This window comes from Amblyomma americanum, chromosome 8 (assembly GCF_052857255.1).
Source record: "Amblyomma americanum isolate KBUSLIRL-KWMA chromosome 8, ASM5285725v1, whole genome shotgun sequence".
NCBI classification, from domain to species: domain Eukaryota; kingdom Metazoa; phylum Arthropoda; class Arachnida; order Ixodida; family Ixodidae; genus Amblyomma; species Amblyomma americanum.
The window spans coordinates 88,476,917-88,549,005 of NC_135504.1; the positions used below are offsets into that span (position 1 = coordinate 88,476,917).

Below are 72,089 nucleotides of genomic sequence, written 5' to 3' on the forward strand. Positions count from 1 at the left end.
CGGTCAAAGTCATCGAGCTCAGAGCATATCCGTCGGTATCTATGAGGCTGAGAGTAAGGTATGCTCGTCTTGCAGTGGTGCGGGTGGCTGCTCTTAAAATGTAAATACTGCGGGCGGTCGGTGGGCTTTCTGTAGAGCGTTGTCTTAATTACGTTTCCATTTTTCTGTATTGTCACGTCCAAGAAGTTTATAGATGCTTTGGAGATGCTGTAGGTGAACGATATCGATGGGCGAAATTTGTTGTAGTTTCCTATAAATGTTAATAGGCTAGCTTCATAGTGAGGCCAGATGAGGAAGATATTGTCCAGAAAACGCTTGTACAGGAGTGGCTTCGAAAGCTGAGTGTCCAGAAATTGTTTCGAGTGCCGCCATGAATATATCGGCATAGGCAGGTGCCATCTTGGTCCCCATCGCCGTACCGTTCACCTGAAGAAAGTGCCTTCCCTCAAATTCAAAGTGGTTGTAATTGAGTACTAAACCCAGAATAGTTGCGAGAGTTTCCCCATCCAGGTGAACTGGAGGATCCGTCCGCAGGTATACATGCACCGCCGCGCATATGCCGTCTGAGTGGGGGATATTTGTAAATAAAGACGTCACGTCCATTGTGAACAATAAGCTCTCATCGGGAATTTCAATGTTAGACACCACTCTGAGGAAGTGATTAGTGTCTTGAACGTAGGCGGGGATACTTGGTATAATGTCCTTGAGTAAAAGGTCGAGAACGCCAGAACTTTTTTCGGTGAGTGTGACATTACTTGAGACAATGGGACGACCGGGACGATTTAGTTTGTGAATTTTCGGGAGGAGGTAGAACCGCCCGGGGACTGGTTTGACCGGCTTCATTGCTTTAAACATGTCCTGGGATACATTTTGTTTTAGGAGGAGAGATTTTATCTCACTGTTAATTTCGACTTCGAAGTCTTCTTTCGGGTCGCTGGTGAGTTCGGTGTAAAATTGTTTATTTTCCAATTGTCGGAAACCTTCTTTTAAGTATTCGGTCTTGTCCATAACGACGATAGCGCCACCTTTGTCCGCAGGTTTGATGATGATTTCGAACCGCCGACTTACGAGCCGCCGAGGCACGAGCGACCCTCGATCAGACTATGTATGAGCCTGCCACTCCCGCGCGCCCTGAACCGTCGACGCCGTGTAGCGAACAGATTTATCACGTGGTTCAACGGCCAGACGCAGAACATTGTGGACCAGGTGCGTCGACTGTGCCACCGACGACAGTTTGGCAGTGGAGTGACGTACCTCAACCATGCATTGCATGAGCTGCCACCGTGGAGGGTTCTCGCGGCTGATGGATATCATTTGAGCTTTGAGGGTGTGGCCGTCGTGTGCGATCACCTCCGACGCGTACTCTACGCCACAGCCCCAGCGACAAGATGGAGCTCCAGTCAGCGTCCGGTGGCTAAGACCCCAAGAGGCGGCTGGACAGGCAACAGGACAGAAACAACGTCTATTACTCGCCCCGTGGTGCAAGAGGTCGAGTCACCCCCCGTACACCTACCCCCCCCCCCCCCCCCCCCCCACCGCCGCCGCTACATGACGAGACGGGCCTGCGCCGAGATGGCACGCCACGCCCCGACACAGCACAGCGATTGACTCGCCACAGGTATGACCCGCTCCCCAAAAACTCACTCATCCTCATTTCTGAAACTGCGAAAATGTATCGAAAAACAGATCAGGAATGAAGCTCACGGAACAACACTAACACGATATTCAGAAGAGGGAAACGACATACCGAATGGCTTGCGGTTGCAACTAACCCAGCGATGACCACCCTTAATGCTGCCGAGGAGGCTGAGTGGAAAGGTATTCTACACGACAGTTCACTACGCCTTGTGGACCTAATTATACGGCACAGTCAACGAAGAACTATTGAATTGAAGCACATTGAATAATGCACCCGTCTCGAACCGCATCTAACAGCGACAGAAATAACGGAGCTAAATGAATTTGAAGAACGGAAGACCAGAGAAACAGGCATGGAGAAGCTTAGGAAACTCCGGCGGGACGGTGTGGCACCAGCGCCCTGTTCGATAAGCCCGTCTCCTACTAGAAATACGTTAGCCCCTGAGCAATACTGTCCCCCTACTAGTGGTCAGCCTTCCATTAGACCTGACAACGTGGTGAACGTGTCGAGCCAGCCTCTCACATCCTCGGAACGTGCGTTACTCGCTAAAGGCCTAACCTTCTGCCCCACAACGGGAAAATTCAATGAATTTCAATTATATTGTAACGAAGCGTACGTCGGGACGGAACGGTCGCTCCGCCGCCTCGAAGAAGTTGACCTGCAGGTGCCGATGGGTAGCATGAATTAACTTGGCTTATTTAAAATGGGTGCAACACATCATTTAAACTTAACAAACTGATACAAAGCTCTAAGAGTAAATAATAACGCCGTCAGTCATACGAAGGGGCGCGCAACATCTTCCGAGCAGAGGTCCCAAACAGGAAGACCGCAGCCGTTCCTCTCTGTTCTTCGCGCCAAAACCCCCTCTTAAATACGTTTGCCCAGGATCCTGGGAACACTTTCAGTAAACAATCGGAAATGCGGTTGTCGAAGCCAATGAGAACGATTTCTTTAAACCGAAAGCAGCCAATAGCACGCCGGTGCCCGCGAGGTTGTTTACTCGAGAGCACCGCGCAAATTCCACGAAGACGCGCGCATTTCCGCTTGGCACACAGACACAAACACACAAAACGACATCCGAAACAAAGGGAACGAAAACCTCCCAGTCGGTGCACCACGCGACCCGCGGTCCGCGCTATCAGCCCTCGCGGCTCGTCTCCGGCACATCTGGTCCGCCGGGCAGTGTGCCGCCCGAAGCAATCACTTCGCGCGACTCTCCTGGAAACCACGGGGGGTCCGTGCGCCCGCTCTGGTGTCTCGGACACGGCCTTGGAAAACATTGTCCCCCTGCAGGCAGCAGCTAACCGTGCGTCTCAGTGCGTTTTACTCCAACTAAGCATTCTAACAAAGCCGGGGAGGGGCCGCACAACGCCTGCTGACAAAGAGCCAGAGAGAAAACCGCTCTGCCAAATGTCGGGGTGTGAGCCTCTCTAACGGCTCCCCGCACATCAGCGAGCACAAAGACAGCAACAGTAGCACCGCGGGTAGAATAACACATTCAGCTTGTTGGAAAAACTGGCGCACGAAACCTGCGAAGCTCGCTACGCGACACCTCCCTCCTACGAAAAAAGGGTGTCCCACTCGATTACAGTCCCGTCTGTAGAAATTAAACACAACGAAATGATGCCAATAACTCAGTACAGAGTTCGAAAATGGAATTGGGTCAGCTTGACATGAAGGTACAACAATACTAAACCCAATAAAATGCGCGCGGAATACTAAAACAAGGCACGGAGATGGGAGTAACTTAATATCAGGTCGAACAAATTACAGGCAGGACAAACAAATTACAAGATAGAGAAAATACGTACAAACATGAAAATATTGGCAACGCAGTCAAATGTTACATGGCACAATCAAAACGTTCACATGTACACGTTCACACAAAGCACACAAAAAATGGGTTCAGGAGAACAGTCATAGGTGATTAATCCACACTTTCGTCCGCACTGTAGTATATCTGTCTCACTATCGTAATCGGTCCTCACTGCTTTCGTCTCACTTTGAGGTCCCGCATGGCTACTCTGATGTGCCGACTCGGAGTAAGAGTATGCCTCAGTCGCACTTTCACCGGATGTTTCTTGATCGTTGTTCGTCACTGTCGACGCCACTGCCCGTTTCGGCTTCGCGGAGACACGAACACTGCCTCCTAACTCATGTACACCACAATCACTGTTTGCTGACTCGTCGTCGGCGTCCTCATCGAAACCAACACGAGTGTGGCAGAGCTTCAGACGTTCAACGATAACGATGTCTCGCTTGCGGCCGTTGCGATTGACGACCTCCCAGTTGTTCTCGGATACCTTCCGAAGCAGATGGAACGGCCCGTGGTACCGGTGGAGCAGTTTGGTGGTCTTTCCTTTCGCTCGAGAAGGTGTACATAGGTACACGAGGTCTCCAAGGTAGAATAGAGCTTCGCGTCGCCTGGAATCGTACGCTTTTTTGTTCTTTTGCTGCTGCTGCTTCTCGCACTGAGCTACTAACTCGCGCGCCCGGCGGAGCCGGTGTAAAACTTTGTGAGCATCCATTCCGTCCCCGTCATTCTGTGTGGAGCCCAGGGCTACCTCAACAGGAAGTGTTGGCTCTTGTCCGTGCAGAAGGTAAAATGGAGAAAAGCCTGTCGTTTCGTGCTGCGATGAATTATAGGCGAAAAAGACATAAGGCAGGAATTCGTCCCAGTCGCGGTGGTGAGAGGAGACATACATGCTGAGCATGTCGGCGAGCGTGCGGTTGAAACGTTCGCACAAGCCGTTGGTTTGTGGGTGGTACGCTGTTGTTTTGGCGTGGTCCGTACCCATGGCTTTAAATATCTCCTCAATTACGGAAGCGACAAAGTGCTGTCCGCGGTCCGTAATGATGCGGTCTGGAGCTCCGTGGCGTAGGACGATCTCTCGCACAAAGCCCTGCGCGGCTTCAGCAGCTGTGGCTGCCGGGCATGCTACTGCTTCAACCCACTTCGTGTGGTAATCGGTCATCACGAGGATGTAGCGGTTCCCGGAGTGACTCTTTGTAAATGGCCCCAAGAAATCCATTCCCACTTGCTGAAATGGCCTTCCCACCGGCGGGATAGGCTGGAGAAATCCGATTGATCTGCCAGGTAGGGCTTTCCGCGTTTGGAAGTCGGGGCGAGAGAGCACATAGTTTGTCCCCTGTGCGAACATCTTAGGCCAGAAGTAGCGCCTCCGTACCTTCTCCCATGTGCGCTTGACTTCGAGGTGGCCTGCCGTGAGATCGTCGTGGCAGCTCCTTAGTACCTCAGTCCGCAAGCTTTTTGGTACGACCAGTGCGTCGTAGTCTTCCTGGTATCCATTTGCCCGCCTGTGCAATGCACCATCGATTATCCGAAAACACCAGGCCGTTCTTTTCAGTGTTCTGGCCTCGGGTGAATTCGGGTTCTCGAGATGTTGTATCATCTCTTTCATCCAAGGCTCTTCCCTCTGCTTCCCACCTATATCCACGCGACCCAGCACAAGCAGCGGTGTAAAGTTGACTTCATTAACCGGTGCCGGCTCGTGTGGCAGGCGAGAAAGGGTGTCGGCATTTGCGTTCTTCAAACCGGGGCGGTGTTTTAGGGTCATGTCGAACTCCTTTAATAGCAGGGACCATCGCATGAGGCGTCCGTTCGGATTTTTGACGTGCATCAGCCATGCGAGGCTGGCCTGGTCGGTGATCACGGTGAAGTTGCTTCCAAAGATGTACGGCCGGAACTGCTTACAGGCGTACACAACAGCCAGACATTCCTTTTCTGTTGTGCTGTAATTAGCCTCGGCGTTGTTGAGATGACGACTGGCGTATGCGATGACATGTTCCATACCGTCGTCTCTCTGCACCAGCACGGCACCAATACCGTAGTCGGAGGCATCCGTATGGATTTCAATGGGCTTGCCTGGCTGGAATTGACGCAGAACTGGCGTTGTAGTAAGTTTTTATTTGAGCGTCTGCATTGCCGCCTCGCATGCCGTGTCCCACTCAAAAGAAACATTTTTTCTTGTCAGATTAGTCAAAGGTCGGGAGATTAGGGAGAAGTCTTTGATGAAACGCCTATAATTACAGCAGATTCCCAGGAAACTCTGTACACCTTTCTTGTTTATCGGAGCTGGGAGCTTCTCAATCGCGGCTATTTTCTCTGGATCTGGCCTGATGTTGTCGCCAGTCAGCACGTGCCCGAGATATCTAATTTCTTCGTGAGCAAAGCTACATTTTTCAGGTTTCAGACGCAGGTTGGCTTCATCTAGAGCGCTTAGCACCCTCTCCAAGACCTCTAGGTGCTTTTCCATGGTCTTCGAAAAAATGACAATGTCATCCAAGTAAGCCAGACACACCCTCCAGAGAAGGCCGCTCAAAACTTTGTTTATCATCCTCTGGAAGGTCGCGGGGGCGTTGCAGAGGCCGAAAGGAACGACATTAAGCTCGTATAGACCAGAGCCGCATGCAAATGCTGTCATTGGCTTGTCCTCTTCGCGGATTCCTACCTGCCAACAGCCTGAGGTGAGGTCGAGTGTTGTGAAATATCGAGACCCTTGCAGCAGATCCAGGATGTCATCGATCCGCGGCAGTGGGTGCACATCTTTCTTGGTCACCGCGTTAACTCTTCGGTAATCGACGCAGAAACGCCTACCTCCCTGCGGCTTCCTTACGAGAACGACGAGCGATGACCAGGGGCTGTGTGACTCTCTGATCACTCCACCCTGAAGCATTTCCTCTACTTGCGTTTGAATTACATTTCTCTCGAAGGGTGAGTGGTGGTGCGGGTGCTGACGAATGGGTGTCGAAATTCCCGTGTCGATAGTATGCTCCGCTACGTGAGTACGTTGAATAGGGTTGTGCTCGCCGGTAAACATATGACTGAATTTACGAATAAGGGACAAGATGTCACGCCTCTCAGATGGCGTCAGGTGTGGCCCAGTCTCGATGTCGAAGTCCCCGTCGTGGAGGGGTCGTGCAGCACGGCGAGTTCGAGTTGCGCCTCATGTGGGGATGTGGACCAGCCAATTTTCGTCTCGCGATGCACCACTATCGGCGACAAGGTAGGATTAGCAACACGGACAATTCCAATCCCACCGACCACGTTCATTACGGTCAGCGCCACCTGCAGTCCACTCCTAAGGGTTGAGTTCGGCTCGACGAGTTTAATTCCATTTCTCGGAACGCGTACCCTCAGAATGGCTTCCGTACGAGGCTCGATGCGAACTTGGTCCTCACTTCGTGCCGTGACGATGTTTGTCTGCGATTGCACGCCAGCGTCGAGTTGCAGCCGGTATATGTCGGTCCCGATCTTTAGTTCTTTTTGGCGAAAGTCAATGAGCAAGTTCGCCTGCCGGCAAAATGGGAGCCCACCCAACAATTCGTACGGGCAGTCCTTGAGAACGATGAATTTTATGCTCAATTTGGCTGATCCGATTTGAAGTAGTACTTCTGTTTCTCCCGCCGGTGACAAGTCTCCGCTGATTCCTTTGACGAAGGCGGTGCTCTCAGTTGGTTTGACTTCTGAACAAATTTTAGCAGCGAATTTAGAAGACATTATGTTTACGGAGGCGCCTGTGTCAATGATAAGGATGGCCTTCGAGTTATTTGCCTCGACTTGCACTGTGAGGAGCTGGTTTTCGCTCATCACGCACACAGGTCGGCAGGGCTGACCACCTAGGCCCTGCCATTCCCGTTTCCCAAGTTGGGAGCTTGCTCGTCACGTACATTTCTTTGCTCGCGGTCCTCGTCTCTCCATCGCTGGCGACATTGCCGAGAAATGTGGCCGTTTCGGTTGCAGTAGTGGCATCGCGGTCGTCCGTCGTCGACACGCATCGTTCTCGGCGGCCATGGCACAACGTTGCGAAATATTTCTTCTTCAATTGCCTTGAAACGCCAGGATAATGACTCAAGGGATGCGGCGATCGCCTTTAAATCTTGCTCATCTTCGAGTCTTTGTTGCTGACGGTAGGATGCAGCAGTGCAGGTGGGAAGTAGGTGGGGCTGCCCAGGCGCAGGAACAGGCTCGGTGGTAGGGCTGCTGGGTGTTGCAAGGATGCTCGAATTCCAGGCACCTGTTGGCAGGTAGGTGGTGCTCGCTGGGGTAGGCAGCAGCCGAGAAGCAAGACCCATCAGCGTGGCCTGACTGAGACGCTGCAGTATTTGTAAGAAGTCTGCGCAGGTGGTCGGGTTGGAAATTATCATTTTCTCCATACTCGCTGGTTGGAGGCCCCGCAGCAAATGACGCAATCGGTCTTCTTCCGGCATCTTTGGGTCGACCCTAGCGCACAACTGCATCACATCGCAGAAGTACTGCTCTGGGGATTCTGTAGGAAGCTGCATTCGATTCTGTAGCCGGAGATAGGCGATCTCCGCAGCGTGGCGGCTGCTGAAGCAGGCCTTGAGCTTCGCCGCCCAATCACTCCACGAACTTGGCGCACCGGTAAGTAGTTGCGTTGTGTACCACTTCTTCGCGTCCCCGTCAAGAGCAAAGTAAAGGAACTTTACCTTAGTGTCGCTGTCCCAGCAGTTCAAAGATGCGACGTGTTCGTAGCAGTTCAGCCATTCCGCAACGGACTCCTCCGGGGTTCCCTTGAATACCGGCGGGGCGATGGACGGTCTCGATTGAGGGCTCGTCATTATAGCGAAGTCTGCTAACGTCTGGCTTGGCTCACTTCTAAGGTTGGGGCGCATTTCCAGTAGAGCGGGGTCGTCGCTGCCCCGCAACCTCCACCACTTGTAACGAAGCGTACGTGGGGACGGAACGGTCGCTCCGCCGCCTCGAAGAAGTTGACCAGCAGGTGCCGATGGGTAGCATGAATTAACTTGGTTTATTTAAAATGGGTGCAAAACATCAATTAAACTCAACAAACTGATACAAAGCTCTAAGAGTAAATAATAACGCCGTCAGTCATACCAAGAAGCGCGCAACATCTTCCGAGCAGAGGTCCCAAACAGGAGGACCGCAGCCGTTCCTCTCTGTTCTTCGCGCCAAAACCCCCTCTTAAATACGTTTGCCCAGGATCCTGGGAACACTTTCAGTAAACAATCGGAAATGCGGTTGTCGAAGCCAATGAGAACGATTTCTTTAAACCGAAAGCAGCCAATAGCACGCCGGTGCCCACGAGGTTGTTTACTCGAGAGCACCGCGCAAATTCCACGAAGACGCGCGCATTTCAGCTTGGCACACAGACACAAACACACAAAAAGACATCCGAAACAAAGGGAACGAAAACCTCCCAGTCGGTGCACCACGCGACCCGCGGTCCCCGCTATCAGCTCTCGCGGCTCGTCTCCGGCGCATCTGGTCCGCCGGGCAGTCTACCGCCCGAAGCAATCACTTCGCGCGACTCTCCTGGAAACCACGGGGGGTCCGAGCGCCCGCTCTGGTGTCTCGGACACGGCCTTGGAAAACATTGTCCCCCTGCAGGCAGCTAACCGTGCGTCTCAGTGCGTTTTACTCTAACTAAGCATTCTAACAAAGCCGGGGAGGGGCCGCACAACGCCTGCTCACAAAGAGCCAGAGAGAAAACGGCTCTGCCAAATGTCGGGATGTGAGCGTCTCTAATGGCTCCCCGCACAGCAGCGAGCACAAAGACAGCAACAGTAGCACCGCGGGTAGAATAACACATTCAGCTTGTTGGAAAAACTGGCGCACGAAACCTGCGCAGCTCGCTAAGGGACAATATCAGGATCTAGATAACTTCGCAAGGAACTTACGTCGGCGTGAGTATTTTGAAAACCGCGAAACGAACCGGGAAATGAACATACCAGGGACATCCGACAAGTCATGGACTCCAAACGAACACAGGGATAGACATTTCGATATGTACATCACTGCCGTTCAAAAGGATATCCTATCATCGTATTCAAAATCAAAACCAAGAGCGGCCAACAACAACCTCTCATCCGAAGAACACCAGGCCCTTAACTCTTTAAGTCGGCGGTCCGACATAATCATCAAACCTGCGGACAAAGATGGCGCTATTGTCGTTATGGACCAGACCGAATACTTAAAAGAATGTTTCCGACAATTGGAAAATAAACAATTTTACTCCGAACTCACCAGCGACCCCACAGGAGACTTCGAAGTCGAAATTAACAGTGAGATAAACTCTCTCCTACAAAAACAAAATATATCCCAGGACATGTTTAAAGCAATGAAGCTGGTCAAACCAGTCCCCGGGTGGTTCTACCTCCTCCCGAAAATTCACAAAATAAATCGTCCCGGTCGTCCCATTGTCTCAAGTAATGGCACACTAACCGAAACATTTTCTGGCGTTCTCGATTTTTTACTCTAGGACATTATACCAACTATCCCCGCCTACGTTCAAGACACTAACCACTTCCTCAGAGTGGTGTCTAACATTGAAATTCCCGATGAGAGCTTATTGGTCACAATGGACGTGATGTCTTTATATCCAAATATCCCCCACTCAAACGGCATACGCGCGGCTGTGGATGCATACCTGCGGACGGATCCTCCAGTTCACCTGGATGGGGAAACTCTCGCAACTATTCTGGGTATAGTACTCAATTACAACCACTTTGAATTTGAGGGAAGGCACTTTCTTGAGGTGAACGGTACGGCGATGGGGAGCAACATGGCACCTGCATATGCCAATATATTCATGGCGGCAGTCGAAACACAATTTCTGGACACTCAACCTTCGAAGCCACTCCTGTACAAGCGTTTTCTGGACGATGTCTTCCTCATCTGGCCTCACGATGAAGCTAGCCTATTAACATTTATAGGAAACTACAACAAATTTCACCCATCGATATCGCTCACCCACAGCATTTCCAAAACATCTATGAACTTCTTAGACGTGACAATACAGAAAAAAGGAAACGTAATTAAGACAACGCTCTACAGAAAGCCCACCGACCGCCTGCAGTGCCTACATTTTAAGAGCAGCCACCCGCACCACTGCAAGACGAGCATACCTTACTCTCAGGGTCATAGATACCGACGGATATGGTCTGAGCTCGATTACTTTGACCGCCAAGCTGAACAACTAAAGACAAATCTCTTAATGATAAAATATCCCGCTTCCATCGTAGAAGACGCTATTGGGAAAGCTCGTGGTCATGACAGAAATAAAATACTGAGTCCCCAAAACTTCCAGCAAGGTGAAATGCAAACCAACCTCGTTCTCACACATTCATCAAACATGCCACGCGTGAAAAATATCCTCTCAAAACATTTTAACATTATCGAGCAAGGCAGTCACCGGTCCCGCATTTTTAAGCAGCCACCAAGAGCGGTATAACGGCGCAGCAAGAACCTCAAGGACATTTTAGTTAAATCCAGAACATCGCCCAATGCTAACCCAGACCCCGGGTGTCAACCCTGCCGAAAACCACGCTGCAAGGCTGGCTCTCACATGCTGATAACAGGAATTGCAAAAGGTACCCTTCTCTGACTTTACTTTCACAATCAAAGAAGCTCTAAATTGCGACAGTGCAAATGTGGTATACATGGTTCACTGCAGCGTGTGCGGCATGCAGTACATCGCCAGACAGAAACTCCGTTCAGGTTGCGATTCAACAACCACAAGGCCCACATTCACACACTGCCAAACCTACCCTTTTCTAAGCACCTATGTCTGCCACAGCACTCATTTGAAAGCATCCGGGTCATCCTCCTACAGTCGTGTTTTAAAACCGGCCGCCAAAGAGGACAAAGGGAATAGTATTTCATACATAAATTTCGGACATTAATCCACGGCATTAATGAGAACTTGGGCAATTTCGCCTTCCTCAAAAACCATTCCAATTGAGAAAGCAGCTCCCGTCTGTTATTTTCCATTCATTTTCCTTTTATCCTGCTCAGCATGCGCCCCCCCCCCCCCTCTTCTTTACTTCATGCCGGTTTCCCTTTTTCCTCCTTGTCCTCATAGCCCTCTCCTCGGAATTGTCAACGGTGGGACGCGCGGCGCAGGCGCCCTCTGACGATCGGCCGGTGGTGGTTGCTGTCTGCAGCGGCTAGTTTCGGGATAGGGTTTCCACACGGCGTCTGGACGACCGCTTTTCCGCCGCTAAGGCGACACGCCGCCCTGGTAATGGTCACTGGTGCCTCTTGAACAAGTTGAAATGATGCGGTCTTGACAGCTGACAGTAAATTAGATTACAAGAGTTCTTAACATCTGCACCGCTGGGGAGCGGGTCATGCTATGTGCGCATTTGTGTTTTGTTTCAGTGTATCCTGGTGTTTTCCTTTTTGTTCTTTTCTTGTTTTCTGTGTTTTCGTTGTTTTCCCTTGTGCTCTAACTTCTCGCTTCCGCAGAAGGAAACCGTTCTTGCTTAGGTCTTCTCGGCGAAAATCTAACCCTCTCAGCTCTGCTGCATGTCTGCCACCTCTGAATTTTAACTAGCTTTTTTAACTTGTTTCACATCCATTCTCCTTTCCCCTTAGTGAACGCCGACACAGAGAGAGAGAGAGAGAGAGAAACTGCCTCCTCTCTCTCTGCATTTAGGACCCTAAATGCGCGCACCTGTGTATTCATTCGACTTAACCCTGATGAAGGACGGTCCACCGTCTGAAACCGTTGTTGAATAAACCTAGATAATCGAACCAGTTGTGACCGTTTCACTATATATATATATATATATATATATATATATATATATATATATATATATATATATATATATATATATATATATATATATATATATATATATATATATATATATATATTCTTGAGAAAGAATGGTCCTCCGATCGAAACGTCGAGTGAAATAAAAATGTTTCCTTAAACGAAGCGTTTCTTCGATGTATTTTATTTTAAGCAGTCAATAGTCAAGTACCTCATGTTTTCGTGTATATATATATATATATATATATATATATATATATATATATATATATATATATATATATATATATATATATATATATATATATATATATATATATATAAGCCTCTTTCGTTTGTTGAATTCGCCAGCATTTTCCTGTAAATAAATTAAATATATGACTCGACAAGTCTTGCCAGTATTGGGTGGCTTAATCGTGACGTTATTTTCGCGCGTAGTAAGTGGGAACGAGAGCTAAACGCATTTCATACTTAAAAACTGAGCTCAGTGGAGGGGACAGTGCCTAATGTTTTTATCTCTGCTGTTCCGTGGCTCCACGCGTGACGTCACGGCCATCTACGACTGCGACCCCGGGTTCACTGCGGAAGGGGACTCTTCACTATTTGGCCTTAAAAGCTGAGCATGGTTGGAAGGGACGCCTCAGTACACCGGCCTGCGTTTTGGCACGGGGAATGAAACAAGACGAATAGAGGGCGCAACAAGTTCCATTCGTCACATAATTTCGCTTCACGCTGGTGTCATAGTGTGTCCCCATGAAGCGAGGTTCCGTCCACCTCTCTACATATAGCTAGCGCTGTAAAAGAGTGCGTTCTGTACGGCAATGTGAGGAAATGTGATATAATTCTGTTGTTTAAACCGAGTATGGCGCCTTCAGAATGGCTAAGTGACAGTCGTCATGTCGTGGGAGCTGAAGCAACGGAATCGAATTGCCGCGATGGACTCGGGTTTGGGGATCAAGAAAGTGATCGAGAATTTCCAGCGGCAACGGCGAGCGAACGTTTAGCTGGTGTCCTGAAGATCCGATAAACGCGTCGTCACAGTTTCTGCCGACCTTTTTTCTTTCGACCTTCATTCGACGATGTAGGAATTTTATGTTTTCTAGATTCCATGGTTTTTTGATGCTGGCTCATTATCGAGGCCAGCGCATATGTCAGTTAACGCGATGTTGGGACGCTGAAACTTTGCTCATCAAAAGAATGTTCAATTCGACCGGGTTGTTCAATGCTGTGCTTCGCATGTAGACTGCGGCGCCGGACAACAAAGGGACATAATCAGCGGATTTTGGTTCAAGTGCGTTGCAGGCGCAGGTGGCAACTGAGCACGGTGCAGGAAATGAATTGTTTTCAGATCAGTGAACTGCACTTGGATTTGGGGATGCTGATATCCGGAACGGGCGAATAATTTGCCCATGAACTGTCAGAAGGCAATCGACATATCGTCACGCACATTACCGCCTCAGGCGAACGTCGCGAAATGACGACAGCACCACTACAAATGAGGTATGGCAAAATGGAAGTTCTGACAACTCAACCACGTTTCCTGTAATGCATTTCCAGCAGTGCCCGTCGCTTCGCTAAGCAATGCGATAATCCTGAGAATCCTGAAAGCTTTTTATTTTTCATCAAAATATTTTCAAAGCACTGCTTTCAAAGCTTGGAACTGGCTTCACCCTCCTTAGAAACCCGTATACGGTACTTACAATGTAAGGCACTGAACGATGACTGCTTTTTACTAAAAATGTATCCCCAGAAAACAGGCTGCTCTTTGGGGGAGAGGGGTTCTGGCTTTTTGCGACTACGACCATGATTTTAGAATATAAGAGGTATTTCAGGGAAGGCCACCAATTATTTAAAAAAAAGGATTTAAGGTAAAAGCAGCTTTTTGCTGCTTAATACCAGTGCTAATGTACGTCAGAAAATAGGAAAGTCATGTTAACTATTAAAGCAATTAACTCATTTATATTTATTTATTTATTTACAGCACACTGCTAGCCTCATTGTGGCGGCTTTTGCAGGACAGGGATAAATTGTATGCTCACAAGAAAAACGTGTACAGTCGGTGTATCGCAGGAATGAAAAAAATACGAAACATAAAATCTTGGTTGCAAAATTAGTCGCAAAAACGAAAATGCAGAGCCGCCGCGGTGGCCGAGTGGTTATGGCGCTCGGCTGCTGGCCCGAAAGACGCGGTTTCGATACAGGCCGCGGTGGTCGAATTTCGATGGAGGCGAAATTCTAGAAGCCCGTGTATATGTATGATGTCAGTGCACGTTAAAGAATCCCAGGTGGTGAAAATTTCCGGAGCCTTCACTACGGCGTCTCTCATAGTCTGAGTCGCTTCGGGACGTTAAACCCCCATAAACCATAAAAATGCAATGCAATAGAATGCTATAAATCACGCACACAGACAACAAAATAAAAAGAAACAATTCCAAAACAGAGCACTTATTCTCATTCCAGATTGGACAATCCTTCCAATAAAGCATCAAAAGAAATAAAGGTGACCACATCATTCGGCAACGTATTTGTACCTCGGATGGCTTTCGGAAAGAAAGATGACTTGAATATGTCACCTTGAAATCAGTTGTCGCTATTGTGCTTAGTAGGCTTTGTTCTGGAGCTTACTGAGTTAGAAAATGACACGTACTTATATTTATCTATCTTGAATGCATCATTTAAAAGTAGAATAAGAAACTTTAGCTGCAGGAATTTGGAATGCTTGGTTGGCGATATCACAACAATGGGAGTCAAGAAACAGGTAATTGATGTTTCGGCCGAGGAACTGACCTCCGGACCCTTGGCCGAAACGTCAACTAAGCTGTTTATTCGCATGTCTGAACCATGCCGAAGCAGTGCGATGTTATTCATTATTTGTTATTCTATTTGTACGTTGGAAATGGTCCAGTGTGTTAGTTAGCGGCTTTTTAGTACCCATAATATCTGTTTTAACAGATTATCCAGAAGAGCAAGGTTCCAGGCTAGTTGGTAATGCATTGTACTTAGTAACAGCGCGGCGCGAAAACACACGGACACCACGAAGAAACGACACACACGAGCGCTCATGTGTGTCGTTTCTTCGTGGCGTCCATGTTTCTTCGCGCTGTTTCTAAGTACAATACTTAACAGATTATGTCAATGCTTTCAGTAGAAGAAGTGTGCACCATTCCAGGTCATCTTTCTTGCTATTGCTTACACGTCACTTCAATTTTCGTTGCGGGAAGAAAACATGCAAACGTTTTTTCCGCAAATTTTTAAAAGATTGATAGGATACTGAGAACAACCCGATGATGATAGTTTATATCCAGCATAGCACAAATTTTGTAACCAAAATAACTATTACGTGGATTTTTGTTACATATATGCAATATTTTTTGATGTTTTAATTCCCCAAAGACTGCCACATGGGATATCCCATCGGAAGAAAATGAAGATGCGTGCATAGCAACACTAAAATGTGCAAGAAATATCCGCTGGATGGTGGTGTGTTCAGTCTTTGCACTGCGTCGTTTAAAGGATCCCGTCTCGTTACGTCTCTTCAGAAGCAGAGCGAGATTACTTTGTAGAAATCGACGGCACTAAGCAGAAGTATGAGGCTCACTTCCAAGTTTATTAGTGCAGTTTTAGAAACGCCTATCGAGCAGACTGCACAAGACTGCTGGACGGCATTTGATGAGGAGTTGGCACAAACAATATGCATGTGTGCCAGCAAAACTTGTTGTTGGGCTAGTTGGTAGGCCATGATCTCAGAAGAACCAGCGCAAAGTTCAGCGCCTCTGTCCGTGTCGCCCTCCTTGTTTCTTGTCCGTTGTTCTTTTTGCGCTGGTTCTTCTGAGTACATGTGTGCGACAGGCTTGTTGCTAGCAGCGGATACTAGACTGAAGCCTTCGAGATTCGACGGTCGCATTTCGAGCTACCGTGAATTGAAGTCGCTCAGCGGGCGGCATTCGGCGGCCGAGTATGGCCCGCCTTTTGAGATTCCTGCCGTATGTGTTTTGCGTTGTGAAGGAAAGGCAATAAAGAGAAGGAGGCCTATGTGGCCTAGTCAGTAGTATGCCTGGCTGATAACGCATTCATCGATCGTGGGTTCGAATCTCAATTTAAATTCACGGAAGCTTTATTAGCCACATTATCAAGTTACGTAGTTTCAGACACGCGCCGACCTTTAGTTTACATTACAAGTCCTCTTCCCAACGATTTTAATTTCAGACATCCACGCGTGACGTCAAGCGCGACGTAGGTTTACCGTGCCGCTCTTTCCGCCTAGCTGTCGTGTTAATAGCGCAACACAAGTCGTTTAGCGCTTCCGTACCGACTGACACGTAAGCATGATACAATGGCAGAACCCCAGAATCGAAGCTCGCTAGGCGAACAGGCGAAGAGCGCCAAAACAGAGCGGGACAACAAAGGACGCATAGCAACACGAGCGTTGACTTCCGACTGTTTATTTCTTGCTTACGTGCGAATTATGACATACATTAGTACAGCCTGCGTCACCCTTGTGTAGAGCGCTCAAGCGGCGCACTTCCTTTCATAAAACTCGCCATGTCATCGCAGGTTCTAGCGTTTAGTGTCAGCACTCGTACGGAAGTAGAGTCCCGCAGATCTGAAAGCAAGGTAGGCACGAGCACGTTGCCTACTGACCATGGGCTGCTTTTTAATTTCAGCTTTTTTTTTAATCGCGCCTACCGCTCGAGTGCTCTATACAAGGGTAAAGCAGACTGCAGGTTGTGTGTACATAAATCGCAATCCAGAAAGAAAAAAAGCACTGGAAGACAGCACTCATGCGGTTGTGTGCTCCTTTTTGTCCGGTCCTGGTTTCTGCGCGGTTTATGAGGCTCAATCTAAACCATTTTGGAACTGAAACATATTATAAAAATGCGACGCACATTTTGAATTTTTTTTTGACGCTGCAGTCCATCACAGTTTCAATGCTGACGTGGTGAGTAGTCCATTCAAGGGCCTTCTAGACCATGACATTTTATTTTCTGTTCAACAGTTTACCCTTTAATTCTCTGGTTTTTTTTCCGAGGCTTTCCAGCAGTAGACGCCGCTGAGACCAGGCGAGATTCGGAGGCAAAGGCGCATTCGCAGTGCTGCGAATACGCGAAGAACCGGCGGTGGCCCTTTCCGCGCATGCCCCTGGTGCCTCCCATTCTCTTCCATACATATTAAAATGCCTTTTTTGTAATCCCATTTTTTTTTAGTTTTTGGCTTACAGCGCCACCCGCCGCGGTGGCTCAGTGGTTAGGGCGCTCGACTACTGATCCGGAGTTCCCGGGTTCGAACCCGACCGCGGCGGCTGCGTTTTTATGGAGGCAAAATGCTAAGGCGCCCATGTGCTGTGCGATGTCAGTGCACGTTAAAGATCCCCAGGTGGTCGAAATTATTCCGGAGCCCTCCACTACGGCACCTCTCTCTTGCTTTCTTCTTTCACTCCCTCCTTTATCCCTCCCTAGGCGCGGTTCAGGTGTCCAACGATATATGAGACAGATACTGCGCCATTTCCTTTCCCCCAATACCAATTATTATTATTATTATTATTACAGCGCCGCAGTGTAAGGCAAGGAGGTGGAGGCAAAAGGCTTTACAAAACACATGACTAAGGTCTGACCTCCAAAAAACATGAAAATTGAAGCGACAGACACCAGCAGCTTATAACAATACGAAAGCACAGACCAGAAAGACAGATATAAAATTATAAAAAATCAAAACATTTTCGTTCGTGATGGTGGAGTGCGATCACAGCAACATACGAAACAGTAGGCAGTGTTAAAATGCTAGTATGGTAGACACGACTCGTTTAAACATACAGTCACTTTGAGTCTCCAACACCATTGTGAGTAGCTCGGCGTAAGTTTTTAAAACTCGGTGTATTGTAAGTATCACCTTTTGGTGGCCATAATTTGTAATATGTATATTTGGCAGTAATTTCGTTTCTTCTTCCCATTTCAGCACGGGCTGTTCATAAGCTGACTTAATCTGGTTGCAATAAAGCTGCTTCAGACGGTTACAGACTTTTTCCCAAAACATCGTTGGCTGTACAGTGGTCGTGGCTTATTTTTTATATTAATTAGAATTCTGGATCATTTCGCGCTGTTTCGCATCTTCTGAACTGGGAACGTCTAATGATGTCAATAATCGTCTGCCTGGCTGTCACTGCTGCAGAATTATGTTCATTCGGAACTTATCGCAGGAATCTTCAACTTCATAGCTGACGACGCCAACGCAGCTATTTCCTGGGTATAAAATACCAGCCGGACGAATAAAAGAGAGAGACACGATTTTGAAAAGTGGCTGTGACGGATGATTTTCTTGTTATTCGTCACCCGACATAAAAATAAAGATTCGACAAATTGCGAGTGGCACATTATACACGTGCGCATCCGGGGCAGCCCAGTCCGAGCTTTGCAATTGCGGCGGAAATCGGAGGCTTTGATTGGCAAAAAACAGATGCTCGCTGTGCTCGTCCCCACATCGGGCACTTGATAAAGGCTGAACTGAACGACTGGCGCACGTTCACGCATTGCACCCATTGGAGACGTAGCATTCGAAAGCTGCGCCAAATTTTAGTCCCACAATGCTGATTATGTTCGCCATTATCTCACTTGTGGGGCTTCGAGTGGAATTTGTCACGGGTATTACGTACCCAGAAATGCGGAGCGACCTGCAGCAATATCAGGATTCCAGTAGGGTAAGTCAGCTACGAATTCCTGAGCGTATTTTACCGAGACAGCCTAACTGAGCAAACGAACTGAACGATAAGTGACGTACGAAAAAGAAAAGACGTTTAACTAGCCATTGTGAAACATGAAACTGTATGATGCAATATCCTCATACAGACTTTTCATACAAATAGTACACGATTATCATTCAAATATTCATCAAATGTGATAAACTCGTTTAAAATCATACTTTTGTCATACGCATGTTATATATCATAAACATTGTATGAAAAAGCCTGTAGGAGGTTATTGCATCATTCAGCTTTTAATAGCGATATATAGAAAAAAAATGAGCAATATAGCAGCCTGCCCTGCATCAATTTGTCAGAAACGTTTTTTTAATCTTGAATTCTTCATTACCACCGTCCTGAAATGATATAAAAGTAGCTACAGCAAGCATTTCTGGCGCCAAATTTCTGTACTCGAACATTTGAACGCAGATAAGAACGCTGTAGGGAATTTTTAGTTTTTGACATGCAAATTGGTGCGACATTCCCTGACTGGTACAGGCTGCCCACTTTACGGTTGTAATTTTTCTGTCGTTACTGCGGCAGCTTTTCGTTGAGGTCATCTTCTTTAGCCGAATTTTTATTCGTGTCCGAGAGTGAGGCAGGAAAATGTGAACAGGGTGTCATATTTCTCGACCCTTAACTGCTGGTATACGGTCCAAAACCATTATTTTACATTACTTCATTGCATGCTCTTCTGCACTTTTTATGTGATGGCGTGAGAGGTCCAGTTTTCGAGAAAAGCCGATTTCAGAGTCCGTCCCTGTCAGGAAATTCCCATTGACGGAGAAGGTCGAGGCGTAGTCGTGACGTCGTCGTACAGGTAAATACAGCGTCCGCAGGGTTCCACGAAGTTGTGACATCCCCCATTTGGTCGTAACATGACCCAGCCACTATTACTAAGTGCCTCTGAAGAAACGAAAGCCCTTTCGGTGAAAAGAAAAGGAGATGGTCAAGTTGAATACTACCGCTGTCCTTTTGCTCGCCAGCTGTGTGTGCTACCTCTGCAGCGCTCAGGAGCGCTTTGAGTGCGATAGTTTAGAGGCCTTGGGCACCTTCTCATACCACAGTGCTTTCGCAATGTGCCCGTAAGAGAAGGTTAAGTGTCGCCCATTTTTTACGTCCCTTGCTTTCCGTAAATGGGACTTACCAGAGCTTTCAGCGGTTGCACACGCACTTCTGGTAGTATACCAGGAGTAATCTTGCTGAACGCTGCTCTAAAGAAAATTTCAGAACGACCTGACTGTGGTCTCATCTTCGCCTCTCCCGTAGCAACATTTCCTCAGGAATAAACTGCACTGCGAGTTTAGCCGCCGTTCCCACGACCAAAAATCATAAGGTCCTAGAGATGAACCACGTTTGCACCATAGCCAGAAAATCTGGACAAGCGCATTTTTCAGCGGGGAGTAATTTATAAGCGCAACTTCTCACATATCATAAGAGAGAAGCAGTTGTCTAAACGCTTGACTATCGGTTTTCTATGGCAGCCGAAACTGCTTGTTTTCACAGGGGGCAAAGCTAAAAAGCAAGACTTTTCTACGAATCGAAAGATTAGACCATTCCCATTAATATATTCGTAACAATATCCTCCAATATTCCGTTATTCTCTTACAAATAAAAACGATGTCCACTAGATTTGCATATAGCCTTCTGAGACCACACTAGATGGCGAAACCTGTCCTCGCACGCTACAGGCCGCTCTAGATGCAGCTTGCAGCGTCTGTCATTTGGGATGTGGCCGGCTGTTCTAACAGGGTAGGCTGCACCGCCTTGTAACTGAAATGTCGGCTTGGGTGGGGTTATTAATGCGAGAACATTATACAGCTCATTCGAAAAGAAACGCGGCACCGTTTACTGCAAAAGTGGTCACGAAAAATTTTAGAGGGCGTCACCGTGGTAGCAAAGAAAAAACAAAAATGTCTTGTGGTCTAGCAATGCTAAAGCAAAGCTCAAGGGTGGTCGCTTTGCTATCGCATGTTGAAAGTTATTTCTTTCAGCAAAATAAATATAAAGAAACATATACACAATGCAGAACCAGCTATTGTACTGTGTGGTGCTGCTTGTGTATATGTTTGTTTTTTGGCTGGCAAAATCGTCTGCAGCTTTGGTAAGCACGAAATATATTGTGAAAGCAAAGTGTTTTGCAGATGGACACTATGGCCATGTACCTCAGTTGGATTAGAAAACATTTATTTCGACAAAAAGAGCTGGTTAGAGGAGAGGTTTCCTAGGTGGCTTTCAGCCCATAGCTGTTGGCGACCAGGTCGGCCCACTCAGTGACCCGGACTTGCGTCCTTCGGTTTTAGCTGGCCAACACGCCCTTTCAACGCTCGAGAAAAGAAACTTCTAATAAAACCGCCGAAGGCGGTTATTTCTTGTAGTCCCATAGGATGTGTTGTATAATAAAAGTGCGAGTGAGCAGTCCAGTGACTCATGGAGCCAGCACCGTGGGATGTGATGCAGCCCCATAGGATCTGATGTACTTCAAAGCGCGATTGAGGAGTCCACTAACTCAGGGAGGCAGTTATGCGCCTTTCCTTTTTTTAAAATCGACGTAGTCTAAACCTTACGCTGGTATTGAGAAAATGAAATGATAATTTAAAATCGAAATTTAGATTTAGAGGAAAAGAAATGGCGCATAACTGTCTCACAAATCTCGGTGGACAGCCGAACCGCGCCGTAAGGAAGCGATAATAGGGAGAGTGAAAGAAGAAACGGAGAAAGTGGTTCCGTAGCGGAAGGCTCTGGAATAATTTCGGCAGCCTGGGGACCTTTAATGTGCACTGACATCGCACATTTTCAGATTGCAAAAACATTCTTTCGTCAAAATGCAGATGCGGACGGTCCGCGCTAAATGGCTGCCAGCCCATGGGTAACGGCGACCTTAGCGGCCTATTTAGTGGCCACGGGTAGAATGTCCGGGTCCGAGCTGACCAGAACGGCCTTCCATTGCTCAAGAGATGGAATTTTTACTAGATCCTACGGTGGAAGTTCTTTACATTGCCATAATATGCGATCATACGTGGCTGCTCCACCACAGAACCCTCAGTCACGGTAAAAGTCATCCGCGTACAATTTTGGCAATGGATTGGTGATAAGAAAGGACCTCATTTGGAGTCTCCTCCAGGCGGTCGCTTGCGCCTTATCCAAAGTTTTGGTCAGGTGGTGGCACTTGTGCCTGTGGAATTTTTAAAGGCTTGTGCTATCATGGAAAGATGCCAGCCCCTGTATGGAGTAATCCATGGATACGTATGACTCACCGACTCGGTTGACCAAACCTCGAGCGATGTTGTGGGTCGCCTCGTTTCCCGGATTCCCCGAGACAGCCGGCACCCATGTCATCTCAATTTATTTGTAATGTTGCCTGGTCAGTTTCAGTATCTAAGAGAACTTCTTGCGGGGCAAGCTGGTAATTGATCATTGTAATTTACATATGTTCCTTCCGCAGGCGCTGGCTGAATGTATATATATGTATGTACGTAGTTTCTGCGAATTAAACCAGTTGTGAGTGGCCCTCAGTCTCGTTCTCTCGTGTGTGTGCGCGTGTGTCGTTTTGGCGCCTCTATGTTACAATGATCAGTATCTGTTGTGCGGCAGTCGAGATAATGCCCCCCGCAAAGCTACGGGCGGCAAATTTGCAATCCGACAAGATTGTATCCGCGTTAGTGCTAGCTATGACTACTGCCACAGCTGCCTCTTCCGCTGTTTCTGAAGATTTTGTCACTACCGACCCCGAGGTACGCAGGAGCCCGCGCACGTCCACCACCGCCAGTGCGAACGCTCCGGTTGTGTATTCTGCCGCGTCTATCTAGGCGGCTCCTTCGTCCATTGCATATGTTTTGTGTAGAGTTGTTGGCCTAGATTTCCTCCTTCCTTTGTGGTGTGAAGGGTGAATATTGTTTTGCAATCGTTTGATCCGCATTTCCTTCAAAATGAGCTTGGGTATCTGTGTTTTCGTGTCCGCTGGTGGAGGTTCCACGCCTATCCCTTGGCGGTCTAGTATGGCTCTGCCTGCCTTGGTGCGCTTAAGCCCTTCTGTTTTCATCGTGAGGTGAGCCTCCTTGGGCTCCTGCAGTGTGTTACGTATTCCCAGCAGCGGGAGTCTTTAACTCGACGTGAGGTTCGGCAGTCCCAAGCCTTCCTTGTATGCTTGCATAATTATCGCCTCGGCTTTGCCTTTCTCCGCGGCATCTAGATTGAGGTATGGCAGTGCATACGCCATCCTGCCCAGTATAAATGCCTGCACTATCCCGCAGAGGTATCTTTTACTCCCCTCGTGTGGTTGGCTATTATAATTAGCATAAGTGACATCTTAACTGATGTTTTCAGCTTTCCCAGGGATTCTTTGTTTTTCGTGTTTGCTTGTAGATACAGTAACAAGTTATTTATGGTCTACACCTCCTTGATAGGAGGCGCAGACCACTAAGCCACCGGTCGGGTTCGAGTCGGGGTACTCGGGCTCTGTAGTCGAGCGACCTAACCAGTGAACCAACACGGTGAGTGAAGGCTCATAATTGGCTAAATTTCTAGGTGGATGCCATCGCCTACTCACAGCGCGATAAATGTGCCCACTCACCAAATGAGCCAATTACACTTACTACCCACACACCGCTGAAAACCGGCGAGTGCGGCTGAAGTGCTTTCGTGCTAAAAAATTAGGAGGATGCTTAGGGTTCGTCTGTAAGAGTGAGACGCGACAGCGTGTTGAGGCGTTGCCAAGGGGTGCACGGAACGCCAACACCCGTTCGGCGCGACGCGTGGCCTGTTGGACAATTTGAGGAAAGGACGCCTGTCTCACATATCTCGGTGGACACTCGAACCGGGCCACAAGGGAAGGAAAATGAAATGAAAATTGGTTTTTAGGAAATGAAATGACGCCTGTCTCACAATTTTCGCTGGACACCCGAATTGCGCCGTAAGGGAAGGAAAAGGAGGAGGCGGAGGAGTGCGAGAAGGAGGACTTTTCGCGGACGGCCAACGCCGCCGACATCGACACTGACTTTTCTGCGACACGAGCTCCTTAACGCTGTCACGTTAATAAAAATGAAATTTATTTCGAAAGCGCGGGAAATATGACGCAGTCCACATAATCGTGTTTTTCCTTGGTGAGTACTGGTGAACCTGGTATATGCGTTGCCTTAAGACTGTCTGGTAATAAGAAACTCCGCGCTGTAGAGACTCCGCGCTGGAGAAACTCCGCGCTGGAGCAACTCCGCGATGCAGAAACTCCGTGTTGGAGAAACTCTGTGGTGGAGAAGCTCCGTGTTGGAGAAACTCCGTGTTGGATAAAGTCCGTGTGTGAGAAACTCTGTGTTGGAGAAACTCCGTGTTGGAGTAACTCCGTGTCGGAGAAACTCCGTGTTGTAGAAACTCCGTGTCGGAGAAAATAAGTGGGCGTGACATTATGAAGAAAACGATAAAAATGATTAACGAAATAAAGTGATTATATAAATAAAAGGTCATTGCTTTCGCATTCAGAGCACGTAAGAAGAAAAAGTGCCCTCCTTATTGAGCTGTCTACTACGCGAGCGTAATATGAGCACAATTCAGACTGTAATAGTATCAGAAGTAGTGATGAATGCCTCATATACCGGTTTTTCTGCTACACAAAAACCATCCGTGTTTTCCACAATATCAGTGGGCAATTTTAAGACGTGCTTTAAGCCGACTATTGTATGTCACGTGATGCTGCGGGACCATTCATCTTGTGAATGGGCTTCTCAAACAAGAGCGGGAGGCAGGAAAGGATTCAATCGGCTTTCGGCCGTAAAACTCAAGGAGCACTTTTGGTCTAATTCAAAAACATTCCCTTTTCGGTCCATGCTGCACCAAGCGGAAAGCTATAGAAATCCAAAGAATACAAATATATATAATAAGATCTCGAAGAGAGACCACTATTACGGTTAATTCCAAGAAAACGAATTCATGATGACACACACTTCGGCCTCATTTGCGGAGAGTGAAGCAATGGCCACCAGTCTTGGTCAAAAGTCCTCAGGCCAAAGACTTTTCGTTAGATTATCATTATGGAGCCATAGCGGCGCCATTAAAGGCAGCAGAGCCTTTAAATGCTGGGAGAAGGTTTCTTCCTGCGCTAGAGAGTACCATTGCTTGACGTTCCTTTTAATGCTCCACTGCAAGGAGAAGTGAAGGAATATTCATTACACTACAGTTGGACGCTGTGACCTAAAGACCTTTGAAGTGGGCTGTACGTGAATGCCAACCTTAAGATCTCTACACTGTAGTCACTTAGAAATGATTGTACCTAACACTCCCAATCAGATGAAAATTCTCAGGCGGATAATATGGCAGGTGTTTAGCATGTAATAAAACAGGTCGATATTGCTCGAAAAGGGCACGAACAGGGCAGCATTTCAAGTGTCCTTGGACAACTGATATAAAGAAACAACACACCTGCAGGGGCGGACCAATGCTGCAGCCAGCAGGCAGCTGCGTGCTGTGGCGTTCTCATTAAAGTACCCACAGCTGCAACAGCTGGGAGCACCTAGTTTTAATGAGGTACGGCTGAAAAAGTCAACAACGATGTGGCCTTTGAAACCCGGGGGTGGTTGGAGCACTATCGACGGATACAGGTGCCTTTGTAAATTTATTTATGAAGCCTATAAAAAAAGACGAATCATAAGAACAGGAATCCGGTCCTCCATATGTTGCCAATTTGTCGATGTGTTGCCCCCTCTGAATCACCGTTTATCACCACTCAGCTGTGCAGAATTTCAGGCAGTATCAGGCGCAATACCTCGTACGTGTAATGGCGCTTTTCTAGTTTAAATTATGTAAGGGGGAAATTTTGTGGACAAATTTCTGTGGACATCTAAATATGACTCCCTCGTAAAGAGCAAAACAGCGCTCAAAAAGGGCTGCTGGGCTGACCCCATAGTATTTATCGAGACTCCCGGACACGAGACTCATTGCACATGTCTTGGTAGAACGCAGACCCCAGCTAAATGAAATTCGCCAAGTAAATTTCTTTATTGCGCTGTTTATATCATGACAGAAAACGTGGCATTGCGTATAGAGAGGACTATTCAGATTATACCAGGTCTTTCAGGCGAAGGATAGCTAGAATTTTTATATATAGGCATTTTTAGATGTCTAGATGGTTTCTGCGGCACACTAATAGCTACGTTGATGGACATCAGAAAACAGCTGAATAATCTTAACTAGTTAGGCGCTTGAAAGAGTCTGATAACTAACTTTTAACTTTTACTGGTAGACCCCTGATTACAGTTAGATATTTGTAGCCGCTCATAAGTAATAGAGATATCAGTGTTTTTAATTTCGAAAACGCTATTACCCTTGGCGCTGGGGCTCGAAAAAATTTGGCTGTCGTGACAGGTTACATGCACTGGAAGGGCTGCTAGCCTTGATGCATTTTGAAAGCGCATATATTTTAGCACAATGTAGCGAAAGCTCGTTGGGACGTAGCGCTGAAGGTAGCCGAGTTTTGGAAATTATGAAAATGTTATATTGAAACCACTAACCAGCATCATAAATTTATAATTACAACCAGTTGTCTGGCTCTAATAGTTATAATGTTATCCATCTGAAATTAGTTAACTGGCTAATTAGTTAACATTACCGACTTTTATTCTGGTGTCCACTAGCGCAGGATTATTGAGCCGCAGAAGCCGCCTTCCATACCCAAAATGCCTGCTTTCAAAATAACCGTGATTTATCTGTTACACTGATGGCCTAGCGATATTTTTGTGCTTGTGTTTCTATGATTTTGGTGATTCTTATCTCTAGGCTTGATTTCTTATCTGCGGCTGCTATATGTATTCGGTTTAAGCACTCATTTTTAGGTTTTAGCCGTCTAGCGCGCGTGAAATCTTTAGGCCACCGTCATGCTGGACATCCAACTTAGCCTGCATATCGATTTCGGTATAATCCGAAGTCAAATTTAAGAGGTTAGAGGTGGGCCTAATTTGTACTTGGCCAAGGCCATATCTCGAGGTAAGCGTTTATTGCCCATAGTACAATCAGCCTGGATATCTATTTTGTTTGAAATCTGAGGTCAGATTTCGCGTGTGGGGAAGGCCAAATTTGAAAATTACGGCCATCAAATTTTGAGGTCACCATTGTGTGGGTCATAGTTAAATTAGCCTGGCAAGAGACAAGGACATTGACAAGGGTAAAACCTTGGGCATGTCGGTAATGGCGATCCATGGTATGTGTGTGCAGCGCCAAATGGGACAAGGGACAAAGGAAGACGCGCACAACACAGGTGGCAACACGATCCCGACTGACAGAAACCTAGGCGACCAAGACGAAAGTGACTCGTGAGGACAAACAGGCGCATGTGCCCGGGAAAAAGTATGACAATCAGGTGATCGAGGAACTACAGATTGCTCAGCGATTGTTCAAGAAGGCAGCTCTCTTTTGGGCAGGGAGATAGAGGACTTGCTGACGCATTTATCTTCCAAAGCAGCGATACGAGCTGCTTCAATAATTTCACGTGTTAACTTATCCAGGAGTGTGCCCACGATCGGGCACTTATCCAAATATGGCACAAAACCACACTCCTTGCAGTGCAAAGCCAGATTACTGCCAGTTTACGTTTTCAAGTTGTTTTTGTGTTCACGAAGGCTCCCATTCAAGCAACGATCTCGTTGACAAACACACCACTTGCCATAAGAAAGGTGGATGTCATAAACAATGCAGTGCATTTCACGAATTTATTCTTCTGATTGCAGGACCGCAGCTTTTCAGTGCACTGCAGCTTTTCGGGACGTTTATCGGCGGGCAAAGTTTTTTGCATAGCGCACTTTCGCTTTCGTCCCAATTTTCTTGAGATTACGGGAAAAGCAATGAATGTAAGAAATGACGGCAATGTTGCTTTTCTTTTTCTGAAGGCACAGACGGTAGTTGACCTTCCTGGCGCTTTTTCTTCCGTATGTCTTCAGCGACCGAAACACAGATATCAGCTGGGTAGCCTTCTTCACGGAGTCTTGCGGGTTGTTCGTGAAAGCGCTGGCTGATTAGGGGGGGAGGGGGGGGAGGCATGACTTTTTTATTGCATTTCTCAAGCTTAAAATTAATAATGCCTCATTTTGCGAGTTTCGAATGTGCAGATCTGTAGGGGAGTGGAGGTTTGTTAGTCCGAGGGGAATAGCTCCAACACATGTGGTTGTACAGGAATTTAAAACGGATCTCAAGAAAGCGGATGTCGTTGTCAGTTAACATTTCCTTAATCAATAGCAGCGGTGAAATACACTCCTGTACATTAGAAAAAATGCCGGATGCCACCTGCTCTAAGCACGATGGCGTACACTCAACCAAAAAAAAAAGGAATTGTCAATAAAACGAAAGATTCTGACCACATCCAGCCCACATGTGGTCAGAATCTTTCGATTTGTTGACGATTTCTTTTTTCTGGTTGAGTGTACACCATCATTCTTAGAGCTTGTGGCATCCGGCATTTTATCTAAAGTACAGGAGTGTTTTTCACCGCTGCTATTGATTAAGGAAATGCCAACTGAAAACGAGACCCGCTTCTTGATATTCGTTTTAAATTCCTGGACAACCGTGTGCGTAGATAACCATGTGGGCATCGCGCTAACAAACCTCTACTTCTCTACACATCTGCATATTCTAAACTCGTAAAAGCGAGACATTATTCTTTTAAGCTTGAAAAATGTCCCAGAAAAGTCATGCCACCCCCCCCCCCCCCTAATCAGCCAGAGCTTTCCCGAACAACCCGCAAGGCTCCATGAAGCAGGCTACCCAGCTGATATCTGGGTTTCGGTCGCTGAAGACATACTGAAGAAGAAGCGCCAGAAAGATGAACTACAGTCTGTGCCTTCATAAAGAAAGAAAGGAAAAATTGCTGTCTTTCCTTACATTCATGTCCTGTCCCATAATCTCAAGAAAATGGGACGAAAGCGATTGTTCGCGGGATTTTTCCAGCCTCTGAAAAACTAAGTGCGCTATGCAAAAATCTTTGCCCGCCGATAAACGTCCCGAAAAGCTGCAGTTCTTCATTAATCAGAGGAAAAAAATCGTGAAATGTACTGCATTGTTTATGACATCCACCTTTCTTCTGGCTAGCGGTATGTTGGCCAATCTAGTCTTTGCATGCATGAGAGTCTTCGTGAACACAAAAACAACTTTAAAACTTTTACTGGCAGTAATCTGGCTTTGCACTGCAAGGAGTGTGGTTGCGTGCCATTTTTGGATAAGTGCCCGATAATAATATTAATAGTCATGTTTATTTTCGCCGCTGAATACAGAAGAGCGAAAATAGGTGGCTGGAGGAAATGCTGCTCTATCGGCAGCTTAACGGTGCTCCAGCCATCTTTACATCAGAAGCAATGGCGAGGCATACAGTGCACATCTGAGAGGCCATTGTTTTTTTTTTGCTTTTTTTCAAAGGCCTATCTTGCAGTACAACTGCACTTGCAAAACGAAATGGAAAACGAAAATAAAGGATTCATTTTTATACACGTGCACAACACAGGGATGATGAAATAACGCTGAAAGACGGAAACAGAAGGTGGAAACGGACATCGTGGCCAGACACCGGAATCGGTAACGCGTGAAATAATTGCTGCAGCGAGTATCGCTGCATTGGAAGATAAATGGCGAGCTGGCCTTCTTCATCAATCGCTCAGTCGTGCATGTCCGTAGTTCTTCGTTCACCTGAATTTCGTAATTTTTTCCGGGCGCATGCGCATCTTTGTCCACACAGGTGACGTTCGTCTTGGTCGCCTAGGTTTCTGTCAGTCGGAAGTTAGTACCTGTGTTGCGTGCGTCTTCCATTGTCCCTAATCCCGTTTTCCGCTACACTATTATATCATGGATCTGGACATTAATTTTGTTTCAAGGTCGAGGTTAACTTTTTTTTCGGGGTGGGGAGGGAGGGTAGGCTGAATTGGCGGACGTCTCCCAGTGGCGGACGTCGGCATTGATGATTGGCCAAAGGAAACGAGATGAGACCAGCTTCTGCGTCGCACGAATGCCAGGGTGGCTCATGCGATGCAATTTTTGAAAAATGGTGCAACGGAAAGCCAAACATTATGGAATCGCAGCGCTGGCAGACAAGGACACAGAGAGGACACACACACACACTTGCACTGGAAAGCCAAAGGTTGGTAAGAGCGAGAGACGCCAGTGTTTGTCTCGCATGCAATGAAATAGTAGGAAAACGGCAGTAGACATTCGGGGAAGGACACGGACGTGGATGAGGAGCGAAGACGATGCAGCTCTGGATCGTTGTGCTGTGCAGCCGCTAGCTTCCCCATGTCCACTGGTGATTCGGACGCCATGGTACTAACACAGGAAAGCGCATCATGAGCAGTATTCTCCGGGCATGGACGTGGCGGAGATCCACTGTAAAGTCGAAGATAAAACACAGTTGTCTAATATCACGTGCAGTATAGGTGCTGTGGTTTCTTTGGAAGGCAAACGTCAAGGGTTCATGGTCCGTGATGACGTGAAAGTCTCGGCCCTCCAGGAAGTGGTGAAAATGCTTGATGGTGAAGTACACAGCGAGCAGTTCTCGACCGAAGGTGCCGTATTTAGTCTCAGGTGGCTTCAGCTTTTGTGAGAAAAACCGGGAGGCTGCCAACTAGAGACGTGCTGCTCGAGAACTGAGCCGACGGCAGTGGTCGAGGCGTCGGTGACAAGGCGCAGCGGAGCGTCAGGAACTGGATGTATGAGCAAAATGGCGTCTTCGAGCGCCTTCCTAGCACCAGCAAATGCACCTGCTGCGTCTTCAGTCCACTCAAGTGGCGCAGCAGAATCTTTTTTGGCGACCAAGAGATCGGTCGGAGGCTCCAGGGAAGAGGCCGAACTCCAGGAGAAAGTGGCAAATAAAGTTCTGGATGCCCAAGAATTCTCTGAGATTTTTTAAGTGACTTGGGGCAGGAAAACGTTGAATGGCTTTGACTCTTCTATAACCGATTTCGCCTATCCTCTCCGCTACGTCCCGTGCCCCAACCTAACGAATGTCGAGAGGCAGAATACCTTAGGGAGTGACAAGGTGGCCTAGGAACTCTATTGTGGCTGCGCCGAAGAGGCACTTGTTCGGGTTGACGACGAGCCCATATTCATCAAGTCCATCGAAGAGGGCGCGCAGATGGGCTTCATGCTCAGAACCGGATGAATTTGCGACGAGGAGATATCGATGTAAGCGAACACGAAGTCGAGGCCTCGCGTAACCTCGTTGATAGTTCGCTGAAAAGTCTGTGCTGCGTTGCGCAAGCGAAAAAGTATCCGCACATGCTCAAAGAGGAGGAACGGTGTGGTAATGGCCGTCTTTGGAATATCAGCGGGCTAAGCCTTCACTAAGTCAATTTTAGAGAAGATCGTGCACGTAGCCAAATTTGATGTGACGTCCTTTATGTGAGGAAGTGGATAGCGGTCTGGTAAATTGTGACAATTGAGGGCGCGGTAATCTCCACATGGTCTCCAGTCACCCGGATCTTTGTTTTGTATCATGTGAAGTGGTGATGCCCAGTCTCAAAAGGAAGGGTGTACTATGCCGAGTTCAAGTATATGTTGGAACTCAAGGCGAGCGATAGCGAGGCGTTCTTCAGGCAAGCGGCGAGGGCGAACATACACCGGAGGCCCCGAAGTGACGATGTGGTCAGTGATAGAGTGCTTCACCGGTGACTCTCTGGTGTGCAGCTTTGTTATATTAGGAAAATCAGCGAGAACTTTCGCATACGGCGAAACAGGGACGACAGCGCGAAGCCCCGTCGTCGCAGCGGTGGCGAGGAAGCCGTTGACAAAGAGGTGCGAGCTGAGATCTATGAGCGTGCATGCCAACAGTTAGGTTGAAGAAACTGAGGAAGACCGCGCGAGAACAGCTTGCGAGAAGTCAGCGATAACGAAGGTCCAACAAAACGTGCTGTGCCATCCCAGGTTGAGTCAGGGACCGCTGGCCGTACTGTCGCGATAGAAAGAAACGAGAACAAAGCGGCGCCTACGCGCTCCACTGTTCGAATTTCTTTTCATGGTGCTTTTACCTGGCTGGTAAGAAATATATGTACGTTAGAGTCACCCTGAAATGCATCACTGACGACTCTAGCTTACTCTTGCTACCACCAAAGTAAAAGTGTGATAAAAAGGAATGCGAACACCGGAGTTTGTAGGCTGCGCTCTGTTTTCATTTCTTTCCATTGCCCCCGTACGGGCGAATGGGAGTGTTGTTGATTGCTTGAAGCGGGGAGGTCTGGTTGTTGCTACGGCGACCTGGCCAATAGGCCGCTATGACGCTCACCTGTGCTCCCGTGTCGAGCAGGAAGCGTGCGTCAGTGATCTTGTCCGAAAAATAAAACACGTGGCATGCCCGTCCCCCAGCACCACTTCCCCCCGTCAGTGGCCGGTCGCAGCGTTTGCCGACCAGGAGCACGAGTGGGTGCACTTGAGAGCAGAGCTGCAGAAGGCACGGTGGTACCAGCATACATCCCGAGGGCAAGGTGTCTGGCCGCGCGTCGGCGGCGTGACGGAAAATTCGGCGTGGTAAGGGCGCGAGGACACCAAGCCGCTTGGCAAGAGCATCAATTCGACCTTCGATGCTGGCAAGCTGGGAGTCTGCGGTAGTAGTTGGAGGCGGAGTGGTCACAGAGCCGGCGTTGGGGTGCCGTGAGTAGTCCGCAACAAGGTCAGCGAGTTCAGCGAGCTTGTCTAATGAAACATCACCCGCAGAAGTGAGGATGCATGGGGACCGTGTGTTGGGGAAGACGTTGAACGAACAACTCACGCCGATTGGGTCGTGCTGAGCAGCGGAGTCTCAAAGGAGCTGGAGCATGCGACGGAGGAGCTTCGAAGGGCGGCTGCCACCAAGCTAAGTAGCACTAAGAAGCTGCTAGCGTTTGCTGCGCTCGGGCGCTGACTTGCGGTCGATGATAGTTGCCTTTAACGTGTCGAAGGGTGGAGCCGTCTCCGGCCAGCTGATGACTGATGACGTCCACTAAGTCTTCAGCGACGTTAGGAGGCAAGGAGGACACAAGGTGGAGCAACTTGGTCTCCTGGCCGGTGATACGTTGAAGCTGCAAATGCGCCTCAACCTGCAGGAGCCATGCGCGCGGGCTATTAGGCCAAAATGTGCTGTAGACAGCAGCCACATGCAGCGGCTAGGCCGTCTGCGTGGATTGGTTTGGCTGCGCTGCTGCGCGCTCGCGTGAGGTTCGCGGCCGCTGGCACGTGCCTCAGGCATCTCGGGCTCGTGCCGAGATTTGCCTGGCTGGAATAAAGCTGTCCGGTTGGCGTTTCAACGGTCCTGCTTTCCTCGACTGAACTAAATGGCGGCAGGCTGACTTGCTGGAATGCGGCCACCGAAGCACCGAGAGGCTGAGCGTTCTGGGGCGTAACAGGGGTTTCCCTTGTGAGCTGGTCACTTCGGTGATAGAAGCCCTTGCCAAGGAAGCTCGATGCCCACCGAAGCACTGCCTAAGTGAAGAACCGCACCGCCGGAGACCCGTGGCTATGCCGTACTTCCACCAGATTTCACATCGCCTCAAAAAAGTGGCCATGAAATGTGAGGTCCCGGTGGTCATCACGGCGCCCAAGATGCTTTGAGGCACGTGCAATATGGTGCAGGGAAATGAAAAAAGAACGAATGCCGCTCTAAGCACGTAGACAGGTTCGTTCCCTGCAAAACAGGGGTGGTTTACCGAATACCCCTCACATGTTGGAATTGTTACATAGGGCAAACTGGACGTTGCCTGAATGTTAGACTTCAGGAGCACCGCGCAGCCGTTGAATCATTGGCGGGGGGCGGTGAACTGGCGAAACATTGTAGCCATTGCCGTAACTGCACGCCCAGGTTCGGAGACACAACTGTCCTAAAAAAATTACCGACTCAGCTTAGCAGGGAAATTTTTGAAGCCTACAGCATAATAATAATAATTGGTTTTTTGGGGAAAGGAAATGGCGCAGTATCTGTCTCATATATCGTTGGACACCTGAACCGCGCCATAAGGGAAGGGATAAGAGAGGGAGTGAAAGAAGAAAGGAAGAATTAGGTGCCGTAGTGGAGGGCTCCGGAATAATTTCGACCACCTGGGGATCTTTAACGTGCACTGACATCGCACAGCACATGGGCGCCTTGGCGTTTTTCCTCCATAAAAACGCAGCCGCCGCGGTCGGGTTCGAACCCGGGAACTCCGGATCAGTAGTCGAGCGCCCCAAGCCTACAGCATTAGAAAAGAAAATGACCATTGCATAAGCACCACTTACATATAACTTGTCAAAGAAGGAATTCAACTATCTTGATGCTAACTTGTGCCACGTGCGCCCGCATGTCATTGTCACGTGATGGTGTCTGCTGTATATCAGGTGTGATTACGAATCTTGTATATATGTGCTTTTCCTTCTAGTAAACCTCATTTGAAGTTCCGCGTTGTGTCTTGTGCATTCTTCTCTTCGTCCCTCGTCGTTTTGCGCGGTTGCAATATACACTCCCTTGTGGGACACCTATGTTGGTTACCTTGAATTCAGAAAATGAATCAGCAACGAACGCCACGTTTTGTCTATCAAATAAATAGTTTTTTAGAAACGCTACAGAGGGACCAGTTATGAAATGAGCTTCAAGTTTGGCAATAAATTATAGGGATTAATCGTGTCGAAAGCTTTAGTAAAGTCTAAAAACCGAGCCAACTATATTATACCAATGTCCAGTGATTGTTTAAAACAGTCAGTAAGGCGAGGCAGCGGAAGATTAGTAGAACTTCCCGAACTCAATCTGAATTGGCAAGTTTTTAGTAAGTGAACCTTACTTAAGTAATTATTTTTCCCAAGGGTAATCCACAATATTATAACTTTAGTTGAAAATATAGATATTCGCCGCTAATTATTTACAAGCTCTTTGTGACCTTTTTTTAAACACTGGAATCATTTTTGCTTTGTTTGGAATATCAGGGAAAATTCCAGTTTTGAAAATTAGGTTGATAATATCCATAGGCGATTACATCAGATAAAATAGGAGCAGCGAATTTTAAATGGCGCACACAAATGTCACCTAAGACTGGGCTCGTATTTTTTTTAGTTTAGGAATAGTTCGGTGTACTTCAGGGGTGACTGGAAATAGGTATAATGAATGTGAAGTACGGTGCTTGTTTGCTTGTGAAGTTGGGTACGGATTATTGTAGGATGATAAGAAGTGATTGCAGAAAACAATAGCATTATTTATAGGTTTGATGGCATGACATACTATTGCAAGGAAGTTTAGAACGTGCGTTCAAAAATTCCTTCAAGACTTTCCACTGTTTCTTGGAATTATTTTTATCAAAGTTGAACGCTTCCACATTTTTGCAAGGCGCAGTTAGGCGCGCTCCAACATGTCATTGGAGTATGCGACTTCAACAAGCAAATCCCCCCGCCTCTTACCTGCCCCACTACCCCACCCCATCCCTCTCCCTCCCTTACCGAGCGATGGGAGACCTTGCTAACCAGCCCCGCCGTGGAAGACCAGCTCGTCCTGATCTCCAGGGGCCAGGCGGCTAGGGAAGCATATGGGTCCCGTGAAGAGGGAACCACTTCCATCGACGGTGTCTAAGCAGACGTCGAGCTCGAATCAATAAAGTTGTTTCTCCCTCTCTCTCCACATAATGTTTTTTTTTGCGCGACTTGCTAGTTCGATGGCAAGTGCGCGCGAGTGGGAGTTTCTACGCATTCAGAATATTTCTTTTAGAGGGCTGCAAGCGCAAAATTATAAGGCTGTTTTTTAAGTTTTCTGATACAGATTATTCTTTTTGCGAATGGTTTCCAAAAACGCATTATTCTTCCAAGGGTTAAATGCGATTTTGAATTTCATTGTACATTTGACAGCAGTAGTGCTAGAGGAAACGACCTGTAAGAAAGACGTGCAAAAGTACTCAAGCGCCTGCAGAGGTTCGCGAAAATTATAAACTGACCAATCGTTACTAGTCAGGGATTCAATAAAAGCTGTGTCAATAAATACAGATGTTAACTACATGCGATTGGGGCAGAATGCTGTTGTGTTAATGGATACGAATATAGGAAAATGGTCAGTTATTTCGACGTTTACCATTCCGGAAACGAAAGAAAGCGATAAATTTGAAAGTGCATGATGGATTAACGAATGAGTGCCCTGGGAGGTATATGTACTCGGCGAATCAGTTAGGCATTCAAAGCCGTAGCCAGTAAAACAATCAATATAGGCTTTGTATATAGAGGAGCTGGTGTCGAAAAGATTGATATTTAGGTCTCCACTGAATATTATTTCTTTATTTTCCCGAGAAAGGTTACGAATGATTGCATCAATTGAATCAATAAAATCGGACTCAGAAGATGAAGGATATCAATAAATGCAGCCCGGGATGGATTTACTCTTATGGTTAACAGGAAATAATGACTAAATTTCAATCCGGATCGACTGCTTCGCAATAGGAAGCGTTAATAAGTAAGTCATTCCTACGAGTTTATGTAACACAAGAAGAAATGAAATGACAGAGCCGCCATGACTGTGATTAGGGCGATGACAATATTCGGCTAGATAATAATGATATGCAAATGAAAGAAAACGAGTGGTGCATCAAAGCGATAGACTTCCTAATGCCATTATTAGTTTTGCAGAGGCTGCATGCATTAAAATGAATCAGCCAATGTTGATGTTTGTCCAGTAAACGTCTGAGCTCAAAATGCGAGAGCATTGTGATTGTGAAAGATAGCAGAGCAGATTTAGTTAGAAAACAAACACGAGTTAAAGATATCAAAACTTAGGTAAAGATGAGGAAATGAGCAGTGGCGAGGCATATAAAGCACCGATGGTGCCTTAGTGTAAAAGTGAATTCAAAGTGAACGTAAAAGTATCAGGTGGAGGACAATGGATCGGGGGGGGGGGGGGGGGCAGATTCCATTAGAAAGTTTGCGGGGATAAAATGGTTAAGCCTGCGCAGGGCACGGTTAAATGGAGGTCAGTGAGAGCAGTGGGCGCAGTTGGTGCTGCAGTGATGATGATGATGGTCATGAATTCTCACAGTCTGCCTTTCTTGTGATGCACGACGACCCAGCCCTGGAATCTTCGCGGGCAGTGCGCGGTGCTCAAGCAGGTCGTTGCAGGCCGAGAATGTGTCCAGCGACTGAAACGCATGCGGATACGAGCACACATAATCAGTGTCACCTTCGTCTTATCAGCGCTACTCTCAGCTGACTTCCGCCTTCAACTGGCTTCAAACTTCCCTTTGAGCAAGTATAAGTTGACCTGTTGAAGAAGACAGCGCGACAGACGAAGACAAAGGAGGCACACAAAACGAAAGGACCGATGCCTTCTTTCACACCTCCTTTGTCTTCGTTTTTCGCGCTGTCTTCTTTAGTAGATCTCATGTAACAACTAGCCCAGACAAGAGTTCTAAGAAGTTGATCTCCTTGGACACTTTTGCAATTCTTTTACCCGCAAAGGTTGGACCATTGATGGTTCGACCAACTTTGAGAAACCAGGCACAGCCTTCATTCCGCGCATTATGTTCCTCTTTTAATGAGCGATCCTAGCATGCTCTAACATGAAAACCCCCTCGAGTTGTTGGGGAATAGGAAGATAAGCCTATCGCTAATATTGTGAGAGAGCTCTGTACCTGTAGTAATTTACAAGGCAGTCGCCACGTTTTCAAGTTATTGCAATACCCTCGAATGGGGTCTTTGACAGGTTAAGCGCAGATTCGGCCCGTTAAACTCGGTTTGCTGCAAGCCTTGTTAATAAAAAAATTCAGATGGAATGAACAGCACATACGCTGGAAAGTGCAGATAAGTATTCTTAAAAAGGGCTCAAAAGTGCTCTGGAAGGAACTATCAAATGCGACCGTGTTAAAGATAAACGGCGGCGCACTGAAATTAAAAACTTGGTGCGGGCTAGGTCTAAGCGTAATAATCTGTGCCACTGTTCGTTTCACATATCGCATACGTGTTGGACAATACGGCCTCTGAATCTCCTACATGACGGTGACCCGAACCAGGAACGGGAAATAAATATTTTCTCTCTCTCTCAATTCACACTCGAAAACACAAGGGAGAGATAGAAACCAAGAAACGACATCCCAAGTGCTACTCTTGATGTTTCTGGTTTTCTTCATGATCTCTGTTTCATTTTTGTGCTGCTTCAAATTTCAGAGAAGACTGCCTGACTCCTAGCATTATGACTTTTCCGGTCTCTCGTCTCTCGTGAGGCGTCAGTCTAGGTATTATTGCGCGTTATTTGAAAGAAACGATATACTTATACACAGTTGTGTTTTCTGGATTAAGATCTGCTTCTGGTAACGAGTTAGGTAACGGCGCCAGTTGTTTTCACGATGTATTGACTTTCCCTCTTTTGATGCCCAGTGCTATCCTGATGTTGGGGAGTGGTACCAGATCTACAGGAATTACTACTACGACGAGGACTTTGGAGGGGCCGCAAAATGCGTCAAATACGAGATAGACGGAGCTTATGTTAACTTCAGTTCGCCTGCACTTATCACCTTCGCACCGAACGGCTCAAAGTGAGAAACAAAGGAGTGACAGATTCTGCTTGATTTTGCGTGTGTGTGGTTCTTTGTTTTACTTCTAGGTATTTTTCGCTATTGTATTGATTCGTTTCTTGATGGCATTTTATGTAAGTACCCTCTCTATACAACTCTTAATTTCGGAGGTGGCAGCGCATCAAATACACAAGTTAATAAACTATGTAATACCACTGGGCTACAAACGTGACCAATGTCCCCTTTATGGTTTTTTTCATGAAAAGTTAATTAGTCAAGGTCTGTGCATTAAACCCGACACATCCTTCCCATGTACCTTACGGGTCGTTTAACTTGAGAGTCCAAGCATATTTCTCGGTAAAATGACTTTAGTTGCCATTTTTAATCTCAACCTGTGAAATGTTCAGATTGATTTTTGTTACCTGCCTAATGTTCAAACAATAAAACTTTTGAAAGAAGGTGAAGAATTTGCATTATCTTAGCCTATTCATCCCTACATAGCAGAAATGTAAAAAAAGTTGATTTATTGGCAAAACCGTCATCACCGCGATATTTAATTACGTTAACCTCTGCTTGCCTCCGAAAAATATCACAGTGCACTAATTCTCAGGTTCAAAAATTGTCAATATAGAAAATCAAGAATGATACATCAAGAGCCTGTGCATATGTAGGATTAGAAAAAAAGGCTGATTCTTCTGTAGATAAAATTAGCACTGCTGCTAGTAGTCTACGAGCTCGCTTCTTGCGTTTTTGGCTGCTTGCAGTTTTACCTTGCTTTGCTAAATACGTTAGGATACCGTTTCTGGTTTAATGTTGCAACTTAGACATACCTCTGTGAATAAATGAATGCAATTCACATATTTTGCAGCAAGAATTGTGCGTGACACGCCAGCAATGCAGCTTTAAAGATTCGCTGTGCATGTTATTGCAGTTTGTGAGAAATTTGTTTGTGAATAATTTGTGAGAAGGATTCGCCTCTGTGTTTTGGCTGTGATAGCGGTATTATTATAGAGGGGCCCTGTATTTAGCCCATCGAAATTATTTCGGCTGAATTTATCTAAAAGATGCTGCCGTCCGCGTTATTTCGACTGTCTTCATTTTGTTTTCGCGAAAGATTCACATGAATCAATTACAACTGCCTAGCACGACGATCCCGTTGCTTCACTTTGCTAAATGATTGAAGCCCGGCGACTAGACCAACCTTACTTGTGTGAGGTCCCGGTCAGGCGGTTGGCGAGGGTTGGATCCAAGGACCAGGAAGTTTTTATCTATTTTTGTAGCTTCTGAAAATGCCTAGATTTCCTCTCTATAGCCGTGTGGCTGAGTTCGGGTGGATGCAATTGTATAATTAGTTCCTGATCAATTACTTGAAAACAGCGATAATTGACGTATGCTGTCGGCCCTAATTTACGCATTTTATTCTTTATTTCAGCACCGGCATCCTGGCCTTGAGTCCATCAGAATGCTACGTAGCAAGAGACAAGTTTACCTTTTATCGCGATGATCGTAAGTGTTTTATGTGCACGTATTATGATGAGTCCTGAGAGAGCAACTCGAGAGCCACGGCAAATAGCCTCGAACCGCATTTGTGTTTACCTGTTCATCAAAACAGAGAAAGGGTAGACTGAAACCGGATAGCAAAGAGCTGCTCTCTCCCATACCGCTGGTGTGTCGCGGGTGCTCTCTCTAGTGGGAACTGGAGCTGCAATCGCGGCAGCTGCTGGCACTCTCGCCGCGCCCGTGTCCCCATAAAACGCGGAGCCCTTCGTTAGGAGTTCTTATAGTAAGATGTAAGTGTCGCAGTGACCGACAATGCTCTGAGTAATAAGTATCGCTGCTTTTCACCTCTAATTTCGCTTTACAACGTTGACACCGATACCGGCAAATTGAGCATGTCTTGTAGTAATGCTAGCTATCTGCGGCAGGATCAAAAGTGAACTGTCTCTAGAGGTAAAACATACCTTGACTCGTGTGGGTGCCGGCAGCAAGGGAACGGCAAAATCTTTCCCATCTTCCGAAAAGTGGCTTGCATTTGTGCGTTTCAAGCTATCTTCCACGCGCCCCAGCGCTCTGTTTTATATGACTAAAGATAAATCAGTTTCGAATCTTTAAACTCCATGCGTTAAGCAAACTTAAATTTGAAGCTTACATAGCGCAGGTCACGCGGGGCAGTGTATAGCGCATCTTTCGGTTTCTTCCGGCACACTGAGGCCAACATATCAGCTCTCTTCTTGAAGTTGATCCTCTTCCGAAAACTTGTCCTGTAAGTTGAACGTCCTCGTAGAGCACCACAAATCCTTCCTCCATGCTATGCCTTCACATGTCAGATGAGACATTAAAGTCGTAATATGCCTTGCAGTTACATAAGCAGTCGGTGCGGGAAGGAATGCTTTATGTAAACCCTGAAACCATTATTACGGTTATCTTAGTGCGAATAAGTGAAGAACATGACGAGGAAGGCGCCCGTCTCGTCCTGTTTGTTCCTTCCTCACGTCATTGCCATATTCACGCCAAGTTGTCTGTGATACTGGACCAATTAGCCCTCCAAAGAGTTTTTCTACATTTAGTACGCTTCGTGAGGTGAGCCTGTCGAAAAAACGGTATACCTATTTTTACAGATATCCCTTAGGTTAGTAGCTTGAGTTAAACAAATGGTTTGTGTTATAGATGCGATGATTCACCGAATGTTGTCTTTCTTTTTGAGAAATAGCCTTTAAGACGAGACACTCGCTGACTAGCTCCATCTAAGGCGTGTAATGCGACAGCAGCGCGATACAAACCAAAACAAGAGCTAGAAAAGAGGAAAAAGAAATCAAAACGTGAAATGGGGCAGTGTGCAACATTAAACAGTGCAAGGCCCCGATGGTTATACAGACCGCAGAGTCGCACCCGTATGCGATGGTATGCTGACATTTTCAGAAAAAAAAAAACGGGCTGCAATTTTACTGTGCCAACCATCACATGCCTTTCAGAAATTAGGCGCGTGGATGTCATTCATGGATTTTGCAATTTGTGCACCAGAGGTAGCTACGAAGTCTCCGTTTTAAAACTAACTTTATAAACGTTCGTAAGAGCAAAGAGCTCTCTCAGTTTACCTCCCAGCCAAGTTCAATAGATGGCAACGGTAGTTTAGCCTCGGCTGGAAACGAACATCATTTTCAAACTGCGCACGCTGACTTTACTTATTGCGCAGGGTTATGGAATCTTACAAGGTGACATGTTATTACATGCTGCCAAATGTAATTAAAGTAGTGTTAGAGTTGAAAGAATTGAGCGTTTGATTCAGGAACTTTTTTCAGCGAACATAACTTGCTCTCATGGTATAAAATTCCGCGTTTCTGCGTGTTTTAAGTTATAATACTTTCGTTCGAACTTAAAACAAAAAACTTACACCTCGCGGTACTTCCCATTAAGTCATAAAATGAGAAAACTTAATGATTGTTCAATTTTTCTTCTAAAGAGATGCTACTAAATGAGTATTCAGGCTGAAGGTTTTAGTGAAAATAATAACACCTCTCTTCGCCGCGTGTCACCTGGTCGTGTTCTGGCCATATTATATTACTGGGTGAGGGCTGTGTACTTTACACTAACGCAATATGTTTTTACACTGACCGCTTTTTAGAATCTTATTCGAAAGCTTTCACTGAGCCCTGCTCTTTTTGTTAGTGCCTAATTTTTCTATAAAACAAAATTATGTCTTTCACCAATCAAGCAACCCGATTTACAACTCTTCAAACAACAGGAGCGAAACCACTGAGAAAAAGAGATTAATGTATATGCTGCATTATTTTCCCCAATCAATTATCTTGGCATCACGACAAACGGCTCACTACAGATGTTCTTACATGCAACCTTTGGCATTCTGTTGGACATTTGTGCAAACGAATTGCGCACCTGCCATCTGAAATCCACCCCAAACTGATGTCATAAAATAGGATCCTCTAATACCAAGCAGCAAGGTTCTGTTACTCAGATTACGCACCTGACAAGCATCACAGCTTTCAGAACCCGTGCGCAATTACCATAAGTTAGTTCGTAGCGCAAGTTTGTGTTCTTGCTCCATTTAACGCTTCAGCATAACCTTTTTCAGGAATCAACAGAACCTCCTTAGCAATGCGATCATACTTACAATGTGAAACGCTCCGTATGCCACGAAATTAAACAGTTTGACTACACTTATCGCTTTGTTGAGTGTGATGTCCCTAAAATTTGAAGAACTAATCCCCGCTACGAACAGCATGTGACATTTCGCAGTTTTAGTGCGCAGGTGTTTTTTTCCCTTACCTGTTTGCTACTGGAATTCAAGTGTGTACAATATTTTGTTCAAGCTTAGTACTTGACCATCTGTGTTTTTTTATTCTGATATTGCTGCTTCATGGAAGTACGGTACAGTGCTACGTAATATAAAGTGCTGTGTACTCCGTAATATTAAATGTGATCGTCGGTCGTCTGCTTAGAGATCTTTCCTCTTCGCGCACTATTTTTCGAGCGGAAATAGTTTATCATTTATTTCAAAGACCCTCATCGCCCTGTGGCCATACTTGAGGTGAGTGAGAGAGAGAGAAAACTTTATTAGGAATATATATGGAGGAAGTATGAGAGGGCCCTGAAGGGACCCTCCCTTACAAACACTAGGTGGGCTCCTCGTTGCAGGAGCCCATTGGCCTCCAGGGCTGCTCGGGCTCGGACGACTAGGGCCTTTTGGCTCGTTAGGTCGGAGCAGTTGAGCAGGGCTGCCTCCCAGTCCTCCGGGGTGGGGTTGGGTTTGGGGTCTAGGTTCGGGATTGACTGGCATGCCCACACCATGTGGTAGATATCCGAGGACTTCTCCTCACAGTTTGGGCATTTTCCCGTGCAAGCCGGATCAAAGAATTTCAGAACTGCCGGGCACAGCAGAGTTTTGGTGAAGAGACGGAGGAGAATGTGTTCCTCCGTCTTAGTGAGGTCCTTGCATGGCTTGGGAAAGATTGAATGTTCAGATTGGTAAAGTTGTGTTATTTCCTTAAAGGTAAAGACGGGCTTGGGATCGGGATCCGCTGCGGTAGGGTTAGAAGGCGTTGTTACCCGGAGAGTTAGCGCGCGGGCGGAGGCATCTGCCATATCATTGCCTTCGAGTCCTAGATGAGCGGTAGCCCATACTATCGTTCGGGGAGCGGGGGCCCCGGGATAGTCACTGTTTTGAAGAATGCGGTAAGCTAAGAAATGAATGTATCCCTGTTCAATGTTTCTACAGGCCCCTCTCGAGTCAGTAATGATGACCCGCGAGTCCCGGTCTGCGGCGGCTAGCGCGATAGCGACCTCCTCCGCATGCGTTATGTTTTGAGCTCGGAACGTAAGTCCGTTCACCGTAGCTTTCTTGTGTACGACTGCGGCCGTGTACCACCCCCCACGGTGGGGTCCGGAGGCGTCCACGTAAAAGACTCCGTGTTTGTCACCGTAGTCGTAGGCTAGAGATTCCGCCCGCGCGAGGCGTCTGCCACTATGGTCTTCCTTTGACATTTTGGCCGGGAGAGGTCGCACGTTCAGGGCGAGTCTCCAAATCTCGGGGACACGTGCGCGCTCATCCACGAGTGTTGTGTGATGGCGAATGTGCAGTCGGGCTAGTAGGCGGCGACCCGATGGCATTTTCGAGAGTCTAGTGTATTGGTTCGTCAAGTGGGCTTCCCGAAGCTCGGCGAATGTGTTAACCATCCCCAGGCCCATGAGGCGTTGGTTAGACGCGTTTGCCGGGAGGTTCAGGGCACACTTGTACATTTTTCTGAGGACTACCTCGAGGGCATTTTCGTCAGATTTCGGAAGGTGAAGGTAGGGGGTCGAGTAGAGGACTCTACTGGTTACGAAGGCATGCGCCAGCCGCAAGGCGTCTTTGCATCGTAGCCCCCCGCGTTTGTTAGAGACCCGGCGGACCATTCGGCCTACCTGAGTTCCTACCTTGCACAGTCTGGCTAGTGTTGTTTCAACTCGTCTATGTTTGTGGCTGAAAAGACCAAGTACTCTGATCTCGTCGTGTTCCGGTATGGGGCCGTTAGGCAGGGATAGTTCCAGTTTGGTATCGCACTTTGGTGATGGGCGAATGTGCACAAATTCAGACTTAGCCGGGGAGCACTGAAGGCCGCAATGGCGAGCGTAGGCATCTACGATCGCTGCCGCTTGCTGCAGGTGGGTTCCTATGTCACCGACTGTGCCGTGTTTGGCCCAGATGGTTATGTCGTCAGCATACAACACATGCTGAATGCCTTCGACTTTCGCCAGCTGGGCCGGGAGATTCATCATGGCGAGATTGAAAAGGAGCGGAGAAAGAACCGCGCCCTGCGGGGTTCCTCGAGTTCCTAGCTGGTAAGGGCCGTGTTCTCCGTCTTGTATCCTGATGATGGATTGTCGCTAAGATAGGAATTGTTTGACATACTGAAAGGTTCTGCGACCGCAGTTGGTCTGGGAAAGATGTTGTAAGATGCTTTCGTGTTTGACATTGTCGAAGGCGCCCTTTAAGTCTAAGGCGAGTAATACCTTGTCGCTTAGGGGGTATTCGACGGGGTTGAGAATTTCTCGATCGAGTTGTAGCAGAATGTCCTGCGCGGATCGGTGCGGGCGAAAACCGTACATGGTGTCAGCGAATGCGTTGTGGTCTTCCAAAAATTCGGACAGTCTATCTCGCGCCATCGTTTCCATAAGCTTTCCCGCACAAGACGTAAGGGAGATGGGGCGAAGGTCGTCCGTGTTTATGGCTTTGCCGGGTTTGGGAATGAGAGACCAGAGCGGTCTTCCATTCGATTGGGAGGGGTTCCTCGCCTCGCCACATAGAATTGATGTACGCGAGGAGGTCTTCGTAGGCGGGGTCGGGGAGGTTGGCAAAAAGTTTCACGGTAATTTCGCCCCTTCCCGGCGCCGTTCCTCGCTTCATTTTACCCAGTGCCGCCTTCAGGTGGTACAGTTGGAACGGACGATCCAACTCCGCATTCTCGGAACCTGCATAAGAGTACGCGGGCCCTCGGGGGTCCTGTTGAGTGCAAAGGTATTAGTCTCGTAGTTGTTCTGCCAATTGAGAAGTATCTCCATCGAAGCTGTGGATAGCCCGTTGGAGATGCTTTTGCGTCTCTGCACGAGTCTGTGTTGGGTCGATTAGGGCGCGAAAAAGACGCCACGTACTTCGGTTTGACATTTGCATAACTGCCGTGTTACAGCGATCTACCCAGTTGGAGTCGGCGAGTTGGGCTGCGTACTCTGCCGCTCGCTGGGTGAGCTCGGTGATCCGGGCTTTAAGTTTCCTGTTGTGTTTCTGTCGGCGCTATCTGCGGACCAGGCTATGCCGTGCCTCCCAGAGGTGCAGGAGGTGGTTATCCACCTCCAGCGTGGCCTCCGAGAGTTGAATTTCTTTCTGTATCGAACGAAGGTATGTAACCACTTCCTGAGTCCACGCGTGGTATCCACGTTCGCGAATGGGGGTCGGGTTTGTGTAAGATTGCCGGAACTCATTCCAGTCGGGGAGTCGGGCTTGCGCGTGGGGTCTTGCCAACGGTGTAGTCCTAACGGTGATTTGGATGAAGCAGTGCTCGGTGCCGAGGGTTTCCTCGGTGTTTGTCCACTCAGCATGTCTGATGTTCTTGGTGAAGGTAAGATCCGGACACGTGTCACGGGTCACGAAGTTGCCCACTCGCGTTGGGTATGCAGGGTCTGTGTGGAGAGTTAGGCCTAGCGTGGACGCGAGGTCCGCCAGCTTGCGTCCTCGCTTCTCTTCGCGCACGTATCCCCACAGCAAGCTGGGGGCGTTAAAGTCGCCCAGGATTACTAGGGGGTCCCTGCCTGCTGTTTTTAGGGCACGACTAAAGAGCGTCGCGAAAGTGGCATTTTTGAGCTTTGGGGAGCAGTAAACGTTGAGTATGTGGAGTGGTGCGTTTCTTTTCCTGAGCGGAAGGAGTGTCACCATCACGTACGAGAAATCGGTTTGGAGGTCGAGGTCGACCAAATTGGCCGTGTAACTTTTATGCACGCAGATGCAGGAAGAGAGGTCCTGCTGGAAGGTGATATAATTTGTAAGAGTGGCGCCACTCCCTGGCTCCTTGAGGGCAACCACTGCCGGCAGAGAATCGAGGGTTGATAGGAAAAGTCTGAGGTCCGCCCGCTTAGCACGGGAGCGGAACCCGCGGCAGTTCCATTGGGCAATTTGGACAGGGGAGACCGAATTGGGTTTGGGGGTTGTTTAGTCTTGGGGTTGTTGCAAGCCATGATTGTTGTTTATGTTAGCGAAAGGACCTAACGATGCTATCCCGGGGCCAGTGCTGTCGGAGGTTTGAGTGTCCTCCGAGCCGGTGAGCGAACAGCTATCGTCCTCGTCTTCTGAAATAATGGTTTTGGTAGTTTTGCGGCGTTTATTCGAGGCGATTTGTCGAGTAATCATCCCGGGGACCGTCTGGGCAAACTGGGTGATTTGCTGGGCGATCATCTCGGGGATTTGAGCAAATTTTTGGGTAACTTGCTCTTGAAAAGTGGAGCAGGCTTGGACGAGCATTGAAATTTGGTTCTCGATAGTGGTGAATCGTGCCTCGAAACGTGCTTCGATGGCGGTAAATCGTGCCTCGAAACGTGCTTCGAGACGGGCCTCGAGTGAGGTTTCTGCTTTTTGGGTCGCCTTAGGCGCCGCGGCCTCACTCTCCATAATCTCGACCGCAGGGGGAACTGAGGGAAGAGGAGGGGGAGTATGATTCATTTTGGGCTCTAGTTCGGTGATTTTCTTTAACAGTAGCGCATTTTGGTTCAGCAGCTTCTCATTTTGGGCCCTGGGTGCTGCCATTTCTTCGTTTTGCCCGACACTTTGTGTCTTAAGGAGGAGAGTGGAAGGAGAGGGGGAGAGAGAAGCAGCCCCGCTGGAACCTCTCACCTGGTGTCCGTTTTTGACGACGTTGGCCCAGGCCCTGGGGGCTCCGTCTTGCGTCTGCGTTGTTTGCCGTTTCTTCTCCGGGCCGTTGTGTGGTTTAGGGGCCCCTCCGGTGGTTGTTTCCCATCGGTGGTGAGTTGCGGCTGTTTCTTGGTATTGGAGGTTCCCTGGCTGGCCTCTTCACCTCTTCCTCCGGGAGGGCCCGAGGTGGTGGCTCTCCTCTTGGGCGCCGTCTTGTTGCTCTTTGCCCCCATGAGGGCAGCCATTCTTGGTGTGCGGTATTTTGCCGCACATTCGCGAGAGTTGGTGACGTGGGCGCCACCGCACACGGAGCATCGCGGATTGCATTCATGAGGGGCCCGCACCCCCTCCAATTAAGCGACTGGGGTTCCACAGGTTCCGCAGATGTCCGGTCGCAGGTTTGGACACGTCTCCGATCGATGCCCAACGATTCCACACTTGTCGCAGGCAGGGATGGTCTTCTAATAGTTTCGCACAGGTGTAAGGACGCTTTCGTAGTGCACGTATCGGGGCTTCTCCTTCCCTTCGAAAGTGATGCGTGCTTTGTTTGACTTGCCGAATTTTCGGATTTCTTTGATGGTACCGGTGCGCCATTGTAATTTATGTTGGAGGGTTTCGGAGGTGTCCTCGGTGAGGACCGTGATTATTCCGTGGCAGATGTCTTCGGAGTGCTGTTTTAGGTACCCGTAAAGTGGGACTGATCCATTGCTGGTTTCTAATACAAACTCCTCGATGAGTCGGCTCGCCGCCTTGACATTCGAGGTGTACACGACAATGATGTTTTGGTCTTTAGAGGGTATGATGGTGCTGGATTGGGCCAGTTCCGGTCCGAGGTGTGCCGAAAAAGGAGTGCCGTAGCCTTTCTTCATGAAAGCCTCGTGAAGAGAGAAATGCGTTCTTCGTTTGATGATGATGACGAAGTCTTCGGGTGTAGGCTTGCACATTGGTCGTTGTTTCCACTTTGTTAGGATCTTGCCCTTGCCTCCCTTGGTGCGCGTCGTGGGAGCGTCCGTGTTTTTGTTCGACAGGTTGGCTCCGGTAGTGGCGTCGGGAGCTGTCGACATCTGCGTTTTAAGCTGAGTGCGACGTGCAATCAATCGGGTTAGGTCTGGACGAATGGAATCCGGGGGCGTGTTCGGATTTACGTCATCGGTGACGGCGATCGAAGTCCACGCCATCGTCTCAGGATCGTAGCCACGCGATTGGGGCACGTGGGTTGTCATATTGACCTCAGAGAGCCGGTCCCGCCCGGCCGAGGGTAGGCTTCGTCGCTAGGTTTAGCGACGGCGCCCACGTGGTCGGGCAAAAAACGGCCGTAAAAATTGGTGAAGTAGACCCAACTGGCTGAGAGTGGTGTCAGGTTGTGCCGCTTGGTATTCCAGATCCATGGATGCCAGAATTGATGGAGTAGGATGCTTTGGGCCGCGGCCCTGGCCGAAAATCGGCGGAGGCGATACCGCACACGTCTGCTCAGTCGCGCGACAGCAGCGCCCCCCTCTTGAGGTCAGTGAACGAGGTGGTAATATACAGGACATACGGCTCATAGTGCTGAAGAGAGGAGAAATTCCAACAAACTAGTATTGTGTGTAATGGTTTCATCATCATCATCATCATCATCATCAGCCTTACTACACCCACTGCAGGGCAAAGGCCTCTCCCATGTCTCTCCAATTAACCCTATCCTTTGCCAGCTGCATCCACCCTTTGCCTGCAAACTTCTTAATCTCATCCGCCCACCTAACCTTCTGCCGCCCTGTGCTACGCTTACTTTCTCTTGGAACCTACTCCGTTACCCTTAAAGACCAGCGGTTATCTTGCCTTCGCATTACATGCCCTGCCCAAGCCCATTTCTTTCTCTTGATTTCGACTAGGATGTCATTAACCCGTGTTTGTTCCCTCACCCGCTCTGCCCGCTTCCGATCTCTTGACGTTACACCTATCATTTTTCTTTCCATGGCTCGCTGCGTTGTCCTTAACTTAAGCTGAACTCTTTTCGTTAGCCTCCACGTTTCTGCCCCGTAGGTGAGTACCGGTAAGATTATGCTGTTGTACACTTTCCTCTTGAGGGAAATTGGTTAACTGCCACTCATGATCTGCGAGAATTTGCCATATGCGCTCCACCCCATTCTTATCCTTCTAGTTATCTCCCTCTCATGATCCGGATCAGCTGTCACTACCTGCCCTAAGTAGACGTATTCCGGCACAATTTCTAGGCTCTCCCTGCCAACTGTGAACTGTTGTTCCCTTGCTAGGCTGTTGAACATTACCTTGGTTTTCTGCATGTTAATTTTTAGACCCATCGATCTGCTCTGCCTGTAATGGTTTATGGTGGTTTAACGTCCCAAAGCGACTCAGGCTGTGAGGGACACCGTAGTGAATAGTTCCGGAAATTCGACCACCTGGGGTTATTCAACGTGCACTGACATCGCACAGTAGACGGGCCTCTAGAATTTCGCCTCCATCAAAATTCAACCGCCGCGGCAAGGATCGAACCCCCGTCTTTCGGGCCAGCAGCCGAGCGCTATAACCACCGAGCCACGGCGGTGGCAGTAGTATATTATCTAGTTCTTAATTCATTTAAAGTGCGCAATTGTAAAAATTGTTTTATACAGTGTCCTCGAAGAGGACCTTCATGGGGACAAGTATTTTACCCGTATGAAATGAAAACTGGACCAGTGAAAGAGTTGCCCAGCATGAGCCATGTTGTACTTAGTGATGCACGAGCTGAGCTCTTAGAAAGTTCGCCCATTGATGTTTCGATGCTGCGCAACGTTTATAAAAACGCATGCACGTTCTCCCCAGTTCCACAAGGTGTACAACCACAAATGTATTATCTGATATACACCGACTGCTCGACATGCAGCGTCCTGAGACATCGCTATGCTGCCAACGGTGAGTAGAACGCGCTGTTGATACTGACTTAATGTTGCCACATACAGTGCTTCACCGGCAAAAAAATTGTCGTAGGTCATAAACACGCCGACTGGCCGAAGGGAAGAGACGTCTCTAGAGAGGATATTTACCACTGGCTGAGGGTCATTGATGCTTGCTTCAGCGACGACAGCGCATTCTGCGCTGGCACCGAATCGCTTGCCACCGAAAATAATTTCACGTAGTAAACTCGCACGTCAGCGTAGCCTCGTTCACTTCCGGATTAAGTGTGTTGGGTAAATATAGAACTCGTCTGAGCGTGCCATCACCTGGCAACCTGCGTTACGGACGCCGCACCGGGATTTTAGTTTTTCATATATTCTTTCAATTTTATGCAGGCGCGACCCTTGTTTACGAGCTTCTGCCACAAATCTAGTTGTATATTTTTTGTCAAAGAGGGACCTACTTTCCTCCTCACTTTGTGGCTCTCGGCCAGCGCCTACTCTGGTAGTCGGTCTTTACTCACAATAAAACTGGACTTTGTGATAATTTGTAAATTTTTGGATGCCGCTTAATGCCTCAAATTTGTACACTTTTTGCTAAACTGTAGGACCAAAGAGATAATAAAAGGAGCGAGTTTCTTTGGAGCCGCTTTACTGCATAACCGCAAGCTAAAGAATGACCATCCACCTCGCATTCTGCAACTTTGCAGGCTACGGTTGTACCTACTGGCGGCGGGCGAGCTCGCTGACCAAAGAGAACGACTGCTGCCAGTTCATCTACGACGAGAACTGCGGCACTTCGCCCAAGTACCAGATCTACTACCCCTCGTGTACGACTTAGCCACAAGAACGCACTGTGGATGGTGGAGGGCTTCACGGCAAGCGGAGCCTTGAAAATGTCCTACAACTTGTCATGCAAAGGGGTTAAATGTGGAATTCTTGAGGATTTATGCCGGGCGAAAAAACTTCCATGGTTAGGTTCAAAACACGTACGAACTTGTTCACAATAAAAATTTTGATAACTCTATTCAACTGGTACATCGTTGGCATGAAGCTAAAAAAACACTGATATGCTATATCACTAAAGAACTGCGTGGATGATCAGTAATGTGGGTGTCAATTTGAGGCTGACGTAGAAAGAAACCTTGTTTCTACGACGCAGACAAAACACAGCGCGCTCTGTGAAATTTACCTGCTCTTCGATTTTCTTCTCAAGAAATTCAGGTAGGTCGATTTCTTTCCGACCGTTTTCACGTAGCATAATCGGCAATTTTTCCTAACATTTCACCCGTCTCGTGCTAGCCGTTTCCGGGTAATGAGAATTTTCAGCCTATTCAGATTCAATGGCAGACTTATTCGTGATAAAAGTTCTATTTATGTGCATGCACACAATGTTATTTGCGAGTGCCAAAGCCATGAATGAAAGCAGGGAAACATTATTTAAAACTGGGCGTTCACCAAGTTTCATATTTATTCTTGGAAAAGATTAGGCGGCTGCATAAAAATTCTTGAGCCTGGCGGATAAGTGAGAGCCAATTGTTTTTATAATTGCCCAGTTTTTCTTCTCAGTAACTAAATTAGTTATTAGTCATTTTTCTGCCTCGTGCGATTAAAGTGCTAGTTTGTAGTTGCATGATATATTTACACACAGCACTAGGATCAAGTGATATTGATTTCCGCTTAAATCTTAAGGCAGAGTAGAGGGTGAGACCAAAGTAGAAAGCTAATACGGTTTCGAATAAAAAACACAAAAAATACAACGGCGAAACCTATGAACTGAATCCACAGAAAAAATATAAAAGTTGTAACAACACAGTACGATGGGGCTAAACAGGTTTTGTGGCAATAAGATGTAAACATAAGTCAACCACTTGGAACCGGTAGAACCGCAGAGTTTTCGGAAAGCAAGTTAGTTGCAGCAAAATACGCAGTATGTAAGAGGGCTGTCAAGAGCGATGAGCGTGTCTCGTTGTCTGTTAACGACAGGTATGATGCAAGATTCTATCCAAGTTTGTGGTAGAATAATAGGGGCAGAAGGTGTAGTGGCCGAAGCGTACGCTTAAACTTGGCCGCAGTCATGAAGTTTGGATGGTTGCATTTCGATGGAGGCTAAATTTTACAGGCCCGTACATTGTGCGTTGTAAGTGAACGCTAAAGAACTCTAGGTGGAAGACATTATCTGAAGCCCTCCACTACGGCGTTCCTCATAGCCTTAGCCGCTTTTGGACGTTATACCTCATAAACTATGTCATGAAATTATGGCCGTGTAGTTAACGCTTACAGGCAGGTTTCGCGCCGGAACTCGGCAAGTGAAACCCAAAGGTTATCTAAACCGGGTATGCTTGGCCTTTGCGTTTTGTGATGTTTGAGTTCCTTCTTTTACGTTCAAATTGTGAGGCAATGAACGAAAATACTAGGAATATCTGCGGTTCTGTGACAGCTGATACCATGCCCCATAGATTCCATACACGGAAAGTCAGGAAGTTTTTGCCTATGGCTCACGCTTTAATTTATAAAGTAATTTTATGCTTCACTAGCATGCTGTAGAGGAACTGCTGTATCACATTGTCTCTATAGTGCACCCCCAAAACACGAGAAAAATATTGTAACATGCTTTGTGTCGACGACAAAGCAGATAGAAGAACCATAGAGGCAGAAGAAGCTGGTCGGCCTGGCAGTGTTCAGCCCTTGAGGCCGATCATAGAACGTTCTAGATAGACGTCGCAGCACGTGCTTAGCGCTGCTGAAAACGTAACAATTTTGGTGGGCGTTAATGGGATAAGAACACGGATCTCTTTTTGGCTTCAGAGGGAGACGCAGGCTTGTTGGTTTACTCCAACTTCCGTTGGATATTTATCACGAGGGTGACGTCGAGTAAGAAGCACGGTGCCTAGCCACTGGCACGGTGGAGCAATTGCCGGCAGATAAAGCAAGGCTAACCCCACCTGTAGCATTGAACACCTCAACTCAACTCAACTCACCCAAGCCCAGAGCACGCGCACCTCCGAGACACTTAGTTCACCTCGTCGTCACCAAGAATATCCGTTGCACGGCCCCCGGCAGCAAAAACACCATCTCGATGTAGATTTAGGTGTGGAAAGGGATGGCGAGAGGTAGGGCTTGAGGCGAGAGACGTGGACAACGTCACACTGAGGTGCACGGGAGGTGGTCTCCGGGAAGGCCGGAGCGATCTCGAAGGTGACAGCGGTAACCTGGCGGAGCACACGGTATGGGCCAGCATACTAGGATAGAAGTTTTTCGCAAAGCCCGACACGCCGCAGTGGCGACCAAGGCGAGACGAGGGCTCCAGGGGAGAAAGTGACCACGCGACGGCGGCGGCCGTAGTAGTCCTGCTGTGATGCCTGCCATGCTTGTAGTCGGGATCGCGCCAGCTGGCGGGCGTGGCCGTCGTGTGCATATTCAGAAGGCGGTGAAGGAGATGTCGGAAGCAGCGTGCCAAAACGTGATTGGAGCTTGGGGCCGTAAAAAAGATAGAACAGTGAGTAACCGGCAGTGTCATGACGGGAAGAGTGGTACGCGAAAGTCACGTATGGCAGGGCGATATCCCAGTCCCGATGGTCCGGGGAAATGCACATTGCGAGCATATCCGTGAGAGTGCGGTTGGGGCGCTCTGTGAGGCCGTTGGCTTTGGGATGATAGGCGGTGGTCAGCTTATGCTTAGTCGAGCAGGAACGAAGAATGTCGTCGGCAACTTTATACAGAAAACAACGGCCACAGTCGGTGAGAAGTTGGCGGGGTGCACCATGACGGAGGATGAGGTCGTAAAGGAGAAAGTCGGCAACGTCAGTAGCAGTACTGGTGGGAAGGGCCCGCGTGATTGCGTAGCGAGTGGTACAGTCTGTGGACACGGAAATCTATTTGTTTCCGGAGGTGGACTCAGCATCGGTGTGTAGCCGACCGGACTTATAGACCACGGTGTAGTCGTACTCTTGTAGGCGTGAAGCCGAGCAACCTAACCGGCTAGTAGGATTTTTCAGTGAGGAGAGCCAGCAGAGCTCATGGTGGTCGGTGGCAACCGTAAAAGGGCGGCCGTATAAATGCCGGCGAAATACCAGCGAAAGGTAAAGCACTCGCGTTCCGTGATGGAGTAATTGCGCTCTCATGTATAGAGGAGGCGGCTGGCGTAGGCGATGACACGGTCAGACCCAGATTGGCGCTGAGAAAGGACCACGTCGATTCCGTGACCGCTGGCGTCGGAGCGGACTTCAGTGGGAGCGGCCACATCGAAGTGGTCCTAGACGGGTGAGGTGGTGAGCTTCGAGATTAGAGCGGCAGAGGCGTTTTCTTGTAGGGGTCCCTCGGTGAAAGTTATATCCTTTTTTTAGCACACCACTGAGGGGGCGGGCGATGTCAACAAAGCCGGGCACGAATCGGCGGAAGTAGGAACACTGCCACAAGAAGCTCCGTAAGTCATTGCAGGAACGCAGCACCGGGAAGTTTTTCACGGCTCAGATCTTAGCTCGGCCAAATTGTACTCCCGTGGCATCGACGACATGGCCATGATCTGGCGACGCGCGAAACGGCATTTGGAGGAGTTGAGCTGCAGGCCGGCATGACGGAAAAGTGAAAGAATCTTGGAAAGGTCATCGAGGTGAGAGGAAACGTTGGGGGAGAAGACAATGACGTCGTCGAGATAGCAGAAGCACGTGGACCATTTGAATCCGTGCAGAAGGGCGTCCATCATACGCTCGAAGGTGGCCGGCGTGTTGCATACGCCAAAAGGCAAAACTTTGAACTGATACAGCCCATCAGGTGTCACAAACGCCGTCTTCTCATGGTCTTGGTCATCCACTGGTATCTGCCAATAGCCGGAGCGAAGGTCTATGGAGGAGAAGAATTTGGCACCGTATAGGCAATCAAGGGCGTCGTAGATGCACGGGAGGGGGTACACGTCCTTTTTGGTTATCTTGTTCAGATGGCGATAATCAACACATAAACGCCATGAGCCATCCTTTCTTCTTAACGATGACTACTGGCGAGGCCCAGGGGCTGTAGGAAGGTTCGATAATGTTCTTATTAAGCATCTTCATGACCTCGGCGTTAATGACCTGACGATCAGCGTGGGAGACTCGGTATGGTCGACGACGGAAAGGAGAGGCATCCCCGGTGTCGATACGGTGCTTCACAGAGAGCTTGGCCCAGCTGGATATTATTTAGTTCGAAAATGTCCGAAAAAGATTCGACAAGGACTCGAAGCTATGCAGTTTGTGTGGGACACAGGTCGGAGGGCATTATGGTCACGAAGGCGTCTGTAGAAAGATAGGTACGCTGGGGATGCCCCGCGTGATGATGAGAAGGGGTGGCATCGAATGCAGCGACTTGGCACAGTGCGAGGGGTGGAGATCGTAGCAACACAAATGCCGGATGGAAGAATTTGAGGAGAGAAGCCGAATTTCAGGAACGGCAGAGACAGTGTGTTCGCCTTGAACGAGGCGATGGTATAGGGCAGAGCAACGTTGCGCGTCAGCAGGAGATCAGTGCTAGGCGCAACGAGGTAGTCGCCATCGGGAATGAGGGGGAGGGTGCCAGTGCAACGAATGAGGCGGCTTGAGACAGCAGGCGAGCATAGTACGCATTGAACAGGCGGAAAGAAGGATCGACGTGCCCGGAATAAGATCGCGGGAGCTCGAGTTGTAGGACACCCTGCGAGCAGTCAATCAGAGCTGAATGGTCGGAGAGGAAATGCATGCCGAGAATGAGGTCGTGGGCGCAGGTGGACAAAACGGTGAACTGAACCGTGGTACTGTGGCCGGCAACAGTGATGCGAGCAGTACATAGTTCGTCCACAGCAGGTGTGCCTCGATCCGCCACGCGCACGCAGGACGTTGCAGGTGTGAGAACTTTGCGCAGGTGACGGCGAAGGGTATGGTAGAACTCATCATAGATACGCGCGCAACGTTGTCATTGAGGGCGCGCACAGGAAAACCGTCGACTCGGACGTCCGGCAAGTTAGGTCGGGTGGTCAGTAGAGGCTTTCTGGCCGGGGTCATTGATGCAGCATCACCTCCGGGAGCTACATCAGCTAGTTTTACACAGTGGAGTGGACGTAAGGGGCAGTGGCCGAAAGACAGGGCGGCTGCAAGTGAATGTGAGCGACGGCCTTGGGGCGGCGGAGAGGTGGAATTGCGGAAGGAGGGTTCAGACTGGTCGGGCTGGGAGCGGGGCGAAAAGCGGCGCTGAGGGTCAGGACGGTAGTTGAAGAAGACACCGCGGGGAGGGACGACCAATGGCTGCGCAAAAATGTCAAGAGATGTCTCCAACGCAGGAGCAGAGATAGCAGAAGGGTTTCTCGTCAGCCGTGCGCCGTTCCACCGGATTGCAGTAACGGGACGTGGAGTAGTAGGTGGGGCGGAAAGCAGGGGAAGGAGGCTGGCAGACGGCTGGGCGGCCAATGGAACACACCTGGGTAGAAAGATCCAGGTTTGCCAGTTCTTGCTTGACGACAGCCTGAATAAGCGACATGGCGGGCAGGGTCGTATCAGGGACGTATGGTGGCAAAATGACAGGTGCGAGGGCCTCCAGTTCACGTCGTGCGATCCGTGTGGCCGAATCACTAACGGCAGGGGCGTCCGAGGGCGCGCGGGATGGAGGTCTCTGGTTCTCATAGGATGAGGTCGCGGCTTTGTTAGGAAGGCGGGAAAACGACTGCGGAATGCGACGGCCTTTCACTCGCTCAAATCGACGGCACACTTTAATGGTGGAGGCAATAGTGGTGCAGTTTTTACAAACAAGTAAGTTGAAAACACCGTCTGAAATGCCTTTGAGCACGTGGCCCACCTTGTCTGTCTCACTCATGGCAGCGTTGACCTTGTGGCAAAGAACCAAGGTTCCCTGAATGTAGGCCACGTAGCTTTCTGTTGAAGATTGGGCTCGAGATGCAAGCTGTATCTTGGCGGCGAGCTGCCGGTCGTCAGGCCTACCGAATAGCGTCCTCAACTTCTCCTTGAAGGTGTCCCAGCTTGTTAGGTCTTCCTCGTGGGTTTCGTACCAAACTCGTGCCGTGCCATTGAGGTAGAATATGACATTTGCGAGCATTAACGTAGGATACCACCTTTTATAGGCGCTGACGCGTTCGTACAGGCTAAGCCAGTCTTCCACATCCGCGCCAACAGTGCCGGAAAAAGTGCCAGGGTCGCAAGGAGGAGCCGTGATCACGAAAGGAGCGGCAGTGGGGCTTTTTGACTGGCCGGGTGGAGCCATGGTGGTGGACCCGGCTTGACGACCACTACGAAGCTGCGTGGTGTGCTCAGCGTAAAATCCGCACCTCCACCAAAGATGTTACGGGGTCCAAGGCCGGAACGACGCAAGAACGCCTCGAGCACAGCACACAGGTCGAGAGCACAGGGCCCGCACAGAGCACCCAAGCACAGAAGGAAGGAAGGAAGGAAGGAAGGAAGGAAGGAAGGAAGGAAGGAAGGAAGGAAGGAAGGAAGGAAGGAAGGAAGGAAGGAAGGAAGGAAGGAAGGAAGGAAGGAAGGAAGGAAGGAAGGAAGGAAGGAAGGAAGGAAGGCTTCAGACGTTGCTGGCACATACCCACTACGGGGGAGTGGCCAAGACACAGGCGGTTAATTACTGCATACAGGAAAGTTTTGACAGGAAAAGGAGTGGTAATAGGATGTAGCCTGATAGATTGGAAGACGGAAGGACAGGGGTCCTGTTAACTTGGAATCGAAGACGGGACAATGGCTTAATGTGCATAATAGTACAAAATGCCTGTAATGTTTCAATGTCGTACTGACTGAGAGCGGGAAGAAGAAATTAGAATGGGAGGCGCTGCGTTTCTTGAAGAAAATTTTGCACAGCAGAGCGCACACTCCTGTCGCTTCGTCCAAGCAGATAAGTGCCAATGGAAAGAACAACCGCGGAGGACACAGGCAAGCCCAGTTGATGAAATGGTATTTGCAAAAGACGCTTGCTCAAATGAGAGAAGCGGCGGCAGAACAGCAGGAAGTGATCTATTGTCTCAGGTTCGGAACAAAAAGGGCACAGTGGGGAAGCCGCCAGGCCAGATCTGTGAAGGTAGAAATTTAGAAGGGGAAGCCCAGAACTCGCGAACCTCCGAGAAACTTCGTTCACCTCGTCGTCACCAAGGATATCCGTTGCAATATCAATTGCTTGTATGAATATGGCATACAACAGCATGTACAAATCACAGTGACACATTGTTGGTGGTGTTTATGTATGCATCGGTCTCGTACGACATTTGGTAAATAAGTAAAAGTATAGCGCAACGTTTTGTGGGTTTATTTGGTTAGAGTTTTAGGCACAGTCCTTATGAAATGAGCGCGAGTAGAATACCTCAATTTTTTTGCTTTTAAAAGGCACAGCTCGTCATGAATGAGCTTTTTTTTAAAGGGACACTGAGAAGAACCCTATAAAATATTTTTTTGTTAGCAATATTTGATAGTTCGGCATTTCATGGCTTTGTTGACGCTTGTCCGGGAGCGAAAGATGCATTTAATTCAAAGAAATTTGGATTCGAAGTTGAAAAATTTTTTCCCGCTGCTCCGATTCAAACTCGAGAACTCTTATGACGGCACTGAACGGAGTGACGTGAAACGTGACGTAAACGGAGACTCCGTGTTTTGTGGCGGCTAGCGGTGCGGTCTAGCAGCTGCCGAAATGAAAGCTACCGCCGCCGCACGTTGAAGGCATCTATCGGGGGTCGCCACCGTCGCGTCATTTACGTTTGCACCGGCGTCTTGCCAGCGTTACGATGGATCCCGTTCCCGAACCCGACGACGTAGTTCTCGCAAAAACTCTCGCCTGCATTTCAGCGACCTCAGCCCCACAGAGCGTGCGATGCTTTTGAGGGAGCACGGTTAGGTTGGGCGCCGGCGGGTGGTTTCCCCCTTCCTCAGAGAGCAACCGTTGCAAACTAAATATCATAACCCCAGTGCGGGGAGTCGCGAGGGGTGCGTTGCGCCCATCGGAGGCTGGCCGGGGTTTTGGGGCCAACGCATTGTGATTCCTTGAACGGAGCGGTTGCACGGCGCAGCAGGCAGCGTGGAGGTCTCCCACGGTTGCAAGGGCCAAGTTATTTATATATTTTTTGCCATAAAAAAAATGGGTGCTCGACGGCGGTCGCGTTTAGTCGGCGGCTTGAAACCAAAGCCGGCGCACGACGCTTCAACGGCTTCAGCAAGATCCAACGGGTCCACTGTATCTGGCTCTCTCGCCAACTTGCATGTACCTTCAGATATGTACTGTGAATGGATTAAAATAGCCGAGCTCCAAAAGGACAGCTCCGCCGAACTGCCGCAGCTATTGAATATAACGCGCACCTCGCTGCGGAGCCAAATCAGTCTGGCTGGGCCGGCGGCGGCTGGCGCACTCGGCGCGAAATAGATACATGCTCCAATCTCCCCGCCAATGCGGTCAGAGTGCGCCGAAGCCGCCGAACGCGTCGGCGGTCAAGCGCAGTTGGACTATAGAGGGTCTCGCTTTGACCGACGTAACTTCGCCGTGCAGGGAGCGCGCGCGCGCGCCTCGCCGCAGCATAAAAGCGCCTTAACAGAGCCTGCGCTTAACCGCTAACCAACGTATTCAACGGCGGCATCCATGGGAGCCACTGAAACCCCCCGCCCACTCACTAAATAAAAGAAAAGGAGTCCGGGGGAGAGAGTGAATCCACCTCCAGGGACGAAGATGAAGGAACGCTCAGCGAAACGCAGCGGCGAAAGACTGACTTTGCAATTGACAGAGCGACTTTCACTCGGCCATCTGTAGCTATCACGTCACTCCAGTTTTAACCAGAGCTAAACCACAGCCATTTTTTTTTAAACTTCAAAAACGGAGAGAAAAGATATTAAACGATAATTTGGCAGTTTATTTTCATTTCCTCTTTTGTATAGAACGAATACCTTGCAATCTTCATTCCTTTGGGAAGCACTGCATGTTCGAGGCAGCATTTAAAGATGTATTCTAGGACTGGGCTAATTATATTCACTACATGTTTTACCGGCAGAATTTTAAGGTCATCTATGTCCCGTGATCTGCTGTTGCACAGAGCCAACAGGCAATTCTTTATTTCGGTGGCATCTGCTGGCATCATGCATCTAGTGGAAGGAACCCGGACGTCAAGGCATTTCACATTCTGCGGGCCATGCTTGTCACCTACCAGAGATACGAAGTTTTCATTAAATTTGTCTGATAACTCTTTCCCACTCAGTCTATACTTGCCCACTCAAATATCCAGCATGTCACCTCGATGTCGACCTCGATTTAAAACTTCAGTTATACTTTTCCACACAAGGTCTCTCCTTTTTAGTACAGCTGGAATAAAGAATTCGTCCAGATATTCATGTTTTGCTTGGCGAAGAAAAGACCGGACTTGGTTTAGATCATAAAACTCGGTAGATCATCCACAGATATGCTTTGGATGAAACGTTTGTAAAGATCCGTTTTTAGTTTTATCATCTTAAGGCATTCTGTTGTTAGCCATGTTTCACGAGCCTTGGAAGATTTTTGAAAGGGACAAGTGGAAAGCTGTGTTCATAAACAGGCCTAAATCTGGTTATAAACGCATTATAAGCATTTTCTGGGTGATCTTCACAAATTACAACATTCCATTCCAAGGCCGCGTGTCCTTCCCAAAAGGAGTTTCATGTGTCCTCATTTATAGGCCGGTATTGTACCGCAGGAAACGTGCACCGCTTCTGAGGGACTAAGCGGTGTACAAACATCAATATGGGCAGGTGATCACGTATCTGGGCATCAACGACTCCTGAATAAAGAGATTCAACTGGAGAATTACCAATTAAGATATCAATTGCTGTCGTTTTCTGCTTCAGAGTCAACTGGCCTCATTTGGTTCGACAACCACGACGACACCTTGACTACCCGGGACAGTTTTGCAGATGAAATAAACAAGTGCATTGGCGACGGAACTGCCAGAAAGAAACGCCCAGATCAAACTCTGCCTCAACGGGCCCGGTTACCTGTTGATGTTTGCACCAAGTACATCGAAGACATCACAAACTTGTGCAACGTAGTGAGTCTACAGATGGCTGCAGAAGATAAGGCTGGACACTTGCTTAAAGGGATCGCTGAAGATGCGTATAACTTCCTCTTCAGCAAGGAAAGTTTGAACTCTACTGTACACGTACGTTACCAGGAACTGCATAACGCTTGAGGCATTGAAGCTTTATTGCATTGTCCCGAAATTTGGACGACTGGCCAACGTCACCTACGTCGACGCTGTTGACGTCGCTGCTGCTGTGTCCATGGCTGAAAAGATTGGCTAAATTGTGCGCGAGGAACATGTCTGACATCAGGGTCTTGTGCATTATGATAAAGCCCCGCATGACAGTTGTTCATTGCAGGCAGAGCACGCAACCCCATTCATTTTTTGGGTGGGTTCCAGCTCGCGGTGTGCCGAACTTCTACGATCTTAGGTCCGCCTGCCAGCATGTGAGAGCAAGGCCCGTCATCACAGGCGAATTGACCCACCAGCAGCATCGACGTGACTACAATCCCCGCCCTGTGCCGCTGGCCAGGAGCCATTCGTTGACCGCCGCCACCTTTGTATTACCGCTCTGGCATGACTAAAGATATATCCCGGTATTGCTGCCGGCGAGGCCCGATGCCATAAGACCACCGTGGCCGAACTCTTCTCGCAGTTTCGACGCTGAAGTCCAGCGTCCATAGACGACTTCCTCTTGGGGTAGTTACCACCCGGCATTGCTGAAACGCCTCGCATGCCTTTAACCGAAGCCTGACGCCACCACCTTCACTTCCGCGACGCTTACCATACCCTCGACGCCGTTCTCCCCCTCTAGGAAATTAGCGGCGCAGCCGACGAGGCCACTGAAGAGTCAATGTTATCAGTACCTCTGCCCGTGTTTATGCTAAAACGCAAATGAAGTGGATATTGAGGGTATTCGCCATTTGGCGTCAGTAGACACTAGTGAAATAGTACCTGTTATGAGTTTGGCCGTGAAGTCTTGACGGAAAATATTGTTCGGCTGATATCAGGCTTCGGTATTTCGGGTCGTTGGGGGTTAAACAGCTGGTATTGGTGCGTGCTGCGCGAGTATTAAAACCTTACTTGCGAATAACTTACTGCGCGAAAAAAAAGAACATTGCTCGGTGAACAATTTTCAACGCCACAGTTAACAGGGTTGGTGATTCGTTTCACAAAGTTGTTTGAGGAGAAGACGTTAGTGAAATTTCGCGTTATTGGATTTTGTGTACTTCGGCTGATTCCACCTGGTCCCGGCAGGACCTGTACTCCAATGCAGTTTTTTCTTGCCTTTGCTAGTGCACGAAATTAACGCTCCTGTGGTCTTCTCATAGACCAGTGCCGATAATAGTAATAATAAAAAAACAAAAGAACCAGAATAATCATGCAGTTCACTTTTTTCACTACAAGAAGACCGTCGCGATGCAGCTTGGCTGGGCGGTTACTCAGGATGGCACTATTAAGCAGGCTGAACAGAAAACCAATGCGCTCAAAAGGCGTCCTCTTCTGGCTCGGAATACGACGCACATCACTGTCTCCTACCTAGTTTCCAGCTGAGCAGTTCTGAAACGGCAGCCCGGTTGCTTAATACGGCGTCTCGGACTGCGGCCCATTGGCTTCGCTTCCTTGCCCGTAATTTCGACGAGCGCGACCAGCGCAGCTGTGGCCAGCCCCACCGCAGGGAAGAGGAAGGTGTTCCGCAGGTGGTACACGATCAGGGGGCGCACTGGCCGCTTGTTGCGGTGGCTTCGTTCGCGCGTCCTCAGCAGCGTGTGCCGCAGCCAGAGGGTGACCAGCCCGGCACCCTGCAACTGCGCGATCATGGACACCGAAGAACAGAGCCCTCATCACTACCCTGCATGTATGTGCGGTGCACTGTAGCGTTCTAAGGTCTGAAGAAGAAAAATAATTTGAGGTCACTTAAGCTCCGTCTTTTAGGGAATGTCGGGAGAGCGTTAATGGGCCCCGTCACCGCTGCCTCTTGCCTACGCAGGCACGGACACTGCTTCCTCTTGCACAGCCAAATTCTTTAAGTGAAAGATCACGCGACGTACGCGTAAAGCCCCGCTTAAACTAAGGCATACGAACGTGCCTGCGTGGCCTAGCAGTACCGCGTCTGAATCGCAGCTTAAGTGTCAGCAGTTTCTTTCCCTACAGATTGCCCAAATTTCGTTTCAACGCATATCATTTACTTCATAATCTTAAATGTCTTAAAGACGTCTTAGTTATGTGGTGACCGTTGAATCGCCAGTTTTCTAATGATTTAATCAATCCTAAAATCCGCAGCGCCACGTGTGACGAAGCCCCCTTTTCGACCAATCCTGACTTCGCTCACGCCACCGACGACTACACCGAATTCTCTGCAGAGCGGGAGACGTATGCTGTCGTGTAAAATTGGCACACTATTTATCGGAAAAGTTCTGCAATATTCCCTGCGTCTAAGGATTAGAGTCCTCTACGCATGCAAGTGGAGTGTAAAACGGATCTCACACCATTCGCCGTCTTTGGAAGCGAATTTCTTGATGACCTGTTTGATACCACATATACTGTGGTACCGGTCAGGTGGGCTTTTGTATGTTTTTAGGGCTTCTTTGCTTTCATGCAGTGAAGAGGAGCTCAGTAAGAAAGGTGAATGAGAGTACTGTATTAAATAATCTTAGGGTGACCCGTATTTTCCAAGTCACGTTTGTCGAATATTCAATACTCTGGAAATAAATTCGAATAGTTGAATTAATCTCTCCAGTTATTATATAGAAATCACAAAATAGACACTGATCCTCTAATGAGCGGCCGAACATAAGGTGTCATTCGCTTCCTCCTGCAGTGCAATGATAAATTTTAAACCTATCTCGCAGGTGCTCCGTACACTGTGCATAACACGCAACACAATTTGTACTCAAGAATTTTCCGCAGAACAATTCTTGGTGCTGCTGGTTATAGTAGAAAAAAGCGCTCCGATACGACTGCGTTTCGAAAATGCATTTATTGAGGAGAGGGATGAAAAAAACTCTGCAGAAAAAGCAGGTCCGCCTCTGCACAGAAAACTGAGGCCTTTGAGTTACCTAAAAATAACAAAGCTTTTTTTTATCGTTTCCAAGCGTGAACTATTGCCGCCGACATGCTTACACATCTCCGTGACAGCATTAAAACAGAGAAAACACTGTAGAGTGCGTAGTACTTACTGTGTACTGAGTATGCTTCTTACTTTTTTATCGCGACCTATTTTTTAACGTGATTTATTAGCTGCCAATAACTACAAATCTCTTTAAGATTGCTTTCATTCGATGTGGTCTTTTTTTACACCTGCGTGCAGGTGAAGAGTCCTGGTCAGAAAGGAACAGTAGTAACTTCCCAGTTGTATGATTCCTATTTCCCTCTTTTTTTTTGTTCACAAAAAGAATGTAGTGCCAGATGCCACTACGCTTAGTTTATGGGGGCTGCTGTTGTAGACCGGATGGATCGGCAGCTACGTAATATCTTAGATAGACGCATTGAATTTTATGTTCCGTGCTTCCATTAGACTTGAGCTACGGATCTTACCTTTCTTACACGTGTTCAGGAAAGCCTCTTATCTTAGTTCTTTCCGTCAAAGGCCAAAGGAGAGTGTTTAAATGCAAAGCGGCACTCTCGTCCCAACACCACACTGTTTTGGGAAGCCTAAAGCCATCCCAGCGAATTTATGAAATTTTCAAAGTGCGAATCGATCACTTTTATCCTGGAATCACTGCAGCAGCAAAACAGTGAGTGTTCAAAATTATTCGAAAGGAAACGAATCAGCACTTAACTTTTCGAATAGGTTTGAAATAATTATCACCAAGCTAGATTCGAGAGATTCAAAAACAGGTTCCGCTCCAACGCTGTATTGTATGCTGTCGCGATCAGTAAATGCGGGAAAGGGGGTACAGGGCCGCCACACGTATGGGCCGCGACGTGGCCCGAGCGTGTCGCGACGTTCATAATTCTTACACATGATACCTCAAAGACTGAAGGAGGTAACAGGTTTCAGCCGGGTTTAGCAAACCATGCTTTTATTTCTTACGGTACTCCCCCATGGGGCAGAAACGTGGAGGCTAACGGAAGGGTTCAACTTAAGGACAGCGCAGTGAGCCATAAAACGGAACATGATATTTGTAGCTTTAAAGAGCAGGAAGAGGGCAGTGTGGGTGAGGGAACCAACTCGGGTTTAAATGAAGAACAAGGAATGGTCATGGGCCGGACATGATATGCGAAGGCACGATAACCGCAGGTCGTGAAGGGTAACAGAGTGGATTCCAAGATATGGCAGGAGTAGCTGTCTGCGGTAGAAAGACAGTTAGACGGATGAGATTAAGAAGTTTGCAGGAATATGGTGGCGGCAATCGGCACAGGGCAGGTTTAATTGGAGAGACATGGGAGAGGCCTTAGACCAGCAGTGCGCATAGTCAGTCTGATGATGATAATTCTAACCTCTAACGGAAACTATGGCTCATTAACCGCTCTTTGGCGCTCGTTTGTTACCGTCACCGGTAGCAAAAGGCAATTTTTGGATGCCTATGACACGACAGTCGTGGTAACGATACACTGGCGTCGTGTATCGTGTTCCTTACTGCCGATAAGTTTTGGATCTTCCGAGAGCTACGAGTGTAGTTGAAAGAGATGCAGTCCCGCCGATAACGCTTCGCTGCTAGCCATGAAGATTTGCTTCGTGTGAATGAATATTCCGCTCGTATTGGATTTGCTTGTGTTAATACTCGATTAATATTCTATTCGTTTCGAAAATGTATCATGCGGCCAACCTTTCTGTAACTAAATTATAAGGACTCACTTTTGGTTTATGGGCTCGATGCAGCGGAAGTGTTTGGGGAAAGCCAGCGCGTAGCTTTCCAGCCGGAAGCTGTCTCTGGCGAAGAGGAACCTCTTGGGCTCCTTGATGTAAGCGTCAACCGTGATCTCCCCCGCGATGTCGGCGTAGCTGCGCTTGAGGCACTCGCGCAGCCCGTCGGCGTCGCTACGGACGAAGTTGCGCTGGTCGGACACCATCGAGCGGACCAGCAGACGGAACACGCTCGGGTTGTCGCTCTGCGCAGGAGTGGCTCACTCAGCCTGCACACCTTTACTTGCTCACGCGCCCAGCATCGCCATGTGCTACAAAAAGACTTGGTGCTGGGCCATTTGGGTCAGCGTACTTTTGAAATATAAACTGAAGGGGACACTTGAGGTCAGCTCAAAGGGTATGACTAGGTAGCATTAATAGGCTAATGTCCATATAAGCGGAATTTGTCACTATATACTTAACACTGGTGGATCACAAGGAGTCCTCATAAGGCTCCCGTGCAATGGGGCAACGCAAATGCGATGCGCCACTTCACCGGCAGGTGATTCTTTCACTCGGCCATCGATGGGGCTTGCGAGACCCAAGTAGCTAGTCGCGAGTAAACTCTCGCGATTAATCATTAATTCATCTGCAACCTGCCACGGTGGGCACGTTGTTATGACGTAACAAGATTGCCTCTGGGGATTTCTTTGGGGATTCCGGTAAAACAGTACGAACGCGGACGGCGACAAGACGATGGAGAAGGTGTGTCGCGTCGTTTTGCGGCGACCTGAGGTCATCTGCGCTGGCGGTTTTGTATCCAGAAATTCTGGACAAAAGCATTTTTCAACAAGAAATAGTTTACGAACGTAACTTCTCTAAATATCGTAGGATTTCTTTATAACGTTCAATACGTCCGCTGATCTCTCTTCGGCGGGCTTGCACTTTTTTGGCTATTAACGTTTTTGCTATCGTGAAAAAGATCCCCTTTGGTTCTCCATTGTATACTTAACTACTCGATGCTAGCGGTGGACAAACTTTAAAAGAAACGTTTTGCTGCGCATCGGAAGACTGTATCATTGCCTTCAATATTTCTATAAAGCTACCTTACAATACCACAATAATTAAAATTTCCACTTGTTTCTAAAGTATCACAGTGTATAGGTCAACGGTTTCGTCCCATTTTTCCTGCTCCAGGCCAGCGGTTGCATTTGGCCAAAGTACGCTCTGTGGTGCATCGTAATTTGATCCTCTCTAATCGATCTTGCTTTGACTGATGCCATCTTTCTTCCTTGGTTAGTGGTGTTGACTGCCGCGGAGGGGCGCTGCGCAACTACTTATTTTTTTTATCGCTGTCCATGGTTTTATTTCCTATGAAGAGGTCAAAAAAGTAAACTGAAGTTTCGTCCGCAGGAAAAGCAAATGGACCAGGGAAGCGCATTTAAAATTTTATTTCTAGAAGCCTTGCGCAGCGGTAACTGTTGAGTCTGTTGTCAGGTGGTAAGAATGGTAGACCGCGTTTGTAGCGCCTGCTCATCGTTTTCTGACCAGTGGGAGCCTGCCATGGAATTAGATTTTAAGGCTGAATTTTTGGCCCATTCTTTTTTCTCGTGAATAGTACCTCACCTCTTTCAGTTTTCATCTCAGCATACACTATCGCCTAATATGATTGGGCGCATGCTGCAATGTAGTGCGTGGCCACAAGCCGGCTTCTGTACTCACTTTCTACTGGCGGCGAACACACTGGCTGATCTACTTAGGAGTGTTGAGTGGCGATTGAGAATTAAAGATGCACAGTGCAACCGCAGCTTTAAATGTATAACGCTAAAGGAGCGGGACAGGAGAAAATGCACACACACGAGCACTTACTTCTCTGCAGTCTCCTTCCTTTAGTGCTGTGTTACTTTATAATGTTCACACACCAACTCGTCCATCAACGACGCAAATATGTAGTGAGCGACTACGAACGCCATGCCGAGAAGTAGTTGCGCAAGATAATGGCATTAATGATGCTAAATTAAGAACATGGGGATGCATTGTTTTGGCATAGATGAAAATTAGGAACGCGCGATTGTGGTCCCGGTCCTGGCGGTGCTCAGTTCCTCTTCATTGATGTTGTTCGTGGACCTCCAGCTCATCACACGTTTGTCGAATACGCGCTGTTTGCAGTGCGCACTATATACTCGGGGTGCTGCGTCCGTCCTTGATCTCGTGTCCCACGTCCATGCGGCTGCTCACTTCATTGCGTCCCGCTCGACACTGTAGTTGACACACGAGCCTTGCGGTGCTAATAATATAGCAGACGTTTTAGCATGGCTAAGCGCTGAATATCGTGCAGTAACCTGTAGTTACGGTGAGCACTTATCGTCCTTAGGTGCTAAAGGCATTGAACACAAAGGCCTTGTCATTAAGGCCTTCACAAGGTCTTTGGCCTAAAGCCTTCTACTATAGGTCTTTACCCGAAAGGCGTTTACCATGTAGACCACAAGGCCTTTAACATACAGGATTTTTCTTAAAGACCTTTGAGCTAAAGGCATTTGAGCTGAAGCCTTTACCCGGAAGGCGTTTACCATGAAGGCCTTCACAATTTCATTAACATATGGTATTTACATTAAAGACCTTTGATCTAATGGCATTTGAGCTGAACGCCTTTACCAAAAAGGCCTATGGCCTCAGCGCATTTACCATGAAGGAATTAATCTTGCAGGCCTTCACGCAGCTGTACACACCTGGCAAGTAGACCAACAACCCGGTGGGCGGGTGGGCCGCCTGCCACAAAGCAGGCTTGAGGGATACCGCACGTACGTATGCGCAAAACCGTGGAGAACATCATACTTTCTTCTCCTTGTCGAAAAGTTTATTCAATATTCACAACCTTAAACCCATAAAACAGCTCCAGTGTACGGCACATTTGGCCGTGGTACAGTGCTCGTTATTGTACAGGAAAACTCGACTGTGATTGAGCTATATGGTCTGTTCTAAATAACCGGAAGCTTTAACAGGTGCGGGGAGAACGACCCGCTGATGTTAGGATTGGCGCAGTGAGAAAATGTAAATGCGAGCGAAAGTACAACTTGTTCTTTAAAGAAGTATAGACACCTAAATTTTGGGTGTGTGTTTTCTCGTTTTTAATGAGGCGTAAGGCAATATTAAACATGGATTACCACCTGCTATTCTCCTGCGGCAGCTAAAAAAAATTATAATAGCGTTTATTTCTCCTCCTCTTTAGGTTTCGGTTTCAACAACCGACTTTAAAGTGCACTTGTCACATGAGACATGAAAAAAAAACTCCCATATAATCGCTGCTTCCTCATTCGTTGTCATTACATCTCTTGAGAAAGGCTGGGTTGAGCACTAAAGTAAATTAAAACGATGATGCACAACTAAAGCGATGTTTATACATGCCTAACGTGACACGAAAGCACTCTTTGACGTCACAGCCATCGCTCCGCTCTCGAAATCAAAACCGAAACACCATGACAGAAAAAAAAATTTATTACAAATTATTTAGCGGACGTAGGCGGATATCACATGGTGATTCATGCGTAGTAGTTTCTTCCGAATCATTGTAGAGAACAAAAAATGCCACCAAATTTAGGTGTCTATACTCCTTTAAGAACGATGCGCCACGACGCTAGGACTAAGCTAGAACTTCCGGCCGTGATACTAACATGCAAGCGGCCTCGAATTCGTCAAGGTGTTCAGGGGCATACACTTGAAGTACTCGTGTGATGTTTACAAGACATTGTGGTTTAAGGGAGATGTGCAGGGAGTTACATTGGGAGTAGGAATCTCTCCTCACGCAGAAGCTCACGTTTTACCCAAGTCTAATTGCGCCAAGGCCAAATGAGAATTTGATGCGCTGGCACTTCGGTTTTCACTTCGCTTCCGGTTTTCGGATCCATTCTTCGCGTAAGCAATTTTTTCGACCAGTGATAGTGAGTGAATGCAAATGAATGCAATGCAGTGAAAGGAAATATATACGGAATTGGTCATTCTGCACTTTAGATTTATAGATCCCTGGGAGTCTTCACACCCACTCCTGGCATAGTGTTTAAGCGAAGCGCCACTGCGCCGTCGTGTCAGGCGCTGCAATCGACGGGACTTCTGAGACCCAGTTTGCTCTTCGTGAGCAGCACCTTGCGACCAGTCGTCAATTTAACTGCCTCCTGCCACAATTGGCAGTATATATATCCCCTCCCTCCCTCAGGTTTCAGACCAACAAACAATAGCTAAATGCAGAGAACGCATAGAAGTACTGTCGCAATAAAAATGCCAGTATGCTGTGCGGTGTCAGCGCAGGTTAAAGAAACTCGAGGGGGAGGGGGTGTCAAAAGCTGTCCAGAGGCCTCCACTACAGCGTCCCTCACATCAGATGTTCCTTCGGGAAATAAAGCCCACCAATTTACCTTTAGTTCTATCCAAACTGAGATTCTCTGCGCTTTCGCATACTTTTGAAGAGGCATGACTCGAGGTTTAGTGCGAATTCGCTACCTCGCCGGCAATCCTGAAAAAGCCGATGGGTCTGAGAAGCCTCGACCTTTGACCCTTGACATTTGAGAATAAATGTCCTGGGCCAAATTTGACTGTTAGTGATGCTGGGTGTGCTTGGGTGCAAGATAGGCTAACCTAGTCGCAAAATGAAATTGGCCCACTTCAATATTCGAGGTTGACCCACCCCCGAATTTGGGCTGTCCACTCCTGGAAATTGGAAAATTGCGTTGACTCACGTTCGCACCTTGCCTGGGACCCCTAAAATGTGCTTGGGCCACTCCGAAAATTTAGTTCGCCCACCCCCGAAAATTTGAAAATTGAGCTGACTCACGTTTGGAACCGCACTAGGAGAACCCCGGAATGTGTTTGGCACACCGCCAAGGTTATCGTGGCACACCCCCAAAAATTTGATACTTGAGCTGATTGGTTATCGGAACCATGCTTTCGCATAATATCTCGCGCTTAGCAATGCTAAATCGCAAGCCATTTTTTCTCTGTCTCAGTCGTGCATAGAGTAGTGTTATCGTGACCTCGGCCCTCACCTTAAGCAAGGCATGCTCAGCTGGTGCCGCCGGTGAAGTGACCCTTGCCCACCTCCCTGGCCAGTTTGGGTACCGTGTCGACGACCGGCTCCCTCCCTGGCGTCATCATGGACGAGATGAGGCTGCCGCTGTAGGCCATGGAAAGCACGTCGCCCAACAGCATCCAGACTCCCAGCAGGAACGGGCGCCGCCATGGTTGCGGAACGCTCACGCCTAAAAGACCGTATACGCACATGGGCAGAAGCATCAACGTACGGGCACGGATCAAGGGCTGCAAGCTGCATCCACAATGTTTCATAAAATGTAGTCAGCGAGCATCCAAACCATTTCTTTGGATTATATCGGGTATTTAACCTAGAATTTCTAAAAATGGTGTTTTGAGTCAGGAACACGGTGTTTTTCAGCCTAGTATTGTCAGCGGTGCAACGGGTCAGAATACGAGACAGACGTGCTCTCTAGAAGGCTGGTTTAATAATGTAGAATAGTTAAGTCGGCAGCTTTTGGTGTTAGTCTCCTTATTTTTTTGTGACGTATGTGGCCCACCTTAAGTAATATCCATATCAGTTTGCAGAATTTTGAAAACGCATTTACCCTCGGCGCTGTGGACCAACAAATTTTGCCTAGATCATGCAAACATAAGTGCGCTTTTGAGAAGATTGCAGTGCACGTAACTCGTCGAAACCTCTTGGGCCACAGCGCTGAGGGCAACTGCGTTTTCAAAATTCTAAATATTGATACCGGTATTACGTAATGTGGGATGCGCATTCCTTGATAAGGAGACTAACAGCAACAGTAAAGTCAACTATTCAATATTAGTTACCCAGCCTACTAGTTAGCATGTCTTAGCTGGATTTTGACGCGCTGCACCGCTGACAATGGTATGCCGAAAGAAGTGCTATTCTGTTTTAAAAACCATTTCAAAAATTAAAAAATTGCAGAATGTTTTAGGTTAAACACTCGGTATACGTTTCCACTTGTTCTTCCCTCTACACCCCAACCTATTAGGAAGCATAATAAGAAAAAAAAACAATAACGCCCATAAATGACTGAAAAAAATCCGCTAAATGTATTCGGCACAAATCTGCCTGAACAGTGCTTAAAACTAGATTAATGACCGCGACTTTAGCCAAACTCCTTA

At 48.0% G+C, this 72,089-nt stretch overlaps 1 protein-coding gene and 1 pseudogene across 1 annotated transcript; one reads left to right on the forward strand and one right to left on the reverse strand.

Annotated features, from left to right (window-relative positions):
• Positions 1 to 1,101: 1,101 nt before the first annotated feature.
• LOC144102590 (uncharacterized) lies at positions 1,102 to 47,511 on the reverse strand (annotated as a pseudogene).
• A 2,580-nt stretch (positions 47,512 to 50,091) lies between these two features.
• On the forward strand, positions 50,092 to 50,980 carry LOC144102591 (uncharacterized). Its single transcript, XM_077635819.1, has 2 exons — positions 50,092 to 50,158; positions 50,850 to 50,980. The coding sequence occupies exons 1-2, from the start codon at positions 50,092 to 50,094 to the stop codon at positions 50,978 to 50,980; spliced, it is 198 nt and encodes a 65-aa protein (XP_077491945.1).
• The last annotated feature ends 21,109 nt before the right edge of the window (positions 50,981 to 72,089 follow it).

What these genes read in the sequence shown, in the direction of transcription:
- LOC144102591 (XM_077635819.1), top strand. Translation starts at nt 50,092, where the DNA reads ATGTATTATCTGATATACACCGACTGCTCGACATGCAGCGTCCTGAGA. An exon ending in ACATCGCTATGCTGCCAACG is followed by an intron (nt 50,159 to 50,849) that starts GTGAGTAGAACG and finishes GCAACTTTGCAG; the next exon opens with GCTACGGTTGTACCTACTGG.